Source organism: Eimeria tenella, genomic scaffold (assembly GCF_000499545.2).
Source record: "Eimeria tenella Houghton genomic scaffold, Eth_scaff4, whole genome shotgun sequence".
In the NCBI taxonomy this organism is placed as follows: Eukaryota; Apicomplexa; class Conoidasida; order Eucoccidiorida; family Eimeriidae; genus Eimeria; species Eimeria tenella.
Window position 1 is genome coordinate 278,633 of NW_013543334.1, and position 68,479 is coordinate 347,111.

The 68,479-nt window shown below is 49.3% G+C and overlaps 13 protein-coding genes across 13 annotated transcripts, besides 1 other annotated feature; 2 read left to right on the top strand and 11 right to left on the bottom strand.

The window, feature by feature from the left end:
• Positions 1-9,878: 9,878 nt before the first annotated feature.
• On the bottom strand, positions 9,879-13,984 carry ETH_00034620 (uncharacterized protein; the record flags this gene model as incomplete). Its single annotated transcript, XM_013376756.1, has 8 exons — positions 9,879-10,041; positions 10,321-10,391; positions 10,559-10,773; positions 11,485-11,854; positions 12,015-12,089; positions 12,207-12,299; positions 12,429-13,363; positions 13,480-13,984. The coding sequence occupies 8 exons, from the start codon at positions 13,982-13,984 to the stop codon at positions 9,879-9,881; spliced, it is 2,427 nt and encodes an 808-aa protein (XP_013232210.1).
• A 713-nt stretch (positions 13,985-14,697) lies between these two features.
• On the top strand, positions 14,698-15,970 carry ETH_00034625 (uncharacterized protein; the record flags this gene model as incomplete). The annotated part of the gene is made up of 5 exons (XM_013376757.1): positions 14,698-14,940; positions 15,071-15,224; positions 15,327-15,474; positions 15,688-15,772; positions 15,968-15,970. The coding sequence occupies 5 exons, from the start codon at positions 14,698-14,700 to the stop codon at positions 15,968-15,970; spliced, it is 633 nt and encodes a 210-aa protein (XP_013232211.1).
• Positions 15,971-18,232: 2,262 nt separating this feature from the next.
• Positions 18,233-19,960, top strand: ETH_00034630 (uncharacterized protein; the record flags this gene model as incomplete). The annotated part of the gene is made up of 3 exons (XM_013376758.1): positions 18,233-19,439; positions 19,539-19,618; positions 19,805-19,960. 3 exons carry the CDS (start codon positions 18,233-18,235, stop codon positions 19,958-19,960), a joined length of 1,443 nt encoding a protein of 480 aa, XP_013232212.1.
• A 1,738-nt stretch (positions 19,961-21,698) lies between these two features.
• Positions 21,699-25,483, bottom strand: ETH_00034635 (Dynein heavy chain 3, axonemal, related; the record flags this gene model as incomplete). The annotated part of the gene is made up of 11 exons (XM_013376759.1): positions 21,699-21,760; positions 21,873-21,943; positions 22,074-22,198; positions 22,378-22,488; positions 22,739-23,005; positions 23,182-23,482; positions 23,604-23,917; positions 24,100-24,291; positions 24,478-24,676; positions 24,831-25,100; positions 25,254-25,483. The coding sequence occupies 11 exons, from the start codon at positions 25,481-25,483 to the stop codon at positions 21,699-21,701; spliced, it is 2,142 nt and encodes a 713-aa protein (XP_013232213.1).
• A 36-nt stretch (positions 25,484-25,519) lies between these two features.
• Positions 25,520-26,464, bottom strand: ETH_00034640 (uncharacterized protein; the record flags this gene model as incomplete). Its single annotated transcript, XM_013376760.1, has 2 exons — positions 25,520-26,077; positions 26,240-26,464. The coding sequence occupies 2 exons, from the start codon at positions 26,462-26,464 to the stop codon at positions 25,520-25,522; spliced, it is 783 nt and encodes a 260-aa protein (XP_013232214.1).
• Positions 26,465-26,594: 130 nt separating this feature from the next.
• On the bottom strand, positions 26,595-30,143 carry ETH_00034645 (uncharacterized protein; the record flags this gene model as incomplete). Its single annotated transcript, XM_013376761.1, has 8 exons — positions 26,595-27,109; positions 27,282-27,487; positions 27,625-27,740; positions 27,836-28,297; positions 28,473-28,633; positions 28,796-28,944; positions 29,470-29,620; positions 29,741-30,143. 8 exons carry the CDS (start codon positions 30,141-30,143, stop codon positions 26,595-26,597), a joined length of 2,163 nt encoding a protein of 720 aa, XP_013232215.1.
• Positions 30,144-30,406: 263 nt separating this feature from the next.
• Positions 30,407-31,985, bottom strand: ETH_00034650 (uncharacterized protein; the record flags this gene model as incomplete). Its single annotated transcript, XM_013376762.1, has 4 exons — positions 30,407-30,680; positions 30,776-31,069; positions 31,179-31,582; positions 31,707-31,985. The coding sequence occupies 4 exons, from the start codon at positions 31,983-31,985 to the stop codon at positions 30,407-30,409; spliced, it is 1,251 nt and encodes a 416-aa protein (XP_013232216.1).
• A 639-nt stretch (positions 31,986-32,624) lies between these two features.
• On the bottom strand, positions 32,625-33,958 carry ETH_00034655 (Dynein heavy chain 17, axonemal, related; the record flags this gene model as incomplete). Its single annotated transcript, XM_013376763.1, has 4 exons — positions 32,625-32,852; positions 32,980-33,216; positions 33,385-33,665; positions 33,778-33,958. The coding sequence occupies 4 exons, from the start codon at positions 33,956-33,958 to the stop codon at positions 32,625-32,627; spliced, it is 927 nt and encodes a 308-aa protein (XP_013232217.1).
• Positions 33,959-34,406: 448 nt separating this feature from the next.
• ETH_00034660 (uncharacterized protein) lies at positions 34,407-36,450 on the bottom strand (the record flags this gene model as incomplete). The annotated part of the gene is made up of 5 exons (XM_013376764.1): positions 34,407-34,683; positions 34,824-35,033; positions 35,283-35,779; positions 35,904-36,148; positions 36,240-36,450. The coding sequence occupies 5 exons, from the start codon at positions 36,448-36,450 to the stop codon at positions 34,407-34,409; spliced, it is 1,440 nt and encodes a 479-aa protein (XP_013232218.1).
• A 395-nt stretch (positions 36,451-36,845) lies between these two features.
• Positions 36,846-41,383, bottom strand: ETH_00034665 (dynein beta chain, flagellar outer arm, putative; the record flags this gene model as incomplete). Its single annotated transcript, XM_013376765.1, has 11 exons — positions 36,846-37,076; positions 37,225-37,466; positions 37,595-37,686; positions 37,828-37,970; positions 38,083-38,220; positions 38,393-38,642; positions 38,788-38,864; positions 39,066-39,196; positions 39,430-39,586; positions 39,798-40,040; positions 40,208-41,383. 11 exons carry the CDS (start codon positions 41,381-41,383, stop codon positions 36,846-36,848), a joined length of 2,880 nt encoding a protein of 959 aa, XP_013232219.1.
• A 1,381-nt stretch (positions 41,384-42,764) lies between these two features.
• Positions 42,765-44,365, bottom strand: ETH_00034670 (uncharacterized protein; the record flags this gene model as incomplete). Its single annotated transcript, XM_013376766.1, has 4 exons — positions 42,765-43,067; positions 43,255-43,418; positions 43,632-43,778; positions 44,149-44,365. The coding sequence occupies 4 exons, from the start codon at positions 44,363-44,365 to the stop codon at positions 42,765-42,767; spliced, it is 831 nt and encodes a 276-aa protein (XP_013232220.1).
• Positions 44,366-47,409: 3,044 nt separating this feature from the next.
• ETH_00034675 (ubiquitin carboxyl-terminal hydrolase, putative) lies at positions 47,410-53,920 on the bottom strand (the record flags this gene model as incomplete). Its single annotated transcript, XM_013376767.1, has 13 exons — positions 47,410-48,118; positions 48,436-48,662; positions 49,097-49,336; positions 49,601-49,828; positions 50,013-50,221; positions 50,355-50,456; positions 50,670-50,922; positions 51,060-51,239; positions 51,710-51,862; positions 52,377-52,461; positions 52,702-52,820; positions 53,037-53,442; positions 53,634-53,920. 13 exons carry the CDS (start codon positions 53,918-53,920, stop codon positions 47,410-47,412), a joined length of 3,198 nt encoding a protein of 1,065 aa, XP_013232221.1.
• Positions 53,921-56,382: 2,462 nt separating this feature from the next.
• ETH_00034680 (signal recognition particle 14 kDa protein, putative) lies at positions 56,383-57,345 on the bottom strand (the record flags this gene model as incomplete). The annotated part of the gene is made up of 3 exons (XM_013376768.1): positions 56,383-56,634; positions 56,783-56,913; positions 57,243-57,345. 3 exons carry the CDS (start codon positions 57,343-57,345, stop codon positions 56,383-56,385), a joined length of 486 nt encoding a protein of 161 aa, XP_013232222.1.
• Positions 57,346-62,619: 5,274 nt separating this feature from the next.
• Positions 62,620-68,346: a repeat region.
• The last annotated feature ends 133 nt before the right edge of the window (positions 68,347-68,479 follow it).

The window sequence follows — 68,479 nt, forward strand, 5'->3', positions numbered from 1 at the left end:
CATAACAAAGACCCCAAAAAGGGGCCGAAGAGACTGAAAGCCATCTCTGCGGAGACGTGTAGTAGTCCCACACCACAGAGGGAATGTGACAGAAGACAACACAGGCAACGCTGCTGCACGAACCGAACTCAGAAGCGAGCGGAACTCTACCGCCCCTCTCGCTATGTGTGGTATTGAAAGATAAAAAACTAGAGTGCTTACGTTTAGTGACCCCCGCGCGGAACAAAAGCCACACCACAGCATTGCTGCTGTCGCGGGCTGCTAACTTGTGCTGGGGCGGCGGCCTGTTGCCACTGTAAGGCCGTTAAGCTCAATAAGCCTTCTTTATAGTTATGTGCATGGCTAAAAAGAACTAACTGTGTTCTATTCGCTTGGTTATTAATATTTCACTGTCTGCAGCGCTCGGCTTTTTTCCACATGGGCATTCGCTCTATCCCCGCCGCATGCGGCCCAGTGATGTACTGTCTCAACCATGTTTTCCATGAATTACACATTGTTTACGTAGCCCACCAAGTTAATAGCTTCACTGGAAAAATCATGGAGTACAGAAGGAGACATGTGGGGTCAATACAGACTCATGAATGTGACAGCACTGCTATTCAAGACTAACCACATTGGGGCTGCTCACAGCCGCTAAAAAAAGGCACAAGCTAAAGTGCAATAACTAATCTGACTATTTGCGGGAGAGTATTAGAAGGCAAGAGTGGGGCCAGAAACTGCAGAGGGTGTGATTTGTCCTGAATATCGCCAGTCCGCAGATTGGCACAGAGCCACAACCAGGACCTTAAGCTGCCACAGTAAATCGCGTGTCTAACGGGGGCACTCAGAACTCTTTCTGACGTCTCTTTCTGGGCCCATAAGGGGAGATGTCAATGGAGACGCATTCTAGAGACCAGCGAAATGGTAAATATTGGGAGAAGAGAGGGATGGTTCATAGAAAGAGGACTGTCTGACTACAATGGCCCACCAGCGAAAGCCAGGTAGGTGCAAGGGACTCCAAGACGCTTCGCCGCCCCCCTCAACATCTAATTCACGTAAACTATCGGTGAGAAATGCTGTACACACTTCCAATGAAACTGTCATGGTCTGCGTGTGCAAAAAAAGGCAAATAGAAATTGCGGCATGGCTTTGGTGTCTGCTTAATAGGGAACCCGTCCAACGACCCGCAACCGACGTCCATTTTGCCTTCTTCGCTGCACGGTTTGTTGCACCATCCATCCTTTATTTGTAAACACTGGTGATTTTGCGTGACAGACAAAACGAGTCTGCATTCGTTCTAATCCCGCCATGTCTACATCTGGAGAACAATAGGCTTCCAGCCCTTCTCCATTATAGATGCCAAAGATAGCATCCTTTTATCCCTTTTGTGTTCCTCGATACTTCAAGGGTAAGTTGGACCAGTTTTATAGCTCGATTATCATGCTAATCTGCATTTACAACAAGAACCTCAATCTTCTAGTCCTATATGCCTGCTGCATCTTGGTAAACCTAATTTGTACAAACATAATCCCCAAAAAGCCAATTATGTGTAAATCGGCTCAAAAGAGCACAACTAATTTTTCCGACTCTAATGACCGCCGTCTACCTTGACGCCTACTGGCTCCTTTCCTCTCTCTTTTGGTTTTCCCACCCGTAGACTACCACCAGAAGAGGGTTGTGCAGGTTTGCTTTCGCCTGAAATTTGCCTGAGTAAAAAGGAATGAGGCGATTGATGAGGGACTTACACTCTAACATGTTTGAGGTTCCTCCGCGGCTGACCGCCAACCAACGGTGTCCCAAGGGGTTCAAGGATTTTGGGGGCCCCATTCGCCTCGCAAACGAGCAACAGCAACATTGCGCGCTCCATAGCCAAAGTTGTATATGTTGTAACTCGCGTGTTGAACCATGCAAACTGATCAGGAGTAACTTACCGCCAACAATCCACGCCTTCTAATCCCCGGTTGTGTTGCCTCATTGATTAAGCTTTCTTCTGCCATCAACGCCCCACGCAAGAGGGCACAAGCACGAGAAAAATTCAGTTTAATGAGGCAATTTATCCAAGAAAGTAAGCTTTTCGTGGATGCGGCTATAGTCCGCTTCCACAAATGAGCCTTTTCTGAGCCTCCAGCTGAGGCTCCAGCTCGTAGTTCTGGATCTTCAAGTCTGCCTGGCACACTCCAAATTGCATGTAGTCGTGGAAGCACAAGTATAATTGGCCCTCACATTTGTGACCAGTCTATGTCGTCGGCATATATTGGCCAGAGCGCCCCATCACTAAAGTCAACTCCAAAAACCCCAAACGAGACCCCTTGGGCACTTCGGCCGTCAATATTTTATCTGGAAATTGTTACAACAAGCTTCCGGCACTGCACACTCAGTTCTCCTTTCGTGCTATGTAGCCATTTGGTGGCTATCCTTCCTTGAAGCTTGTTGAAACCCCTGCAGCTCCTGCAGGCATTTTTGCTTGACTTATGCACAAGACCCGTGGCAGGTTTCACATTCTTAGTTAACAATAAACATCCTGTGTACAGAAGCTTTGACAGCTACTTGTTTGATCACAGGAGCTACGAGTAGAAGATTGACCGGGGCGTCGTGTTTGCCAAAGGGTGAACCTTCAGTTAGCCGGCGTTAGAACATCTCTGCTACCTATTCAAACAGGCCAGAGGAATGACACAGCTCATGCGCAATTTTTTTAACTTAAGCAAGACACATGAACACGGCTTCACTTCCTTCTAAAAGCAAGGGATACAGGCTGTGGCCATCGTGCATGAGGGTGTTTGGGGCTCCTATGTACAATTAAAGCATTTCTAAAGCGCGCACCCTGTACAAACTCTTTCACTTCGTTGCGTGCGCTTTATTCTCTTATCAGGTGGAGAACACAACTACCATAAAGAAAATGTTTTTACAAGGTCTCAGGCGAGGCCCGCTGCCGCTCACTCCTTTACGGTGAGGGTCACTGCGTCAGTCTATATGCAACGTCCCATAGATTGATTACCAGACTCTATCGTGTGCGTGCACTATTTCTCATACTAGTGAGGAGCCGGGGATGCTTGTATATGCTGCAAAAGTGCCAATAACTACTTCGTGAAGCCACCGACGCTTTTTGAGCAGCACTAGGTACGAGACTCATAGACCAGCTGTGAGTTTCTCAGTGTATGGAGAGTGTCCCCAGTTGCACGAGTAGACCACTGACAAATAGGGCCGCATTGATTGAGGGCACACAAGTCATACTTCATAAAGGGCTTGCTTTCGAAGTAGGGTAAGATTCATGTGAGAAGACGAAGGAGGGATACAACCACCATATGGCCTGGCTGCAATTGCAAAGTCCGGCTGCAGTTATTAGATCCCTAAGCCCTGCGGCAGTGACAGCTACAACAGCTGCAAGTCTTTCAATGGGGCTCAGCTTTCCTCCTAATATGAAGCCGATGGATGCTGCGCAGCCTCTGATGACGCTCCTTTGTGGGAACCTTAGTAGTAGTTAGTAGTAACAGAAACAACTTTCCCTGAAACTTTCCAACACTCACTCGAAACGTCGTCAGTAAACAAAAGGGGGTTCAAACAAAATCAGCTTAGGTCTGTTATCCTGAGGGATGCGTACATCTTTCTCGGCTCAATTCTTCGTTCCTTTCCTACATTGCCGCCCGCTGTGGCTTCGGTAACTTCCCTTGCCATACACAACAGCGGGGCCGAAGCGCAGACGACACTGGGCCTCATCACTTCATAACACATTTTCTTTGTACGGTAGGTTATTGCATCAATCTACACACCATTGGTTCATATATGACCACGGAAGCTCTTCCTGGGCTGCAATGCAGTTTCCCTCTTCTCATAGCGGTTCACTCGTCACTCAAGGAGCTTCTGACGTTTTTCTCCTTTTAGTGATCACTACGCCCTGGGTCCGCTGTGCCTCCATCCTATTTTCTACCGCAGCGTTGTTCGTGCCCAGCTCGGCTCTTGCGTTTTGCGTCCCCTGATATCTCCCTTGTGGAAGGCCTGGCTCGCAGTGTATCCCTCTAGTTATAATCCCTTCAGCAGACTGTACGAAAGTTGCAGCTCGCGCTACCGCTGGTAACTCAGGTCTACGTTTTTTCTTCCAGTTTGCTTTTTCACTTCCCGCCAGGTGATGGAATCAGTACTCTGAATTGGAACTATACAACGAGGTAACTTCACCTGACATTAGAAACGTTGCAGAGAAAGTTAAAACCCCCTGAGTTTTAAAATAGAATTTAGGTCCAACCAAGCGAAAGGGAACTAAGAACCACATACCATACATGTAAATATATTTCCTACAGTGAAAATCCTTGTTGTCACAGTACTTTGTGTTTCTTCTATGTGGTCATTGACTCTCCTCCTTGCTTTCCTTCAACTTTAGGTCAACCTAGATTGATGGAGAAATTCCAGACAATCTGGGTTTGCAGCAGCGCTTTTATAACAACAGCCAATTTTACTCACGCAAGTGCACACTGTTCTAGCCCTAAACTCTAGAGCGTCAATGCGTGTTTTATATCATGCTGAGTGTAGTTCTTTTGCACTGCTTGTGTCGGCCGCTATACGCAGAACCGCTGCGCCAATTCATAGACGGTTAGTCCTGAGCCCTGAACCTTAAACCCTATGCCCTCGGACGCGCTCGTGCAGGTGCCAATCGCTCCGCAATATTCAAATTCTTTGCTACATGAAAGCTATCCAGTTGTTTAGTGCCCAATTCCACACTGCACTGCTTTTAGCTGATCCCCTTCTGATTTGTTTTTGTCATTAACTCGCCGCTTACTTTTTCCCCACTGTTCTCAAATTACTTCGTGCAATTTAAGACTTTTATTGATGCGTTGTGTAGTGCTATATTTGTTTTTTGTTCGTCCTATTCAATTGTCTCACATTTCATTCCCCGCAGTCTTGCATGATGAGTGCATAATTCGTGCGGTGTATGCCTCTACATGACGCGCGTCTTCGGGAGCCCCGTGCACTTAGCCACCTCAAGGGTGGATACGTGGGCGTATGCTTCCACGATCACGCCCGTTCCACTCCTTCGCGCAGCTGGCGCCTGTCTGTGGCCTCTGAGCTAGCAGCGAATCTGAGCCGTACTACCCGTTGACAGAATTCAACAACAGTCATGAATACTGCACGGGGAAAGCTAGGAAGCTAGGTGCACAGGAATAGTGTCTTGGAGCGTGTGAGTAAACAAGGTTTCCCAGTGGCAGTTGACTGTTGCGCCGAAGCATCTGGAGTTGCCGTGGAGTAAGGCGGGGAAGTTAGATATTCACCAAGATTTCTCGTAGCCTGATCCTCAGGGAAGCCCCTCCACTTCACTCGGTACTGACTGACGTTGTCTGCGCCCCTCCTATTCAAGACGTAATTAACTTCTTCTGGTATGCGGCTGCATCTGGCACTGGAGTCTAACAAAATGGCTGCCTCTTTCGCGACCATGTGATTGTTGGTGTCGGGGTGCAGTCTGGCACGAATTGGGGTAAATGGAAAAGATTCGTATCAAGATTGTGCCAATAGAAGCCCTAAACAGTATACCACAGTGCAGACGCGCTTCCTAATAGTAAAGGGACCGTAGGAAATAGGTTCGAACTTGGTGCATCTACAAAAGCTGTGCCACAGTGCCAATGCTCTGTGTGATAGCGGAGGAGCTGCAGGAACGAAGCTCTAACTAGTGAGAGCGCGTTATCGTTTATTGCTAGCCACGCCGTGTTCCCTATGATACACCCGATGGCACCACGTTTGGTGTCAGCGTACGCCTTTCGTTGCCATTTTGCTTGGCCGACATACCTCTTACTAAGCCCGCAGACAGGGTCACTCGAACAATTTGGTCATTTAGGATGTAAGGGTGGGGGCCGTAAAGCTAACAGTACCGAGGCAGGTTACATACGGTTCAGGCTTAAGATAACTTCAGGGGAGAGAGTTCGTCTGAAGAGTGGATGGCTCTATCGTATGCCAGTTCGAGAGCGGGGAGTGGAAGCTCTTGCTCTGCCCATCATACTCAATGAAAGTGAGAAGCATCTGGAGCGGAGTACGAAGCAGAATACAGTTAACTCGTTCGGTTTGTCCATCGTTCTCAAAGTGATAGGCAGAGAATGTGGAAAACTTGATGCTGAACCGGTTGCAGGTCTGCTGCCATAACTCGGACTGAAAACGACGGTCTCTTTTGGAAGAAATACATAAGGGAACATATGGTAGCGAGTGAAACGGTTCACTTTGTTCTCTTCACGCACGCCAGGCCAATATGTGCTCACTTCCCGAAAATAAAATGGCTCACTTGAATGCCACGACGGTGACGTCAATGACAGCCGGCACCGCAGCGCTCCTCGCCACTTTTGGGCAAGAACCTCAACATTTTCGGCTGCTGTCAGCTAAAGTTAGCCATTTTGCGTGAATAAAGAACGAACACAGTATTGGAATCATTGCTGGGGACTGTGAAAGGCAGACAAGGCACCAGGTTTAGACTGAAGTGGCACCAACGAAGAAAGGGAATATGACTGCTTGCTGAAGGAATTCTGCAGGTATCTGATTGATTTGGAGATACAGCGAACTCAGGATTCCACGTATGCTGCAGTATAGTGACGAATTTCCCGCCAATAGTAATGCTTGTTGACGGTGAGGAATGTCCTCTTTTGTTTGCGATGGGCAGCTGCAACGTGATTCTGGTGATTGTAGAGCGCGTGCGTCGGGAATTCAAGGGGCTTTGGTTCACAGATTCGCCACATGCTGTGAATATGTTGGGACAAAAGTGTGCCTTTTTTGCTGTAATAAGTGCTGACGTAAGCAATGCAAGAGACTGCAGTGCTGCAAGAGCTTCTATTGCTCGTGACTGGGAAGCTCGGCCAGGGAAAGAATGCGTGCAACGCTTGTGGAACGAAAGATGCTGGCATTTGGGGTGTCATGCGTGGGAAAAACTTTAGGCGATTGCCTGCCAAGGTACAATCAAGTTACAGGAAGCTCTGCCGCTGCGGCCTCTCTATACCCTGCGTGACTTCTCCGAATTGTAAGCTGGTTACTGACGATTAGTCACGAGCGCTAATGATGTTACCGTGCCTGGAGTCACTGCAGCCTCAGAGATGCCACTGGTAGCAGACAGGGAAGGATACCCTAGACTTCGAGACAGCGCATCACCCAGTTATAATGTACCTTGCAAGCGTGTCAGTATGAGAACTCGAGATACCACTAGAAAACTTAGCCAACGAGTTGTAAGACCGCGTAAAGGCTTCGACGCTGTTTGGTGCTGCAAGTAAGAGCCTTCTGGTCGATATACGCCGTAGCCTTAGCGGCGCGTAACAAGTTAAACCACTTGTTCAGAGCGGCGACTAAGGCTAGGAGATCTCTGTGGAATAGCAAATTATTTTTGTGCTACACGAGGTCGATTCCTCAGCTGAGGGGGCCAATCGTTTTGTGTGGTCGATGGGGAATTGAACCTATTGCATATCGTGGTGCCCCAATATAGAACTCGAAGGACTTTGTTGTGTCGGATTTGTGAGACCGTGTACTCGAGTAAGTGCGGCATTATCCAGCGTGTGTGTTAAATTTCTGTCCATTGAGAGTGGATGCCTTTGTGTGTGAAGTTAACAGGTGGGCAAACGATTTCCTCAAAGCCAGGACCCATGAACCTGCAACAGTAGTACTAGAAAATCGCCCTACTTGTGTCTTGTTAGTCAGCAACCCCCAAGCAGCTGAATAGCGTACTTGTCAGCGCCCGGCTTGATACCTTTAGAACTGATGGTCTAGTTGAGTCAAGTGAAATCGTGCTTACGAAATTTGCGCTTACGGAACATGGGAACTAGTTGGTGCTTGATGAAGACGCTGAGCACCTGCTGCAGGAACTAAACACTGCGGGGAGAGCGAAATTATAAATCAATGCATTGCAAAGGTACGCAGACGCACATTGGTCTAGCAAAGGATGGAACTGAGTGTTGATACTTGGACGAGAGATAGCCCGGGCCGCCCTTGAGATAATAGGGCGCAGCTGTTTGTTCTCAAGGAGGCCGAAGAGCCCCATGGCTGAGACAGGCGCACTCTTTTGCCAGTCTTCCTTCGCCATGCTAATTTGGTAAAAACAAACTTCGACACCATGCGTATAGAAATACGTAGCTCTTTCCAGATTTCCACAACCAGCTTGAACAGAACGCAGAGGAGGGGTTGAATTCCTGATTAGCTCTTGTGTTGTGTTGATTTGTAGATAGCTATTCACGTTCCAAGCTCATCGGGCTGAGAGTACCGGGGCATCCTATGGTCCAATAGCCAATCTAGCCCTAGGAAAATTTCACAAGCTGCCGGTCCACGAGGAAATTCCCCGCTTCCACAACACATGCACAGCACCGTCACCAGGCGGCCAGTATGCAGATGCTGTCCATTGGCAACGGTGAAACGGCAGGTCTCGTGTAGGCGACATACTTATGGCCCGCAGCTCGCATTTGATCGGGCGGATGAAGCATTGCGATTTACTTGTGTCCAGAAGAGCAGAACACTCATGCCCGGTAACCTTGAAGACAAGCACAGCTGTCTCTGCCACATTGCACGGTAGCCCCCGGCTCTCGTCTGTCGACTCGGTATGCGGCTGCTCGCGCCACCATTACGTTGTACCTCCAGTTTATCACTATCAAGAGCCCTATTTAATTCACCCTCCAGGCATTCTTCCGTAGCTTGAGGGCTAACAGTAGCACTTTCCATCTCTGGCGAGCTTTGCTTTAAGCAGCAACAATGCTGCTACTTCCCGCAGCGCCTCGATAATTATGGCTCGCCTGTCTCATCGAATTCCGTTTCCTGTTTACGGCGAAAAATAAACGACTTTTAGCTATAGGTAGGGATAGCGAAGCCTCCGCAGTGGCGGACTTTTCCGACTTCATGCAGCAGTGGGGGAGGAGGGGTGAACTATCTCTCCCGTATGAGGTTGGAGACCCCACTAACAAGGAAAAAGAAGAATTACTAGAAAACACTGGCAGAGGATTAGGGAAAAGCGCCAAAAGAATGTGCCACACTAGGTTCTGGTTCGTCGTGCCGGTTGCGTCACTTGAGTCCATATGATAGCTCTACGTGGCTTTGGACTCCTATCAATTAAAACAGAGGGAAAGTCTAATTGAGGGGTTAGGGAATAAATGTGCCAGCGACGGGTAATAAAGCTGTACCACTAAGGTGAAGAGGTCGTGAGCGCCAACGTGGCAAGGTGACAACGCGATGAACGGGGCCCCTCCGCTTCCCATCGCACTACTCCGGTGGTGAGAGAGTGTTTACTTGCAACTCGCTGTGTTCGTACACAATTTAAAGTAAATACGCGCAAATCATCTACCCGTCTCCCAACATCGACCAAGCCAACTGTTTTGAAATGATGCAAGTCCCAGACAACAGTAGCTTGCCTGGCTGGCTGTCTAAAAAATTACTCAGGTATCACCGCTTCCGCGCTGTTGGGTTAAGGCCTAGTAGGCAGTGCTGAAGGGCGAAACCACCACAGCGAACTCTCACTTGTTGCCGTAAAGTGAAGCTGTGTTTATGTGCAACAAGAGTTCTACTCAGGTCAAGTGGGCCTAAAACAAGCATACTTCTAGAGGAAGAAACACACCAGTGGTACCAAGAAGCTGCCAATATCCTCTTCGAATGAAATCTGGGGTACAGCACCCTGTAAGTGGTGTGGCCCTCAAGCACTGTGGTTCGATTCACAGCATGCACCCTTATATTTGCCCATGCACGAAGAACAGAAGTGCCCACGATAAGAAGCGCGCATTCCATAGTTGGCACCGCGTTATAATACGTCCGTTATTCGAAATGAAACAGCCCCCGGCAAGACGAAAAGCGCGTCACGTCATTGGCACCACGCTCTGATACGTTCGTTATTCGCCACTCCAGCTGGCTCACTGTTACCAGCAGGCCAACGCAAGCAGCATCCCTTAGTAAGCAATGCAAACGACACCGCGTCACAAGGTCACTCCTCTGCTTGAGCAATGCAGCATAAAGGCGCATGCTCGGGTGGCAGGGGCCTTCTTTGCTGTCTTGGTTTTCAGCACAGGGGCCTTCTCTGCTGTCCCCGTTTTCAGCACAACGCTCATCACTTCTTTTGTACCAGGCTTCGCCAATCGGCTGTAACTTCAATAAAGTTCGCATTTTGCATTCCTCTACGGCTGCAAATAAGCAAATCACCACAGCTCATAATGGTCCGCACCACGAAGCAATTCCAGAGCCGCAAGTGGCTATCCCGTCTTTGCATTTTTATCGATCTACTGAGGTTGGAGATAATGGCATTAACGATGTACTTAAAAGAGGATCAAGTGTTCAACCAACACCTGAACGAGGGCGATAATCGAAACAATAGTTCCAGACTCGCTTTCCTAAAATGCTGGAAGGCGGAATCTAACGCACCTGGCCATTTCTCTTTCCTTCCACTCGTCAAGCTTCTTTTGCTTTAATCTCTCTCTTCGTTGCTCGTAGTCCTGTGAGGAGATGCACATGGAATTACTGAAGTTAAGGCTGATACCATCAAAACCTCTGTTTCTTTTTTGTTTCTTGTTTTTTCGTTTCTTTTGTTTTCTTTTGTTTTCTTTTTTTTTGGGCAAATAGCTCCGTCGCCTGCTCACGTGGAGAAATCTAGGGCACTGACCTCTTCTTCGGATTCTTCGTCTTTCTCCCTGCTCTTCTGCCACTTCTCGACAAGCTGCATACGCTTTCGTACAAGGGGGTTAGATGAACTGATCTTCTTGCAAGCAGAGCCGTTGTGCGGTCTCTTTGCAGTCCCTCCACTCACACCAGGCGCCTGCGCTCCATCTCGTGTGGCCGCAGGAGCTGCCACCTCTACCTCTCGACGTCTTGAATCATCTGTAAAATGAGAAAAGAGCAGGCAGTAATGTCGACACATTCTGCATACAGTATTATGTGAGCTACCATCCGCCATATGCGGCACTTCAGTCTGCCGCCACGGGTTCAAAAAGTGCACTTCCGCACTTCTGTTTTGCGGCACTTCTGCAGCTGCACCAATACCTGAATCTGCACCATATCATGAGCCTGCCTGAGCACTCCAAGAGCCTGCGATATAGTTGGGGTGCGTCGCCGTGAGGCAACGCGCCCAAACGGGCGCTGGCAGCCAATGTGGGCCGCTAGCCTTGAAGTGAAAGCAGCAGCTTCTGCTCGCGCGAGCCGCCCCGTTGTTGGGAAATTAGCGAAGACTTTTCGTTTTGCCAGGAGTTGACGCATCGAGTTGCTGTGCGTATGCAGCTTGTTGCAAGATGCATAGCCCAGCGAGCAACAGTGTGGTACACCGTGCTCTCTGGAGTCAGTACTACGCAGGAAGAGCCATGACTAAACTTGAGAGGGTGCAATACAAAACTACATCACTACTAACCACAGATACTGAGTTGACAAATACGCCCAATGGGCTGCTTAAGGTCCCAAGGTCCCGGGAGTCAACACATGCAGTGCAGCACGAAAGAGTCAAACTGCTGCTGTAGAAGCGCCCCCATCTGAGCGTAGATGGAATCAGGTATAGGTCTTTGACAACCTGGAGAGTGTGCAATACGGCCAGCGACATACCTGCTGCTGGTGCCACCTCCGCGTGTGCAGGTTCTGACTTTGCTGGAGGCACTCCATCTGGAAGCGTCGGGGGTGGCCCTGCAGGGGTAGGAGGGGCAGCGCTGACTGCTGGCGAATCGTCACTATGCTTGCTGCTGCCTCTTGGCGCAGCACCACCAATCCTAAGAGCACCTATGAGCCGTCCACTGCTGGCTTTACTCCCGCTGGCTTTATCCGACGAAGATGCCGCTGTGGCAGCAGCTAGACAATTCCTAGGAGACGATTTTGCTGCAGAAGTTGCTGATACAGCTGCAGCGGCAGCGGAATACGGGAAAACTGATGCTAGCTCGTGGTGATGCCCTTCTGCTTTCATGTCTTGAGAAAGGTGTTTCTGCAGTAAGGATATTGAGGAACAGAAATATTCCAAATCAGCTTTCATCTGAGAGTACAAGTATGTAGGTATGCCACAAACGTGCTGCAAGCTACTACAAGCTACTGTCCTGCTTCGCCGCGAATGAAGTGACATTCTTAGCCCTCTGTGCCTGGCATACCTGAAGATCGTGCTGCATCCTCTCAAGCCTTTTTAAGAAAAAACTGCTACTCAGACCTCCATCAATCCAGTCATCCTAAAACAAAAAGTTGTGAGGCGAAATAGTAAGTCACATGGCCAACGAGAAGCTACGGGCTGATTCCACGTAGCAAAACCATCCCATATATTTGGAATCAAGGTAACAACGGCGTACCAACCGAGCCTTCAAGGCAGCTAATAACGATGAAGCCCATTCTTTCTCCACATTTCCAAGACGCCGTGCAAGAGAAGACGCCAGCACGCGGACCTGTAAGACATTAAGTCTCAAACGTTTGCGTGGCTTGATCCAGGCCAGCAGACTGTGCAAACTGTTTGTGCGCCCCTCTAAATATGAAACCAATACACAAATCCCCTGGACTCCAAGACTGTTGCTAACCTTCGCTTGTTGAGACTGCGTCCCTCTGGACTCCAGTAGCCGCTGCCTGCACGCTTCGCATTGTGAAGGGTCAGTCTGCCGGCCTTGTTGCAGCTGGAGGTCTATGACCTCCTTCAAAAGCTCATCATCTGAGCTGCCACCTCGTTCTTCTTGTGAGTGTTTGTGACGTTCAGCTTCATGCTGGCGCTTGGCAGAGAGAAATCGCTGCAGGCGCAAGCTGACGTCAACGTTTCCGGAGGGAACTGCGGAGTGACCCGTATTGGCCGGTTCACGCTGTGCTTCCAACTCCGCTTCAATAAAATCTAACTGAAGCATAAGCTGTTGCACCTTCTCCGAGCACGTCGACAGCTCTTGGGTCAGTTTAAAGGTAGTAGCAGCCCACTGCCTCAGGTCACGCTCTTCCTGCGGCTGCCCATTCCTCTCCTTTTTAGAAGCACAGGAACGCACAGTGACACTTGGAAGCTCCCACGTCACCTCATCAGTATTTGTGTTCCAGTAGTAGGTCTCACCAGAGGCAGGGTCCAGAACTCCCTGCCAGACTGCCTGTTGCTGTTGGCCTTGACCTCCTTTACTTTCGGCTGAAGCTTCACACTCTTGAGTCCTTTGTGCCTTTTCACTAGCATACGAGCTTGTCATTGCCACAGCTTGACTATCGTGCTGTTTTACTGGGGATGCGCACTCAGTACAGCTGGCCTCCCCCTGTCTTGGACTTGCCTCCTGGTGTTCCGTTTCCTTGTGGCTGTCAGCCGCTTCCTTCTGGCTGTCAAGTTGCTGGATTTCCTTCATGAAAATGGCGAACTCATCTTCGACACTCCCGCGATCCACCGGTGTTGCGGCTTGACCCTCTTGTCCTTCCGTAGGTGCCTGAGCAGCTGTGGCAACCGTTAAATTTGACATATGTGCAGCTTGCGTACGCGGGGCTCTGTTCATATTTCCTGAGAAGCCAAAAAAGATAGGGCACATATGCTACAATCAACAGCTTGCCTTACCGCAAGCCTTTGTCAGAGGCGACACTGGGCGCTGAGAGTGACAGGATGGAGACCGGGCTTACTCTTCATTCGCAACTGCCGAGGTAGGAAAGAAGGTGGCGGCATGTCTGACGCCACACTTCCTGTGGCTAATGCTTTGTCCACACTTAAAGCAGGTGGATCAGATAGCTTGCTTTCAACGCCTGTTGTGGAGGGCAGGCCAGCAGCAATAGCTATGCCATCAGGAGATATTGTTGTAAGGCCATTTTCTCCTTTGGGAGAACGAGCTTCAACCATCGACTCCGTGGCTGCTGTTACAGGTGAAGAAGGCGTGCTGGAAGCCCAATCACTTAAAACTGTCTTGGGAGACGTGGATGCAGTGACAGGCTCCGGCGGCTGAAGAACTTCTGGAGAGGCACAGTCTCGGTCGTCTGGTTCAACGCAGACTGTTTGCTGCACTGTATCGCTACAGTTTTCACTAGCTTCCTCACCCACTGCATCGTTAAGTTCATATTTTGGACTCTCGAGCTTCCCCTCTGGCGGAGCAAGGAGGTCGCTGCGGGCGGCCCCCTCGTCAGACCCTGTCATGAATGACGGGGATGGAAATGAACAGGAAGTAAAATATAACTGTAGGCCTTCTCTGGAACTTTTCACAATGTCTCTAGTGTGTGGCTTCGACCTCCATGCAGGCTCTCACAGTCCCTTAACGGTTGAAGTCCACGGGCGCATTGGAGCCGCTCAGAAAGCCCTTTATGGTTTAATGCTTGAGCGCTCTGTATATACGGCTAGTCTTAGCTCGACAGCGTACTCTGGTGCCTCTACTACTGTGATCACACTGAACACATGCAACAAAAGAAGGAAGAGCACAGACTCTCCGCATACCATAGCAATTAGGCTCGAAAAGTCCAGGCAATGTGGAATCTCACACAATCACTAGGAAAAGTAGACACTTGAGCTAGATACAGAAACAAAATCAGAATTCTTGGTGTTCCAAACAGACGGAGAGTGCTTCATCTAAGCTCTGTGCTTGTTGAACAAGCGGGGCTTTCTTAAGCCCCATACCCACTTATATGGATACTGCCGACAATAAAGCGAAGAGAGTCTCTAATGCGCTTTTTCACAAATATTAGTACGTGAAGCTGATGAACCGACTAGGCGGCCACCGGCAGCAAACCCTCCGCAGCGCAGTAGTGAATCTAGCCGATTATGAAATCTCCCGCAAATAAACGTCTTTTGACGGGAAACCAGCCCAACTAATCTGGAAGTTTAATGTTACCATCAACAGCAGGTACCGCCTGTACATGATGAGCTCTACTTATGGTTGGCTTACTGAAAGCGCTCTTTCCATTGAGCGTCCGATCCCTCTAAAAGGTGTCTCACAACAGTCTCAGCTTCGCCTGTCTTATATTGTCAGGAAACAGCAGGAGAATCAGCAGCAACAACTGAATGAGCAAAGGCCGCTTTTTGTCAAGGCGGCCAGAGAGGGCAAGCTTTTCACGCATGATGCTCCTTGTTCCCGCAGGTGGACCCGACCATCAAAAAAGGTATTCCAAACGTGATGCACCTAGTTTTAGTCAAGCTTTTGCGTATGCTTTAGACTATGCATGGGAGTTGTTTGACCGCACTTTTCCTTTCAATGGCGGTTTTAGTGCAACGCTTTGTCTGACACTGCAGCCACTCGATTGGGCAACACGGAAGTTAGCGGACAAGAACGATGGCGTTGGCTCAAGAATCGCTGCTGATGAGCTAAAGGGGGAAAAATGCACTCAGGACCCGCACTCTGTGGCGAGCCATTTGGACAGAAAGTCTAAACTGTACGACAGACTAGGTGCGTTGCTGCAGCAAAAAATAGCTCAGCGCGTCTTTCTTTTCATAAATTACGCGCCTTCATTCATTTGCCTTGAAATTGTGTTACTCTGTTGCCTCGAAGTGGGCGGCTTGGAGCACAGCACATCCGCGGTGCAGCTGCTTCAGCTGCATCAGAAGCGTCGTATCACTGAAAGGATTGATTCGCAAGCAGAACCGGCAGGCCCCCGTTTGTCGGCCGAAGCTCTTGCCGAGCTCCTAAATTTCAATGAGTAAGCAACATAATTGACCCTGCTTTGGCTAATTGACTCTGCTTGGCTAATGTAATCCGTGCAGGGCACAAGAAATCGTAGCCGGATGTATCTACACTATAGAAGGTCTTTGGACTGTTCTCGCAACTGTGGATAGAGTGGGTCAGAATGTAGAAGTTCACAATGGTTGCTGCAGTCGCGAGGCATCCTTACGATTCTGGGTGCGCGGTGCAGGGGACTGGCCATATTTAAGGAAACAGAGTACGTACGAAACGGAAAGCGTTGGCGGGAGTACTTTGCTGTTTCTGTTCCTTTTACGGTTAGGACGTGTTACTATGCGCACTCTTCTGCTGGCTTCAATGTTTTGGAGTTCGGTTGGCTTTTCCTTATGTAGCATAGTTGGAGGACAGAGAGCTACACCATCTGCGGTGACAGCAGCAACGCAGCATACGGCTTTTGTGATTTGAATGGCTTGACTTCTCTCTGCTCCTCATTTGTCATGATACGTTCCAAGTAGGACTGAACAACAACGAGCTGCTCGTCTAGTATTCTTACAGGCAAGACTAAACCTTTACAGACACGTGCTGTCTCAGGACCCAGGAGCCATCTGCTTGGAGACATTGACGAGTAGGAGGGTCTTGAGCAACTGACCTTACAACTTGCTCTTAGGGGAGGAGAAATTGCACAGTGGTAGAGCGTTGCAACGCCCCGTCCGTAAACTTTGGCATTGCATTCGTAGTATTCCCATTCCGTCGCAGATTTAAGTAGAGCTTGCGTACTTGCAGTATTGCCATCGCTAATGTAGCACACAAGCGCACAATGAAAGCAGTTTGCATGAAGAAGCAAGACCAAGCAGTGACAGCGAGGACCGTTGCCAAGAGCGAACGATACTTGAGAAGCTGCAAGAAGCGCACGAAGCGTGAGATGATTTTGTTGGGCTACATTTTGTGGGCCTGAGTAGTTTTTCTTGGGCATTTTTTTGCATCAATTTCTAGAATCATGGCTCAATGAGAGCACACAGGGCGTGGGCGTTGGCTAGCTCTCAGTGATTTACTATAGAACTTAGAGAACAGGGCATTGTCAGATGCCCCCAAATTTGGACGAAGTGCCTTGTCCGTGGGCAAGTATCCAATCTGACTGAGGGATTGCTCATTGTCTACAGTAGAAGTGCTTATAGTGCCTTGGAGGGTGGGCTATAGAACTTCGAGAACAAGGCACTGTCAGATGCCCCCAAATTTGGACGAAGTGCCTTGTCCGTGGGCAAGTATCCAATCTGACTGAGGGATTGCTCATTGTCTACAGTAGAAGTGCTTATAGTCCCTTGGAGGGTGGGCTATAGAACTTAGAGAACAAGGCACTGTCAGATGCCCCCAAATTTGGACGAAGTGCCTTGTCCGTGGGCAAGTTCCTAACATAACTCAGGGATTGCTCATTGTCTACAGTAGAAGTGCCTATAGTGCCTCTGAGAGTGGACCCATTTCGCAGTGTTGCTCAGGTGCACGCCGTGCAAAGTTCGCTCGGACCACTAATCTGGCTTTGCCGGCACTCTGTTGTCTGTCTTGTCCTTTGACAAGACTTTCTTGGCCGTAGGTGTGGCCGGTCTAACAATACCGCTCGAGTCCTTAGTAGCACTTGATCTATACGTAGCGGTGTGCAAGACCTGTAAAGGCTGGAACTATGCTGTCAAGCAACAAGTCTTTCAAAACAGAGAATGGTTCGAATCTATCCATTCACCTATCCATTCACTATTCGCGTACTTCTGTTGCATAAAAAGGCTAGTCTGGTGTATTTGGTGGACGCGGGAGAGCACGTGTGAGCAATCATGGAACATCATTGGTGATAGAGCTTATGAAACATGTAAGGGTGGAAGATCCCGTAAGGCTCGGAGTGCTGTTGGCAGTGTATATCTGAACGGTGAGGCCTGTCGAGAGTAGTATGAACGAAGTCCGGGTACTTGTATTCCTGGCATTCTTGCTTGTCAGACAGGCGCATTACTGATATTAATGGGATATTTAACCTTATATTACCGAATATTGCCTCTTTTAAGGAGATCCGTTGCTCCAGGGTAAACCGCTACATCACGGAGCTCTACAGAGCTAGGCCCACAGACAGTCGAGCGAATCTTGACGCTAAACATTGTCGTTGCACATAAGAGAACATTATTCAAGGAATCAAAACATTCACATCGAAAGACGAAGCGTAGGACTGCGTGCAGTGCAGACGCGAGTCTCAGCCTCTATGACTAACTAGAAAAGGGAGGGCAAGCCCAAAGCTGTTTCGTCAAGTTTTCGCAGCTATAGACTCCTGCGCAAAAAGGAAAGTCAATGCATATCATGTGAAGAAGATTATTTTGAAACGCTTCGAATATTAGGAGATTTCGATGCGACCTTGGCAACTATCGCTGGTGGCCCTGCTACGACGACCAGCAGCTCTCGAGGCTTTGCAGAAGGAATGCAGCTGGACCAAAGGCCACCCCGTAGCTTTATTTACATTCCTCTAAACCAGAAGTAATTTTATGTGTTGAATTTATCGAGGCACAGCCCATTTATAACACCTCCGGAACAGTATTCACTCCGAAGGCCACGTTAACCAATGGTTGACCGCCTCATCCGTCTCTTCGCTAGACTGCTCAGTGCAAACGAGCATTCATCCTTCTATCAAAGACACTAATGTGATGAAATAAGTCACTAGAGATTCATGTCAACGTGGGATTTCCCGATTTGTTGCGGGTAACTTCTGTTGAAAATCTCGGCCCCCCGCAGGACTGCACCTCAATCAAATGAACGCGCTTGAAGACTCTCTATTTATGATTGAGAGAATTAAAGATACATTTCAGAGGATGCAGGGGGAACGGCAAGGCCCGACAACCATGATCAACCTGAAGACGGCGTCAGTCTCCACCTTGCATATGGCTACGAAGCATTGCGACATTCTCCCACATGGAGCCCCCAGTCACGGTATAACTCCACCCAGCCCACTTAATCCTTTGGCAGCTCTTGCAGTCTACATTGATGTGAATTTCTCCGCTGCTCTCCGAATGCTACGGACAGCGGCATCTGCTGCAGTTGAGGAGGCAAAAGCTGCAGTGTTCTTTGGCAGTAAAGGCAGGCTCAAAATTTCCAGTTTCCTGCATGGAAAGCTTCAACAATTGTGGCTTCAAGCCTATAAGGGGTCCATGCAGGGCCATATCCAGCAACTCGAGCATACGTGCGTCATCGGCCTACAGCATCACAATGAAGTGGCCAAACGGAGCACAAGCAAAGCTGCAGGCATAATCAGCAATATGCCAAGCACGATCCACCACAGAGAGGAGTTGTCAAGCAGGGATATAGACAAGGAAAGCCCTAATCCAGCGTGCGAGCAATCTGCGAAGCGGTTGAGCCCCACTTCCCGACACAACAGGAATCTGTCTATTCTCCAGCAGTTGCCAGCCAGTTGGCGTCCTCTTCGGAGAGATGACGGTACATTCGTAGCACCTCCTGTGCAGCTCTTGGCTGCCTATGCAAACGACGGCTCAAATCACGTGCCGTCGGTCTTTCGACACGGCTTCGGTCCGAAAGAGCAGGAGCTTCCGGCAGCTGGAGGCAAAGCAGCACCTCAACAGGCCTTTGAATGCGTCGTCGGTCTTTGCGTTCGCAGCTTATTAGACCTTTACATTCAGGCTGTCCGTTCACTCCAGCCTGAGCTATTGCCTGAGGGATCTGTAATTCTTGTTGGAGCCGTAAACGTCCCGATGATGTTTAGAGTAATGGAAGAGCACCGTCTGATCGTGCAGCCTCTGGACCTAGACCCCCACACTTTGATGCCCACCCCGCAGAGTTTGAAGCAGGCAATGAGGTGTTGGGGCTCTAAAGCTAAGGCTCTTGTTCATTCTCACCTGTACGGTGGGCTGTGCGACTTACAGCTTCTCGTCAACTTTAGCGCCGAGCACAAGCTTCTTCTCATAGAGGATTGCGCGGAATCCTTTGTGGGGGAGCTGTACCGAGGTCAGCGAAGCAAGCATTTCGTCGGCGTTGACTTTAATTACAGCAGTTAGTAACAAACGTCAATTCTGAGTGCTTTGTTGCTGTTGCCGCTTTGTTCAGGTCATCCTTTGGCAGATATCAGTCTTTTCTCTTTCGGTCTAATGAAAACATGCACTGCAGCAGGTGGAGGCATTGCCACAGTAAGCTTGTGATTTCGTTGTGCAGGGGTTAACATGAAGAGATGATTTTGCTTTCTGTAGCATCCAAATGCTCACTCTCTATTTGTTCTGCATGTGGCTGTTTTAGATCGAAACATGCAAGGTATAGAAAAGGCAAGGCAACCACGGTTGCTGTGTTGGATTTCATAATGCGCTGTGCTTTTGCAGGTGCGTAGTCGGTTCGTCGCTGCCCGTATGCGGTCCTTGCAAGCTTTGTACCCATTCAGCAGCCGTTGGACATTCTTTAAGAAGCTTTGCGTCACTATCGGGGCCTGCGGATTGCAAAATGAATTCATAATGAAGACTTTCCTGAGACTGTGCTAGTATGATAGGCCCAGCTTCGTCTATACTCTCATAGGCTGCTACTGGCACTCAACTAGGTCGCTTTCACAGCCTCAAGAGCTGCATACGTGTGACTGCGCAATTATTATTTTGTTTCGCTTCATTTGAAAGCTCTCTTGTCTTTTGCTTTTGTTCTTGCGTTAGTTTACTTCAGTGGAACCCAGGAACGTTTCTTCAGTCATTTGTGAGTCTCCACATATCCTGGAGCTGGAATTCCCGCCTCTTAATTAGAGCTATGTATTGCCTCGTGTATTTCAAAGGGGACACACGTAATCATACCCTGAAATTCGGTATCTCTGCAGTGCGACTGGCCTGTGCAAAGCAGGTTCGGGGTTTCCCTTCTACAGGTGAACTTTTCAAGCTTCTACGGGTCCAGCCAAGCGCCTCGCTCCTCGCAGTGCTCTTGTAAGAAACCAAAGTCCCCACCTCCATTATGTCACGGATGACATATGTTGGCGATTTGTGGACTTCATGCCTGTTCACTTATGCTGCCGTGAATGCGAGCTATTCAGAGAGAGGCTAGAATCTTGGAATTTGGAAGAGTTTGTCGAGCAGCAGTTGAGCACTTTGTGGTTCGCCTCGAGGCTCCAGCACTTAGGTTTTCGCATTCCAGGGAGTGGTGCTAGTTTCAAGACATTTTGGTGAGGCTTCGCATGGCAGTTTTAGTCTCACTCTACGCAGGAACTACGTGGAGACCAGTTAGTTTTCTCTACATGCGCATCTCTTTTGGCGCATTTGTTCTTACTAGTTGTCGTACACTAGCCACACTTTCTAAATTACACAATGCTCGGCTTATCACTGCAGGCTATTCCCCATCGTCGTGCCCGAAGGTGAAACTTCTTCTGAGCTCGAGGCCGTTCTCCTGAAACATGGATTGTTTACCGCCAGCGACACGACAACGCTGGTCTGCTACAATGTAAAGCCAAATGCTGCAGAAAGCGTGGGATTCCCAACAGCGGCAGCTGAGCTGATGCAGCGCATTGTTTATTTGCCGGTTAATCGCACTTCCACGCGCCGACAGCTATTGCAAATCGAAGCAGCTTTGGCTAAAGCCTATGGATGTAAACCAAATATGCATATTTGTATCAAACAGAATGATTTGTCGATTTAAGGGGAGCACCAGCGAGAGCGGGTGCAGTGCATTGAAGCGCTGGTACGAATGATGGACACAACGATTTAGCAGCCTGGACTGCCAGTGAGGTAGAGCTCTTCACCGAATCTCCGCGGCCGTGCTGACCGTTTTTACTAGCATACTTTTTGTGCTGCGGACGGTGCCGGGCCACTTAGCAAGTGTGTTTTGTGGCACAAGACGTGTGACTAGCATACTGCCGATTCTAAGGATGCAACTTGGCTTTAGCTTGTTGAACGTACAGGAAAGAATTTGGTGCGTTGCATGCAGTTTTCTTTGCGTGTAGGTCGGATAAGAATTTTTATAGGTAGACCTACTGGCTTGTGCTATACTCACGTATGACTGTATCACTGTGGTTCAGCATAGTTGATCTCAGTGAAGCTACTCCAGCCAGTGGATGGCTGACAGATGTCTCATCTGGCCTGTTTTTAGCTACCCACGTGGCTTCCACGGGTAGGAAACGAAAGAAAAGATAATCGTTGAAGATGGAAATGAGTCCTGTCTACTCATTGTATTCGTGGTTGCCATTTACTACACATTCGGTGATTGGGTGAGAAGCCTGTCAGTGGTGTTCCTTATTTGCCCAGCATGCTATTGCCCCGTTTCACAAAGCAGTGCAACACTGCGCCGAATCCACTTTTCAGGGTCATCATCTGCAGAGATGCACCCAAGAAAAGCAAAACGACAATGTCTGGCAGGGAACGCAGCTGACCCTAGTGGACGGTGGGCGGAGCAAGGGCCTTTGCCCAAGAGTTGACAGCAAACCTGTTGGTAAGTCTAAGAAGGTGATAACCTCAGCGCAGGCCGTCCTGTCAGCCGTTCTGTATATGGGGCACCTGTGGAATACGTCATACATTGCTGAAAAGTGGTGCATGAGGACTGGGATTGTCATTTGCCAGCCATCTGAGGGTTTTCCCGCTTTGTGTACTCGAGGCGCGTTACGGAAATGCCAGTGACTACACTTACTTGTATTTGCCTTCATTTGCCACGCAAGACATCTTTGGGACCAACAGAATTGGCGGCATGTCCTGAAACATTACCTTCGGCTTGGCATCAGCAAGCTTTTTGTTTTCAAGCGACCAGGCAGCTCCCTGCAGAGGCAAACAAATTGGCTCATCCTGAGCTGGCATTAACATTATGCATGGTTAACTACGCGTGCATTAAGACGGAACACCTTTGTGTATTGTCTGAATTTGTAGGGTGGTGGCAGCAAGTTGTGCTCTTTGCGAATCATCAAAGCTTCGAGCTGTGCGTGGGGCCCCTCCATTACCTGGAGGGAGAGACCTGTGATACGAGTTCCCTTATCAGCAGGGGCGTGTACATCAGCCAATTTCTCAGCATGAGCAAATTCAGCAGACAGTGAAAGATTGGAGGGCGGCTCCTGAACGAGATGGAAATGCACAGTGCCCTTGGATTGCTGGCGTGTAAGATTGGGCAGCTTGGGGCACTGACTCTTCGTGAGACCAAAACTCCCGTGTATTTCAGTGCGTCGTAGTACGCCAGCGTATAAAATTGAGGTGTCCTCTTAATTGTTTGCTATGCTCTAGAGGGAGAACGGAGGAGTTTTTCTGGAGTAAAAGTGCAGTCGTGCTAAATAGAGCGTGCTACTTCCAAACTCCATCGTTTTGTACCTTAATCTTTCGGGCGACAACCCTTAAAGTAGCCTTGAAGAAGCTCTGCGGCTTGTAGAACGCTGCAATATTGAAGACACTGGGTGGTCCATTTTGAGCCCACTGTCGTGTGCTGCTAACGCGAATACTGAGGTCATGAAGCCATGCGCCAAGATTGAGCTTAGAAGGATATGATGATAAAATCCAGGCTCTCGGGACCTTCTGGAAGTAGAGTGCCTGCCCAAGGTTGTCCAGTTCCTCACTCATTACGATCCATCCGCGTAGTGCCTGCCCAGCATAGTGCTTATGGACTGAACTCTGAATTGAGCTTTCTATATCATGCATGCGAATAATTCCTGGTCTTGAAGTCCCACATTTTCCAAAGATGAAGCTCTGTGAGGCTTCAACTGCTTGATTAAAGGCTGCTCCCTTGTGAGGCCCGTTCACCGCTGCGCTGAACGTACCTCGAGAAGCTGTGTGAGAGAAACTTGGATGAAGGTGAGGAGGGTATTGTAACACTGAATCTCTCCCTTAAGAAAATCGCTCAAAGGGCTTAGCTCACTCAGCCCCGTTTGTACGTTTTCGTGCAGCTGGAACACGGTAGTGTTGGATTTCTCCGAAGAAATATCAGGAGGCAGCTTGCAAAGTATATCTGATATCGTGCTTATTAGACTGTCATCTCTGTTTCCTCCAGTGTGCGCCTGCATTTCTCGATGTGCGCTGATGAGGGAGTCTAGGAGTTGGTTGCTCTGCATTTCTTTGTAGCTGAGACACAGAAACGCGCCAGTAGACCAAATGATAAATAACTAAGTGGCTCTTAATGCGGCAAACGCAAGCGGTGGAAAGACCCAGATTTAGGGTAATTTTCTGCTTTTTGCTTGCGTACACCACGGCAGCCCCTGGGTCGAGGCCCAAGATTTCAGGAGCTGGATCAGCCGGCAAGCACATAGCGAATTCGGCGATATCTTTGTAACAGTAGTCAGATGGCAGGACATAACCCTTTAGAGCCGGGTCTGCTGTCTCAGATTCCGGGTTATTTGCAGCAAAGCAGCGCTTTAACAATGATTTCAGCAGCCTTTGGTCCATTTGGTCTGTAACGCGGCCTCCGTAATGGATATCAGCTGTAAAGAAAACAATTCTGTCCCACAGCGTCCCCACTTCATTGATACAGGCGCATTCGTACAGACTTTGTTGAGAAACCTGTAGAGCCATAAAACAAACAGCAACACGTTTGTCAAAGAGCAGAAATAACATCATTTTGATATCACATTCTTGTTTCCTACCCCTCTGTATCCACACGCCTGTATTCAGCTATCAGCAACTGAGCAGCGTTCAGGGACAACTGTGCAGTATAAATATTTGGCGCAGCAGTATCAGCTCACTCGGAAGTCAAAAACTGTCCATTCGTATGCCTTGTTCCACCCAAGGGCTCCAAATTTTCGACGTTCTAGGATAATCGAATGGAAAAGTGCCAGTGAAAAAAGCCAACGCTTGTAATTTGGACAGTCTGGGATGTCCTCTGCGCCGCTGTTGTCTAGATCGGTGAAGGTCTGTAAAATGTTGTCTCGAAGGCCCTGAATTCAAAAGGCGAAGGCAACAGCAACCTACCCCTGTCGGTGGAACTACAGGTTCTTCGTTGAGATAACGAATCCGTCAAAAGCACGCGCTACCACCATTAGTGGATTTTGGCTTAAGCGCATCCTGGACTATGCAATGTCCGGTTTCTTCAAACTCAGGGCAATAGGTCAAAGTAAACCTACAGTGGGTGGCTCAGTGACGATTTTGATGCCTTGTTTTACTATACTGGTTGGTAGGATATTGGTAGGATGGGAGGTCATAAAAATTCGGAACTGGTGATGCATTTCTTTCTGCTGGAAACGTTCGTACGACTGCTGCAGAGAAGGCATGAATGTTTCAGCCAAATGGCAATTCTGAAGGCAAACCCAGCCTCCGTGTTCCCTAAACGGCGGAAACGGCACATGGCAACAGTCAATAGCATTAAGTTCGCGAATTTTGCAGACAATTGGTATCCGGAATATTGGAGCAGGAGCGCATACGTTCGCAGGAAAACATGAGATCTAATCGCCGGCGTGGGATTAGAGATATTGCTCACCCAGCGTCCTCCAACAGCTTTTGGGCTGCCTTACTTTGCCCCTGGCCAAGCGAGATGATATGCAACTGGTCTTCCGGTAATGAGCAATGATCAGCTAGGACTTTTATAGAGCCGACAGGGTCGCTTCCAGGTGACAGAATGAAAATTAATGGCGTTAATGGACTAGAGTCGTCCAGAGCCTTTGAAAGATCTTGCTGGGGTGGACTCATATATCGCGTGCCCAATACGTTCTGCACGTATAGTTGGCACCCAAAACGCAATTCGCTCCCCCTGAGTATACCAACCGCATGTTAGCATGATAGAGCGAGCAACATATCTGCCGTGGAATTGATATTCTAAAAGTGTGGCGTCACTAACAGTTCATTTCAGAAATTCTTCTCTGAAAACTCTCAAGAAGTCATGTCGAAAAGTTAATCAGCTCACCTTATGGCTTTAAGAGCAACTAGAGAAGCAAACGGCCCCAGATCTTTGCCATTAATTTGTGGCATAATCGATGGGAATTCTTCATCCCTCTCAAGTACCTTTCTCCATTCACCTTCATCATTCGCCACTTCTTTGGCAAATCCTTTGAAGCACCCTCCGATGCTGGTGTCGAGAAAGACAATGTTGCGCCAGACTTCTGGGCTTGTCCAGACTGGCTGAGTGTTACGCATAGTTTGCATAACTCATCGTAAATTTACGAATCCAGCTTACAGAAGAGTCTTGCAATGCGGCAAACGCACATGGTATCTCAACATGCCAAACCGTACCTGAGGAGGGCAAGCATGGCCTTCACTTTCCTCCGTAATTCCCCTCAAAAGGAATTCAAGCATTTTCCGCGGAACATTGCCTGCTTCAGTATCAAGGGCCTTGGCAATCATAAACGCAAGGACCAGCTTGTGGGACTCGAAGAGTCCTCTGCAAGTACTGCAGTATACCTCCCATGTGAACAGTTCCTGAAGGCTTTGCCCACGGTTTTCGCTTTTATCTTGGCAGCTCTGCAATGTTGACTGTAGCTGAAATTTAAAACCCTCAAGGGACCACTGGTAAAATGGGTTAAGGTGGGACAAAGCTTGCAGTACAAGGTACAACAGTGTGCCACGATGAGAAAGCAACTTATATAGTCGCCTGGTCTCCTCAAGCCTGTCCGCTGTGGCAGAAGCCTCCTCCATGCGTCTTTCAATCGCCGCATACGTTATGCGCGAGTCTCTCAGGGTGTCGAGAAATGTATCATCCGCCAGTATGTCGCCTTTGGCGTTGGCCAAGAGCTGTGCGCACCCAACAAAGATGGAGGGATCACAGATGTTGCTATTTTCAGCTGCAGTACCATCCAACACTAAGCAGCCGCCTATTGACGTGAGGATTGACATTATGATGAAAGAATGCCACATGCGTACTTTTAAGGCAAAGGCTGCTGCTCAATATCTCACCAGGAGGATTCTCTCCTGAATTGCAGCTTTAAGCTCAAGATCTTTTGCAATACTCGTTACGAGCACACTGCGCTGCTCTTCCAGATGTGGCGCTTCGTGGGCAACAATCTGATTCAGCAACTGTTCTTCAAGGCTTGCTGGGGTAACCCGGAAATTAACGACGCTCAATTGAGTGTATAACTCAGGAGCCAGTTCAGCTGGAGATAATTTTGTCGCCAAGACCATTTTGAAGTGTTGGTTCCAAATGGCCGCGTGGTCTCCAAGGTGAACAATTCTACGTTCCTCTGGCCAGCTCTTCTGTATAGCGAAGGACAGGCAACTAATGCCACGGTTCTAAGTTACTATATAAAGGCGCTCACGTCATTGCCTTGGACTTAGTTATTGTGCACTTCCACCAACTTGTAAAGAATTCGAAGCCAATCCATGACTTCGTTTGTGCGCATACCACTGTTTTCAGCAGAGCCCCAAGCGCTGGGTCCAGAGTCGCCTCGGAAAGAATGACAAGAACAATCATCCCAGCAGTGATAGCTTCAGATATGAGTCGAAAAGCATCATCATCGATAGAAGAAATCTCTCTAAACTCTCGTGTAAAGTGCCTCCTTCTGAACCAGCGGGTGCCCTGCTCTTCAGGGTCAATCAGTAAGGGACATTTTGAACAGTTGCAGACCAAAATAGCATTCTCAATTGATGAAACATCCGACGGCAATCCTTCGAGTGACCACTGCCTAATTTCAGAAGGCGACGACAAGGTCCGAGCGATGGAAAAGTCTTCTCTTACAGTCATGCCCTCTTCAAGGCAAATGCTCAGCCAGTGACGACTTAATTCCCCTCTGTATTCGTGCGTAAACGGCCCAAAATAAGTGAGCATACCTGCAGATATTCAAATATCCGCACCGCAAGGTGTTCAAACTAGGATGAATTATGCTCCAGTGCAAATTCTTCGGCAAGTCGCCAACATCCTCCTAGGATGCATGGAATGAAATTGACTGGAAGTAATTGGGTTTGAATAACATGTCTATGCTTGTATGCACATTCACATTACCAGCTGCCATAAGAACGTCGCCCAAAAGGTTGGACATATCTTCCTTCACGGCTTCTGCATCAGTAGCCCATCTCTCTCCCTCCACAGACACTCCGGATAGGACTTCTCCAGCCCTGGCAAGTCTTTGCTCTGTTACTTGTATTTGATTTTCCAGATCCTTAACTCTCTTCTGGCATTCACTGTACTGCTCTATTAGTGATTGGACCCTGGTCGGAGGATAGCAGCCCACGCCCCTCGAGAGAATTACGTTACGTGTTCCAGCACTCCAGTAGCACTTCTGCATATCGATTTAAAGCAGTTAGCAAACATTTTGAAGTTACCAGGTCACAAAGCGTTGGCTCACCTCCCTTGGACATCATCAAGAGACCGCTGTTTTTCGGCCAGATCATCTTCCGCCTTCTTTAGGACTTCCTCTGCGTCTGAAAGCCTCCTCTTTTTTGGCTCCATGACCTTGAGCACCTGAAAAAATGGTAATTGGCCACTGCTGCTCAGCTTATACGCGTACGTCTCTATGTTGGCTTCCTAGAAACACTCTCGCTTGGTGCGTTGCTTACTTGTGCGTAGCTTTCGACTGCTCTCACCCACATGCACAGCGAAGTCGCTGCCTTCGACACATTGGCGACTCTCTCCGGGAGAAAGTCCTCAAGTGCAGTGTATTTGCTAAGCTGCTGTAGAACTTTGGGTGAAATATGATCTTTGTCATATTCCCGTAGAGTGGTCAGCAGAGATGTTTCATTCAGTACTTTCTTGGCCTCGTCCCATGATTCTTTGCGTCCAAGAAGGACGCAAACAGCATTCATCACGGTTTCGACAAGCGCTGGAGGGGAAGGAAAGGACTTTACTTCATGTAAGTCACGTTTGTCAAGCGCTTCAAGGGCCTTGAGTGCTTGATGCAGAAGGGGCATTACTTCATCAATATCCCTTTGACAGTCGTCGCGTATGGAATGAGCCTCTATGCGGGCTAAATTTGCTGCCGCCCTCTCAACTGAACAGCTTTGTTCCATTACTGCAGCTTTCTGTATGGTTTGAACAGCGAACAGCGAGCAGCCTCTCCAGAAACTAATTTCATAAATTTAACGTGAAGATCTTCATTCGGAACAAAAATGGTGCACAAAATGCTCTTGTGCTGATGGCTAAGCTCCACAAGTAAAACTACCGTAAGACAGACTTCTAGGCGAAATCCCTGCGGACCTCTTTATCTTCTGCTAGTGAGGCCGCCAAAGTCTTTGCCTCTTCTCTTGATTTTTCGAGGAGCGGCTGATCGGCCAGGAGCTTTGCTTTCATATTTTCCACCGCAGAGGACGTTTCTTCCAGCGTGCGGATCCCCGAGGTGTATTTTTGGAGGCGCTCATCTGCATGTCACACGAGCTTTCATAGCTTATGCGGCTAAGGTACTGGAACGAATCTGTTTCCCTACACAATCAACGAAATTGACCTTTGGCAATGTATCTACAGCTCAGTGCTTCCCTACACAATCAACGAAATTGACCTTTGGCAATATGTCTACAGCTCACCCAAATTCCGTTTCTTTGTTGCAAAAAGCAGCAAGTACTGCCGAACTAGCTCCACAAAGGACGTGCATGTCACGTGAATAGGCTCTCCAGTCACATTCATGAACTTTTCCGTTATTATCTCAGTAGCCGAGTACATTTCCGCTGATGCACTAAGAATGCCACAACGCAGGACGTCTGCTTCTCCACTAAGCTAAGTATCTTCGCGTAAAGACGTGTACCGCTCTACTTGGAACACTTTGGGGCTGCGGGGTTTGCCGCTTGCCTCGAGAGCATACGCGTCTCATCAGTGCTTAGTAGTGGAGACTTTGCCAAAATTTTGGTGCCTATTGCATGCAGGGCAGATCGGGGCCAAGGATCGTAAAAATCGAGTATGCAGCCACTCAGTAAACCAGGAAGCCGGCGGCACCTGGATCTGTAGGCACACAGTGAAGCGATTCACGTTAAGGAAGCCTTCCATACCATGTAGAGCGGAACACATAGATGCTGAGTAAGTAGTACTCAAAAACATAGTGTGCTCGTGCAATACTAATCGCAAAAACCGTATACTTCGAGTAAGTGGTGTGATTTCCTTCAATGCTCGGAAAATATAACAGCATGACGCGATTCCTGCTATTCTTCATAGCTGCATGTGATGCATTGAAAGCACTTGCCTGAACGTCTCGCCAGAAGCGGACATACTTATCACGAAGTGAAGCTTCCGCTGAATTAGAGAGACAACTGCCTCCCAACCATCAGCAGGACTTCCGGGCTCTGGTTTTTCAGGGGACCTCACTTGAAACGAAAGCTTTTCCCTATCGGACTGATCAAATATTCCGTATATCTCTCCTGAACATTGCACAACTGCTGAGCCACATTTGAATGCTTTGCTTCGTAGCAAACAAAAAAACTATGTGAAGACCAAGGCTGCGGCAAGCACTGTGAGCAGCAATCAATGCAACAATTCACCTGTGACTATCATGCTAGTTATATCTTGCAGCCATTCGTCATGCTTAATTTTAGATTCTGAGACGCGGAACACTAGGTCTTTTTTGTCTGCACAGATCTGGAGAATAAGATCTCTTAAATCCTCCCGCAAGTCATTAGGACCCCACCGAGACCTTGTCGAAATAGTAACGGGGCTGAAGTCCATTACGGAAGCAGCTAGGTTAGACAAACTTTCACGGCCTGTCAATACAGCGCATGTATGGATAGAACTCGAGGTTGGATGTGCTTGTCTCATAAGAGAACGCACATGGACCCCCTCTCTGGGTAACTCAGCAACCAACGTGCCAGCCACAGACGGTGAACGGAATTTTCTCTGGAAAACCTTTGACCATTCTGCGGAACATGAGAGTCTGACCTGAACCATTTGTACCTAGAAGAAGTGCATGACCCCCAGGGATTCTCAGTATCCTGCATAGCCTAGCGATATGCTTGTTAGCGTGCTCGAAAAACACCAGGTCGAGGGGTGTTTTTGCCATTGCATTATACTGTTCAAGGTACCTAATAAACCACAAAACAATTAAGCCAGCAGTATGCATTAGTTTCTTTTACGAGTCACCGTACTACACCATTATAGTGTTTCTTTACTTCCACTTTCACTTCTCAAGCTCTTCTGGTCTTGAACTGAGCTCAGAATAGAAGGCCACGATTTCTTAGAGCATACCTAGAGAGAATGACATTCATCTCTTCTTCTGAAATCGAAATCTCTGAGTAATTCTTGCCGGAACCGATCTCGGCAAAGTCGCCGAAAATGATTTGGGAACAAACGCAGTCCTCCAGCTCATCTTTTAGGTCAAGGGAGGCCGAAATTTGCTTGAGCAACACCCTTTCCGTCCATTTTCGGTCCTCTATGGAGATCAGACGATCTACAAACTGCCTCTGCATTTCGTGGAGCCAGAGCCTACTCATAATGCGAGAGTAGACAGACCGCGTAGAGAGTAAAGCAGCACTTTGCTCGGGAAAAACAGAGCAGCGGCAAGACTTCGGCTTTCGCCTCACCGAGCAATGTCAACTTGGGTGGCGATTTTACTGGTATCTGCCATAAGCATGACTTCCAGTGCTCTTGAAACTTCGCGCACTGTAAATGTGTAGTGGCACTTGAGAGGCGTCGGCAGCAGATGTCCTTTGATTCGCTCGTATGCTGCTACAGTGGCATCAATCATGACTTCTGCATAGTTGGACAATGTTGGTAAGCTATATTCCCAAGCTCCGCGAAGGATTTGTGTAAAGATGTACCTTATGTCTGCTGGGGCATAGTCATCTTGAAACAAAATATTGAAATGACGGAGAAGCCTAGCACCAAGACAAAAGAGGAGCCTCAACACCTTGCGCTTCAGTTAACATTGAGGCGCGTGTTCACAAATTTTTTGCAACAGCTGATGTGCTTAGAATAAGAACTTACCTCATATCGGTGGCAACCCCTGCCACTTCTGTTGCTCCGGAAAGGATAGTACTTGTATCTTCGACATGAATAAACTGAAAACGAGCCCTTTCAAAAAACCCCCCATATTCAACAATCTGTCTTAACAGTTGATGGGGTCTTCGTGCTCCAAATTGATCTGGGATAGGTACTGCTATGTTGTCAATTAGAAACAGCATTCGAGAGCCATAGGGCGGTCCTAGCGATCTTCGGTGCCGCTTCACGAAACGAGACAATACGAAGTCTTCTACGTCGTCTGTGGTAGTTCGTTGTCCTAACGACATTTTGCAGTACGTCTGTGAAGTTCCAAGTGCCCTTGTGCACTGTTGGAGGTAAGCGCTCTTTCCAGTGCCAGGTTTACCAGAAAGCAGAACCCCGTATCCGCCCTGGAAAGGTTGACATAAGAAAGCTTTCACTTTTGCAATCTGCGTGAGTACACCACTGGGAGAAACTTGTCTCGCATGATACTCGCCCGTAGCCACAGATGCATGAGTCCCGGAAAAGCCTCACCTGCGCAATTGTTTGAAGCACATGCAAGTTGGCTGCTGTTCGCAATGTTGGCACAAACATGTTGGTAACTGTAAGCCCGCTCTCGAACGCATATTTGGGCACCAAAGCGTCATAGGTTGTCAGCTTCAAAGTAGTTACGTCCGGCGTAATGTCGTAAATGGTTGCTGAAGACGGAAGGCTTTCAAGCTGCTTGCAGACAATGCGTAATTCTGGAAGCAGGGCTTTTGAAAACTCAGCTCGCTGCTCATGATTCAAGAGTCCGCCAAGACCCCATGCCATTGCAACAGCAAAATACATGCGTGCCACATCATCAGTGTGCTCCGCGGCTATATGCTGCAGGGTAACTTGATTCAGCAAAGCTGTAAGAAGCCGGCACACTGAGGCAGCAAGGAACAAGTCACTCCATGGCATTGCCAACTGAGCAAGAGCAACACGCACATTCTCCAGGTATACACTGAAGGGGATATTCCTATGAGTGGGCTGCTCATGGAGTGTGGGTGAGCCAAAGCTCGATGTGGGCTAGACAGGAACCCATCGTAAACTTCTATCGACAATGCACTGTTCACAGGTCAAGCAGCCGTGTGCAACTAACCTTGCAGTTTCCATGAATGTACTCAAGGCCTTTCTGGAAGGTGGAGATACACCAAAGCTCTATCCTTGAGGAAAGGGATGCAAACTTGTTCTTTTGGTCTTCATATGACTGTCTCCAGGACTGGAATAACAGCGACCATCCTCGGTGCTCGGGCTCGATGAAGACGGTTCCACACCTACTGACTGTAGCAGGAGAAGCAGCTCCTAATTCCTACCCCACAATGCCATTCGCAAAACAACGGAAAATCTCCGAAGCAATTCGGCTTTTGAAACGATGACCGCCGATATGGAAAGGCTTATGACACAGCGGGAGACGAACATTCCTTTTTAGTTCGGCAAAGTTCCAAGGAACCACGAAAGCACGGTTCGTACAGCTACTTCAAAAAAGATCTTGAGATTATCGGGCAGGACAATACGTTCCCCATTGCTAAGGCATAACAGCTTATTGTCATCTAAGGCCGAATTCAAGTTTTCGGCCCAATTTGGATCCAATGGGCCGTCGAGGACTAGCCAATTGTGAGTGCTCCTCTGCGACACAATGGCGTCTCTAACACGCTGTAGGCAAAACCGAAATCCACAAGTATTGCCACACTCCACAGCCCACTAGGCCTTATTGTTTCACGGAAAACTATTGTGTAGAGCTTAGGAAGTATCCAGCAAACTCCCAATGCACTGAACGCACCGCTGCTACAATTCCATCCAGCCACTCGGTAGTATTGGAGTCAATTTTTCCAAATAGCAAACTCTCTTCCATTGCTTTAGGGTTCACTCGCAACACCTCACAGTTACCGGTGATACCGAAGCTTTCGTGCTGAGCACTTCCAGTAGAGCACGAATTATACTCCTTTTCGCGAACGTGAGACATTGCTCTTGACAAACCGAGGATTAAAGTTGATTTGCCCACTCCGGGTGCTCCTACCTGAGAACAGGTCTAACTACTTTGCTTGTTTACCCAGGCCCACAATGGTATCCGAGACCCCAAAATCATGTGAGCATTGTAGGATTGCTAACTTTCAAAAGCCTGCCTGCAAAATTCGAGAATTCGGTGCAAGAATTCTATGCGAGTCGCTAGTTTTTTTCCACTCACCACAAGCAAACCATGTCTGAGAAGCTGGGTTTCATAAAGCTCCATTCCCTTTTCTACAAAGCTGGGTATAGCTTGGAGATGCTGCTCCTGAAGAACTTTTTCTAGTGCGGCTTTCATGTGGCTGTCACTTGCCTTAGGTAATCTTTGCTGGGGAAACATGTCAGCTATAAGTCCTAAGTATACAGGAACGTCATCGGTGACAAGTCTTGGAGTAACCGATCGAAGAGCATGCATTACTATACTTGCCTCGTCATCTTCAGGCTGATTTTTCTTCATGTGTCCTGCCCAGAGTCACGAGCAAAGAGGACTTGGCGAAGTACCCGTGGAACCATCTCGTCGTACCTTACAGCACTACAGTCGCCAATAGTCTAGTATTTGGTAAAACAGACTTACCAGCAGCTACCAGAACCGTCTTCATTGCTCGAAGTCCCCAATCATAATGCATTTGCTGGCTAAGTAGAGCGCCTGATATTGAAAAAACCTGCGCTACTTTAATTGACAAAGAGCTCGCCGTAAGAAAGCCGCTAGCAAGCATGAGAACCTCAGCAATCAGCGTAAAGTCTGGTCTGACCATGGCCACTGGCCTGAAAAGCGACTGAAGATTTTCAGGCAATTCCGTCCTTCCAGCATATCCTGGGTTATTGGTAATACATACTCCTACCCTGACAGACACCCCATGACCAATAGGCACTTGTGGAATCCTTGAAAGCTTCCCTCAGCCGTGTGTGCTTTTCAAAAGGGCAAAATGTCCCGTGTTTGCTTTGCTTGCCTGGAGTCTACGTGAGTAGTTCTACCGTCGAATTCGACGACATCCTTTTGAGCCCTTACGGCTGTTTGGATCTTTAAAAGCAGCTGCGCAACAACCGATAAGACCTCTATGTCAATCCTGTTAAATTCATCAAAACATGCCCACGCGCCAGTTTGAGCCAAGCCTCTAAAGAGGCGAGACATAACATGGTGGTCTAAGTCCTTTGAGCAATTAAAGACAAGACAAGGCAACCCCAAGGCTTTTGCCAAGTCCTTCACTGTTTCAGTCTTTCCTGCATTGCGTAGCACGCATTCAGCGCACGCCTTTGGTAACGTCGCAGATCCCATGCTATTTCATTTGTAGTCTGGCGCGTGTCGGCCCGGGTATAGAGGAAGCTTCGTCCGTATGCTGTACCTGTTCCAGCAGGCCCAGCAGGAGCGCCACCATACCCAAGTTGTAAGGCCGAAGTAAGGGTCACGAAGCACTTGTCAGTCAAGGGTGTGATAACCAATCTCGATGAGGAGCCGAGAAACTCGTGCCTGTATTGGAATCTGTAGTAGCAAAGACGACAAAACGCAACGGGAGAACCAGACGGCTTAGCTTGGCACGTAGCTTCCTGATGCGATCTCAGAGAGGCTAAAAAACTAGATACTGCCTCTTTGCTCCGCTTGCGCAATAGCTGTCATCATACTTTGCCTGCAGCTGCTCAATGTTGCAGTGCTCATCATCAGTTTGCCAGTAGTAGCGCAGCTGCCTATTCCATTCAAAACACGAAGGGCTGATGTTCTTCGCCCGACCCAACGCGCTCAAAATGTCACGGGCATGAACCATCAAAACAAGCGAAGACTGTGCCAATTTTTGAATCGATGGAACATTTGTCTTTGAATTGAGCAACGCAAGCCTGAAGGCAGAGACGATGAAGCACATGATTTCCCCAAATCTTCTACGCGCGAACCGCTCAGTGGCTGATCCACATTGGCGCATTCTCAACAAATTATATATCTCTTCGTAAAGGCACGCCAAAATCATGCCGACGGCCTTGACTACAAAATCCATGTCAGCTCATTGCCGATGATCTAAATCACCGAAGTATGCTATTTATTTTTCTCACTTTCTACCACCAGCACGGCCGCCAAAGTGTATCTCTCACTGTTGAATCTCGTTGTTGGTGTCTTCCAAGCGCTCTTGAAAGGCGCAAAATTCTCCTTCCGATTGCGCTATGTGTAGAGCATCCTCCGTTTGGGAAAACCAGTGAATCATTGCTGCAGTCAATATGCACTGAGGAGGGTACTCATTCAGCCATTGCTCCAAGTCGACTCCTGGGTCCACTTTCGTTTGAATAGCAGCCTTCAAATTAATCTTCAACGAATCTATCATAGCTTCTTCAAGAGATGCAAACCATTGTTCGACGGGTGCTAGCGCATTGACAGGCTGTAGGAGGTCCAGTTTGTATGCATCCTCGGAATACAGGGCTTCGATTGAAGTTCCATTTGGTGCCACAGCAACAGCATGGACTCCATCGAAGCACTTTTGGAAGCATTGTTGCAAGGCATTGGGCTGCTTGGCTTTCGAGATTATCTTGACCAGTTCCTCTCTGGAGAGAAAATAAAATCTTGGGAAGGCCACACGCTTCAGATCAAGGTAGTCCTGAACCAGTGCATCGAACAAAACACTAGCTTCTGAATCCACAGAGCTCTACTCTCCATAATAAGCCGCTTGTCCAGTTCACTCTATAGATTTGCACTTTGGTGGGTTCTACCAACCAAATTACCTCTAGCTTGCGCTGCACTGCAGCTAAAGTTTTGTTTTTTTCCTCAACGATCTCGAATAGCCCTTCCTCTTCCACAACTGTTATGACGTTGGATTGCTCATTCCGAATCTTCCGCAGATACGCCCTCCAAAATCCATCAACCCTTTCAAATGCTTCTGTCTCATCCGGTAATTGTTGTAGTGCCTCAGGGCTGCCGAAAATGCTCTGAAGGCCAATCCACTGGCGCTGAAGTTGTGCCAGTTCCTCTGAAGCACACACACCGCAAGAACGCCTCCCGCAGAGCGGCAATAAACTGCAGACCAAAGGCAAACTACTCAGCATAAAGGCGGTTAGAACTGATGCGGAGCTGGTCGACAGTAGGTTCTTTTCTTATACCCAGGACTTGTTGCGCCAGGTCAAGTTTCCCAGCCCAGAATTCCACTTTGTCCTTGAGAATGCCAACATATGAGTTGTGCAGCATGCGTTGCATGGATATTTGATGCTCTTCAATTGTGGAAAGTACTTCACTCAGGTCCGCTTCACCAGAACAAGAGAAAAACACTGGCATGGTGCATAAACAGCAGGGAATCTGCGCGGGGTTATAGTGTTGCCATACTTCAGAACAACTTAGCCGACTGGTTTAATAGTCGCTGCAGGCCTACCAAGGATGAAGGCATTTGGATCTTCATCAAATGGTTTAATCTGTAATTCGCGCGTTTCCCAAGCGGCTGAAATCTTATCCATGGTCTGGACAAGAGACTGCTGTACTGAGGCAAGTGTTGATATTTCATTTATAAAGTCCCGTTTCGAATATATATCTTTCTGATCTACTTCTTCCAAAGACACTGACTCTTCCGTGCCAGGGATTCTATGCAGAGTTACCACACCACCAAGAACGCGCCCTCCGATCTAAAGTGAGTCTGCAACAGTAACAGCAATGTATCTTCAGCCATTGCTTGCGGCTTACTCAAGCTCTCCAAGAATCGCTTCCCAGTGTCGCCGTTTGAGGGCAGGGTTACCCAAATCCATAATAAGCGGCAGGCGGGCAATCCAGCTCTCAACTTCCTTTTTGAACTCTACTGCGACGGGGTCGGTTGGAAAGTTCTGCAGAGCTATGCAAGCTTCCTTCAGGTACCGCTTCACCCTAGCTTCTATTTCTTCAGCGTTCAATGAGGACAAAGGCAGGCCAAGCCACTATAAGGACACCGGAAGACAGATCAATCGCATCAATCCCATATCAGCTCCATTCTAGTTCAAAATTATTTTGTTTTCTCTGTTTACCAGAAAGAAACACAGGTATGCAAGGCTGCGGTTGATGTAAGCAGCTCAAAGTTATCCTAACCTTTGACGTATCGGCCTGCCAAGAGCAGATTTGCTGCCACATTTCCACCTTTGGCTTTATTCTGCGGAACGTTTCTTGGGTATGCTTGGAAATAACAGCAGGACTCTCTGGAGCGAGGAGCTCCTTCATGCCTTTGAGCGTCTCAGCCTTGCCATAGGCGAAGTCGATGCGCTTCTGGTACTCCTTCAGCTGCTCAAAGCACCTGGTGGCGTTCTTCAATGCATCCAGCCGTTTGTACTCATCTGGAACATGTGAAGACGCAGTTAAAGCAATTTTGCAATGAGGAAGGGGTGCTTCCGCCAGTCCAGGCCCCAAACGGGACATTTTAAGAGACCCCATACTCTGTGACATATATGCAGACAGAATTCACCGTCATTGACGAGCATGTCTAGGTCCTGTATCTCGTTATCAACCTCTTGTGTTTTTGCTTTCAGCTCAAGCTTCATAGCCTGAATGTTATTCCTGCGCAAAGAAAGAATCAGCTGCGCTCACTTCCCCGGGTTTCCCACTCTTCCCAGACCTCTCTTGACTTTCCGAAAGAAAGCTACCTACCGCGAAGGAACCTGCATTTAGCTTGAGTCAGGAAACCCTAAGTTTGGATACCTAATGTGCTCTGCTGCATCCAGCAGCTTGAATGTCTCAAACTCGTTTGCACTCTTCAGCATATTTTCCAGCTGAATGGTGTCTTCGACAGCCAGCCGGACACCGTATTGTTTCAACAAAGCAAACATTTCCTCAGCATCTGCCTGTATAATAAACCAGCGTCCCCAGTAAAGCTGATAGCACCTGACGAGGTCTTTCTGAACAACATTGGTCTGCATATCTCTGCGAAGCCATGCTCTGAGATGTTTTACGCACCTTGTCTCGATCTAGGTCTTCAATTTGAGACTTGATCTCTTTGCAGCTACTCACGAAAGAGGCAAAAGACAGAAGTTTCGTAGGGCGTTCATCTAGGCGCCTGTTTATGGATTCGAAGCGGCTTGCAGTAGCTCGTACCTGAACAGTTAGGCAGTTGAATGGCATAGGGCAGGAGAAGATGTCAAAAGCGCAATCAAGGAAAAAGCCGAGGGCTGGGGAAGCTGAAGCTTGCCATGCATTTCTGAAAGTATAGACGTTAGAAAAAATATCCCGCTGAAACTTGCAAAATGTTACGAGTTCTAGGACTCACGTGCTCCTTCATGAGTTTCCACAGAAGGCGTTTCATGAAAGTGAGGGCTCTTTCCGTAATGGGCTGCAAGGAGGACTTAAGAGTCCTCGCTTCTATTGAAAATAACCCAACTGCGTGTACGGGATTGAGTTTTTCCAGTTTCTCCTCAAACTCTGTTATTAACTCCATTTCACTGGACAGTTCATCATGGCCAGTTATCGAATTGGCGAATTCCGTCTCGTCCCAATTCTGTCCATATTCGTAAATCTGCCTGTTTCAGGCAAGCAATAAGTCAAGAAAAGACGTTTTCTTAGGGAAACGTACATGGTAGAAGTATTATCATCTTCGAGGGAGCCCGAAATGAGCATATAAAAGAGAAAGCGTTGGCTGGTCATATAGCGACAGGAGTTCTTTACCTGTATATTCCAAAGTACGACTCGGAGTACTTTTGCGCGCGGTCGAAATCTTTGAAAAGTCTCTCTTTAATTCGTTTCTGCAGAACAGTTTAGTGTTGTTGCCCCTCTTGAATCACATGACATTACCGGTGTGATTGCGTTTCTTGTGTAAAGCTGTTCTATTGCAGCGCAAAAGCGTTTCATCTAGTGGAAAATTGAGTTTTGAACGCAAGAAGTGCGAAGGCGTTCTGTTTAAGAAAAATAGCCACTTTTCTGTATTGCAAGACATTCGAGAGTACCTTCATAACCTGCAAGTGCTTGGATTTCGATAGCAACGATTCCAGACTTAGTGTTGGCCCCTGTGCAACTGAGTCTTCAAATTGGCGGCATTGGCTCAGTAAAGGGACACTGCTGACGGTGGAAATGACGCCTGCGTTTTCACGGAATATTCTCCGATTTGTCTTTGAATCAGAAAGTTTTAGTTTGATCTCCTATTAGCTCATACATATCTAAGTTACGGAGATGTCCTGGCCTATCTGATTATTGGCAGGCTGCTCCAAATGAGATGCGGAATCGTTGCGGAGTTGCTTGGAATGCCCGCTTAAATCTTGTGTACTGGCGCACGTGCATTTTGGAGGGACACCTTCAAGTGTAATTTCTTACCATTCCACCACTCCTGATGCATGGAGATGAAGTCCAAACGGCTAGGGTCGAGTTCAACTTTCTTGCTTCCAAAGGACACGTTAACGGAGAAGAGCTTCGAGCAGTTTTCTGCTGTGCCAAGACGTTCTAACATCTTGACTGTTGCGTTAGTGACGGCCTGCACGGGGGTAGGATATAGACACGATGTACGACTGCGTATACCTCCGTCAACACCTAAAAGGCTTCTGCTGTAGGGCTGTCAAACGCTGCACACGTTTTTCTCATCCCCTCATAAGTGCCCACTACAAAGCCGCTAAGCAGCAGACACGCCGTCTAGGCATGAACCATTTCTGCATGAAGGTGGACCTGCGGCAGCTACAGAGTCGCACCTTTGCAAGTCTCATGGTGAGGATGAGATCGACAAGAAGTATGAACTGTCCGAAGAGTGCTTGGTTCTTGTATGCTAGCCGTATACGTCTCTGCTGTTCTGCCGCCTCTCGTTTTGCCTGGAAAATTGACTTTCCTTTATTTGTAGAACAAGCTTGCATGGGATCGACCTCCGGAAGCTGTGTTGCCTCGTGGAGCCTCTGCATCAGGGCGGCAAGCAGACTCCGTGCTTCGCTATGCTTGGCCTGCAACCAGTAGCACTGATAAAGGAGCCCGTCGATTCAGTCACTGGAGAGACGCCCAATCTTTTGTCCCATGAGCCTCAAAAGGCCATTGTACACGCTTCTGTATAGGCGGCCAACATCAATGAGGCTCTATGTGAACCGTCAATGCTCATCTACTCTGTGCTGACCTCCAGCTCTTTGGTTGCTCCAGTCTTCGGATCCGAGCTAAGAGCTTGTTGCTGGGCGATGAATTGAGAAATATCATAGAGTGTGGGTTGTAGCTCGACTAGTTTAACTTCGCTGACGCCGGCGAGGACTTTGTGAATTTGCAGTAGGTGCTCACAATATATCGGTTTGGCTACGAAGAGCGTTTTACATAGCGTTTCCTTCCGCTCGTCGAACACGTGTTTCCTTGAAGCATGACTCCACAGGCATAAAACCTTCCGAACGACAAAGGTCTTGAAGAATGGCAGAGTCCGCAGCAGGGAATGGACGAATGCTTGTCTCATCCACTCGTCTTGCCTGAAACACTCTGATGGCTTTCCTGGACAAATGTGCATCACTGCGGTTTCCGATATGGTGAAGTGTTCTGGATCCACTTCATTCTGTGGCACGACGACTAGCTTGTACGGATCAAATACCATCGGATCTGTAGGTGCCCTATTACAGAAGAGAAATTTGGTTTTTGTTGTGCTTCCATGCCGTGCAAAGAACGCCACCGCATCCCGCTCCGTCTTTACTTTCGTTAGATCCGCATAGCCCTGTTCATCAAGATCTTGATTCTGCGCTGCTGAATTTTCTCCTCCAGTTTGCATTGCCATTAGGCGTTCTAACTGTTCGTTAGCAGTACTTTTTACCTCTTTACCTCCACCGTTATTGGGTGAAGCAGTGTTATTCACGAACGCATCGTACAAAAAGCTAACGTGTTTAGGCACAGCTGACCCTGTGTTAGCCATCTGCTGCAGAGTCGAAAGAGATTTTTCACGATGGTTCCTTATCTTTTTTCTGATGCTTTCGCCCTGTACATGCTGACAATTGTTCAGGAGGGAATGTATAGTTGGAGGTGAGCGTTGTACTCTAACACCGTCAATATTGTGTTCTGACTCTCTCAGATGAGGCAGAAACCAGTCAGCGTTCTGAACTAAGCGATACGGAGCTGTGCATCGCAGCGCTTCCGCAACTAAGCTATTGCCATTGTTTCGTTCGTGAGGATCTGGAAGAGATCGCGTATTGCTAGCGAACGGCCTCGAGTGACAAGCGTCAAGGCCGCCCTCAACTGGTCCGTCTTCGCCTGCTCCACCGCTAACACTCCCTACAGGAGTATCATTAGAAGGCGACTGGCGGTGGAGCTCGTCAGGGTTCATCTTTGTGTTAGTGGCTGAACGCTCGACACCTGAATCACTCCCGTTGCCTGTTGCTCTGTTAATCAGCCACTTTTACAGATATGCCTGACCTTCGCCGCTACACTCACTCCACTACGTTGCCGTCCAAATAGGATGGCTGGTGCTGCCTTGCCTGTTGTTGTAGCTTTTAATAAGGCGAACTGCATTCTCCCGTCTTGCCCTTCCACAGAAGTGGTCGGTGGCGTTGCACCTTGCTTTACTTGCACTATACTGTTCCGTCCTCAAATCACAAATGACATGCGTGTTATTTGAATAGAACAGCTACAATTCCTCGTTTGGATAGGCTAAGCTGGCAGCTACCACGGTGAGACAGCTGAGGTTGGGTCTGCAGCTTCGGCAACGATCTGCCGTTTGCACCAGGTGTTTGTACAATACTGTTCAGCAACTCTTCGAGTGTAGAAAAAAGTAATGGGTGCGCTGTATGTGTTTCAACTGCTGCTGTAGGTTGATGAAGAGCAGTCTCACTAATGTCTCCTCATCTTGTGCTGTACGTGTCTGACTAGGAACCGTCCACGCCCATCTGCGTACCAATCCTCTCTAAGAGTTCGAGATCCCGGAAAATTTGCTCCTTAGCATCTGTTTATGGTTCATTGAATATCTTGAAAGTAATCATATGAAGAAGGTGTTGGGCGAACAGGAGTGCGACCGCCGATTCCTGTCCCCTCACGCCTGCTCAATCGCCAGGTGTGCAGCAGAGCAGCCCTGCTTAAAGGACTTTGCCTCTCCCGAAAATAGGAAATCTTATGAAAGTTTGAATTTCATTACTTTCACTTGCTCAGTATGCACATGTGCCGTCCCACACGACCTTTGTCCAAGCTGCAAGGGTTATCCGCAGGGGTGTGAGCGAAGCAGTGCACCTACATATTCTGCATCTCGTTTGTAAGTATCTCTAAAGCTGATCAAGAAGTTTGATACCATCAAATAGTCGGCCAACAAGGAGAAAGTATGGCCGATAGCTGCACGGCGCATGAAAGTTGGTGTCAAGCGGTTGATACCTAGCCGAACTGCGACATCCCATGCAAATATGTGAAGCGAAGCGAAAAGCTTGGCGTGCGTAGCTGTGGAGCTCATCAAGAAGCTCAAGAGGCTGGCATGGACAAAAAAATCCAGCTAAATGCTTGCAATCTACACGACCTGCTGTATATACCTCTTGGCGGGGATCGGGAGAAAAACGAACACAAATGCATTTTTCTCTTCCATCCTATCTTCTGGCACATCTTTCTCGTGGGGAAAGATACAGTGATGCTACTTTCCCATCTACAGCGCGACAGCAAGTCCCGATAGTTTGAGATCTACTGGAGTAGTGGGTGCAACACACCATTTCCCCGCTCGTGCGTATAGATTAGCAGCAACCCTTCGCTGGCCTCTGTTCCCTGCGAGCTTGGCTTCTCTTCCTCCTGCAGGGTTCTTGGGCACCAGCTGAGGCGCAGGCGCCATAGGGAGTTTTGCTTGCCGGGTAGACGAAACACTTGCCGCCTTCCGATCTTGCGATTTCCTCAAGCTTTTGCTGGTACTTGCGAATCAGCTCCAGTTCTTCTTGACGAGCAATTTCGGAGGCTCGGGCTTCCCTCTCTTGGATTTCCTTCATACGGCGGACCTCTTCGTCGTAGATCTGCTGCTGCGTTTTGTGCGCATCCTCAAGAAGCTGCAGTAGACACGCAAAGGACAGAAAGGCCAGCTGGAGGGAACCATTTCAGATCTTTGCTGTATGTCTGTAGGCGTCGCTGCCGCTGCACAGGTTTGCAAATATAAGGGCTCTAAGCAAGCCCCTGTTTTTGTGCGTATCTGTCCACTTGACATCCTAGCCATTCTGTTCACGGATATGCTCTCACCCTGTTCCAGTCTTGGATTTGCTTTTGTTGTTCCTCCAGTCCCTGTTGATATACGGCCTGCTGCTTGACATACTGTTCCTGGAACTCTTTCATGGCCTTTGCATAGTTGGCACTTTGCTCTTCTTGGTCAGCGCGCAGCTTCTCCATCCATTCCGCCTGATCGTCTGTGTGGGAAGGAAACCAAAATATGAGAGACAGAGTTTCCAGGGACGTGCGGCGAAATCAGAACATTCGCACCGGAAGCTGTTTCATATGGGCAGCGGTGTACAAAAAGCAAATGCGACGCAACAGTACAGGAACACCAACAGCGGCAAACAAAGATAAATGCAAAGTGTTACCAGGGAAAAAATCACATGCAAAAAACTGGGATCACCTACCAGCGTGAGTGTCAAGTATTTTCTTGAGCCACACTACTGCAAGACTCTTAAAATCGTCCACGTTGAGGTTTGCATCTCCGAAAAGGCGAGTGGTCGCAACCCCAAACTCCGCCAGCTCGTGGCGCACATGAGAAGGATCAAGAGCACCTGCGCAACAAAAGACACAGCAACACCAGCAACTACAGAATTGGAGAGGCATTCAGAGCGTTGTGTTGTGTGGCCACATCCCCACATGAACTCCATAGGAAGAATAATTGCGCCAGTGCTAACCATGCGTGTGCCATATGCATGAATAGATACGGCTTGCGATGTGATACATTCATTCTGTAGGGTTGTGCGCGTGCTTGTGCATGCATTTGATGTGATGTACGCATCATAAATACGACATATAATGTAATCTGTGTAAATGTGTGCAATATGAATAGTAAATATATGTGGGAACTATGGTTCGCCGCGCATAATATAGGATGGGTGGAAAGACCTTTTGCTCCGTAGGCCTTTTGCCCTGTACACTTACCAGACTCTTTGCTAAATCTTGTGACGTACTCAATCAACCCATACTGCATTAGCAGATGACGAATAACGGGCTCGAGAGTAGCGTAGGGAAGCGTCAGAGTGCCCTCGATGTCGTGACAGCTAAAGGCCATCTCTAGCTGCTGCTCCAGGCCGGGGTACAGAGTGTATATTTCACGTTTAATGTTGTGTTTCTCCTGGGTAGTGAGCGACTGACCCATCTTCCGGAGATCTTGAGGGAGGAAAAAGGGAGAGTGCCCTCTTTAAACACTGAAAGCGCACAGTGAGGAAACGAAGTGAAGCCTAGTTCCTAGACGTACGACCCAACAAAGAGAGGTGGCAAAGAACGGGTTGCAACACTATTCATCAGACCGCAACCGTTTGGCTTTGGCCCTTTGTATTTTGCCCGCAGAAGCTTCTTCACAGCACTGCGCATTGGTGGTGTCGGCTGTGGAACAGCTTTTGCAGTTTCCGCCCTCTGTGTGAGACAATTCTAATGAAATCACAATTCTTGGTTCCAGTCTTAACTGAAAAAGGGAGATGAAGAGGGAAAGTCTTCTTGAGCCTCACCAGGTTGAGTGCGGCGAGCTGCTGCGCGTGTTGTCGGGCCCCCGTGGTAGTAGGCTGTAGCTATGGAAGAGGTGTTACTTCTGGTGAAGGTCACAGGGACAAGTACATGAAAAAGATGTTGGATTGCAAGCAGGAAGAAGCACCACAAACAGGTTTTACGCTAGTCAGATATGATCCCGAGACGATGGTAGGCCCGCGCAGCTGTTCTCCAACTGGCTGACTTGAATGTGCACCGGAGAAAGCTTCTTTGGGCGTGAACTGTCAGCAAAAAAGAGGCAGTTGAGACAGCTTGAATTCAGAAGGTATTGCTGCGAAAAGGAAGAGGCCAGAGTGGAAATGCAGAAGCCTATCGTCGGCGCCTCAGCACAGAGAGCCCCTGACCGCTCACCGATGCTGCCGCGGCTAGCCGGTGGTAAACCTCTCTCCCTATCTGTCTCCTGCTGAGCCTCATTACCTCAATTTTGCTACTTTTTTAATTCGTCTATGCACTTAAAGCCAACTGAATCCAATTATACATGTCCTTGTCCGTAGACATACGCCGCACAAGTAAAACGCACTCGCCTGGAGCGCAGCCAGCTGTCGAGTCTTTCAGTCAACCAATCTTGCTGAGAAGCAGTTCCTGTCTCAGTTTCTGCCTACGAGTACCTCCATATATCGGTAAATGTATAAGGAATTGATCCACTAAATTAGTCATTGTTTGAGAATCTGACTTCGCTAGCGTCGTCCCTCCACTGTCCAGTAAACGACTACTGCTGCTAAAGCGTCCCTCCTGCTCCATGCGAAAAATAGATTAGCTCCAGCCGTTATTTGTAACATCTACTACCATTCAAGACCAGCCCAAACTACATTTTGGCGAAAGAAAGACCTAGTAGCCGTCTCAAAACTATACCAGCTGAAACGCGCAATATGCTAGCCCTTACAAATGTATATCCTACGTGAGGCCCCTCGGTACGTTGAAGCAGCTACAACCCAAAGCAAGGAACAAGCACGATAAACAGAAGCAAGGGCCACTGTACATAAACGGACCTGCGCATGTGCCCTTTCATTCAGCTCATGTAAAGAACTTGCTACATCGAAATGCGGATTCTTCTTAACCAAATCTAAACGGCTTTTCTGAAGTAAATTTGAATGAAGCACACGATACAATCCCAACTGGATGAAAACCATGAGATAGTTCTAAACCCTAAGGGAGTTGCGCGAGCCAGCCGGTACGGTGGAATGAGTGTCTTGTATCAAGCCCAGGGTGAAGGGAAACAACCTTGGTCAAAGGTGCTTTTCGAGCAATTAACAATTAAGTACTATCTACGCTGAGTAAGCATTTCGGAAAGCTCTAGAAGCTAAAATAGCAACGAGAGACGTTCAGCCCACTCGCAGTAATCCGGGTAGACGGTTACAAACTTGGAGCAGTACCTCTTGCACAGTTCGGAGTGTAGAGCAGAAGACGGGGTGGATAGATCAAGTGGCATCGTCTGCCAAGCCAGGGGGCGATGGACCGGCGTGCATCACAACAGCGTCACCTCGCAGAGAGGTCCACGTACCTAGCACGCACTTCTTTCCAGTTCTGCCAGTTGTACAGCTGCCCAGTGACGTTGATTGTGTACAGTTACAGTGGATCCCGACTGCCCTCCCTTGGGTCATGTTGATGAACCGGTGACTGTCACAAAGTCCGCCCTTCAACTCCTTATTAATTTGTTGGGTGCTGCCTTCTTTGGTGCGCAGTTGTGCACACTTGAGATTAACACCGGTACTTAACTTAGGCAAGGCAGGAGCAAAACGTACCTCGGCAATTCTCGAGAGCTACGGTGGAAAAACTTTCGAAACTAAATGGGAGCTTTGCGTTAATTGTCTCATCACGCCAGGTAGACGCCGCGCTGGGTGCTACAGCAGCAGCAGCGAACTGTGACAGCAGCAGACCGGAGCGTTTATCACTAAGGCTGTTGGGCGCAATATGAAGAGTTCAGTTCAGTGTGCCTTTCCCTCTTTGTAGGTGGATCACAGCAGCAGCAGCAGTGGGAACGCCACCAGCATGCGCCTTTATGTGGAAAATTTTCCCCTCTGATGCCGCTTGTGCTGCTGGTGCTACTTTTGCTCGAGGTAATACGCGTGGGCACAGCACCTATTCTGAATGGTCAGCAGAATTCGCCAGCATGTTGCAGGGAGGCAGCAGCAGCTACTGCTCTTGCAGCAACTGTGGACAGTAATGGCAACGCAGAAGGCCGTTACCGCAGTATAAAGTAAATTGCTTTTGGGCCGCTACAGCCCGTCGTGCGCCTGCGGTGATGGGGGAAAAATGAAGCAACGATTTGCCAGGCAGGGATGAAACCACACAGACGCAGACACAGAAAAAAGACAAAAAAGTGCCATTGTGCTCTGTCTTGAAAGGGAATGGTGGCAAGCAGCCCAGAGTGAGCAGCTTCTTGCACACAATCCAGCGGTAACGGGAGCTAGGCTCAAGCACGACGAATTCGGCGCATAAGGACAAGAAAACAAGCAACTCGTAAGAAAGAGGCGGGCAGGCAGCGCCGGCAAAAATAGTGAATGAGCTCGAAAAAAGCACTGTTGGCAAGTAGTTATGGCAAACGGACAATTGAAGGCAGAGAAAATGAGACAGGGAAAAGTGACGGGCGACAGGAATGCCAGACACTCATTTCTGATGCATCACAGCCGGCTCTCTTACCATGCTTCAGGCCTCTGTTCAAGTCTCTGTCTGGCCTTCATCTACATCTATCCTCTTGAAAAGGAGAAGATAGGCATGGTCAGTGTTGCAGGTTGGCACCCTGAGCACCTTCTCATCATTATACTGCAGCCAGCAGCTGGGATCTTCCGAACTGCGCACATGGCAAATGTAGTGACCTCCGGAGATGCTGGAACCCAAGTGCGACACAAACGCGGAAAGTCGATAAATTCCAGCGCCGTCCCCTAGACCTCGACGGCACCGTTCCAAAGGAGATAAGCCAGCTATTGCTGCTTCCTCTTCTGCGCTCTCTCGTGCCTCAGTTTCGCGCTCCTCATCTGTGGCAACAGGAGCAGCAGCAGTTGCTGCTGCTGCTGGAAGCACTTCGTCCACAGCCGCGGCAAGATTTTGGCCTTGAGACAACAGCCAGTCAGCAGCACGACCAGAATCAAAGACACCTGATTCCTGCGTTCCTCCTGCTGCACTCAGCTGTCTCCTTGTCGCGAAGAATGCTGCCCTTACACTCCGCTCGTCAAATCCCAAAGCAATCAAATTAGACACAGCTTCTGCATCCGGCTCTTCCCCTGCAGCGCCACACGATATTGTTGCTGAGGAAGAAGGAGGTCGTGTAAGCGGAAGGGGGTCGTTGATGTCAGGGTCATCCAAGTGGCCCATAAGCCACTCCACACAACTTTCAGCAGCAGCGCCCCCAGTGGCCCGAACAGCGCGTCTGCGAAAAAGCCACAGCGATGTGGCCAGTGATGGTAAAAATAGTTCTAAGTATATTGATGTAAAGTAAAGGTGGAAATATGTCAGAAGGACGTAGGAGATGTATGTGTACTTCGGTTTGGTTGCATCCTCCCCATTTCTTCCTACCAATCTACCCCTTCAATGCTGCCTCTGTCTTCTTGATTTTTCGCTTATTTTCGTTCCTTCTCCTTTCCCATCATCTCCGAGTGCCGCCTTTGCCTGTCAGTGCTTATATTCATTTAAATGTGTCTTTGCTGGTTGTCTCTTCTTCCTGCGTGTATCTATGCTATTCCTTACTTGGCAGCATTGCTGGAGAAGCCCATCGATTCCAGCGTAGCGACAACTTCAGCACCTAGTGCATCTTCTGCCGCTGCTGCGGTTTCTCCTGCTATTTCTGCCTCTTCTGAGCTGCTTTCCTGCTGCAGCTGCTGCTGTTGCGTGGACGACGGCTTGTCGGGCAGTTCTTGCTCCTCGGGCTGAAGTCCAAACGCCCGAAGCTCCTCGAAGGAAACCTCCTCAGGAATCTGAAAGAAGCATAACCCTTCATTCCTAGTCAGAGACACAAAACGCTAATCACAAAGAATGTAACCCCAAACACCCAATGTACTATGGAAACAATCGGTGTGAACCATGAACATTCGCTGTATTGCTTGGATCATTTTCCACATAAGTCAAGAACTCCATGTGAAGCAATATTCTCACCACATGCGTAATTTCCACTATCTCTAAACCTTAACTACACACATCGAATTCTCATCGCAAGCACATGAGACCTACACCAGACCCTCAACACTCCAGACGTTCCAAATGTTTCCTGCCCGCCAACCCAGCGCCCCTCTGTCCACCAAAATATTTGTCCGAATACACCTCATTCCGAAATATTACCATAACGCTGGTAAGTCAAGCCGGATATCCACGCGCCGCACCCTGAGTCCTCTGGCCTTGTCCTGCTCCTTACCTGTACTGAGCACTTGAGCTTCTTTGGAATCCACCGGTCGCTGATATAGAAGCGCTTGAGGAAGACAAGCAAATACTCGGGGTAGTTCGTCAAGCGCAACGTCTTCTCAGCATCGCCTTTGCTGCCTGTGGCAGGAGACAGGTAGTCCTGAACTACAGCAGCAGCTGCTGCTGCTCCAATGCAACGCGAAATAGGCACAGAGGGCGCAGCAGCAACAATCTTCTCTTCAGATTCCCCATGCTATGGACAGCGCAACGCATACAAAAAGTCCCAAACTCTCCAGGAACAGACAGCCACTAGTGAAGCAATAAGCCAGTGGCGCGAGGGGACAGGAGCTTAAAGTGGCGCGTAAAGATGTCGACACGAACGACAAAGCGTGAAAAGATAGACGCCACAAAAAAGACAAAAATAAAACAAAATGGTGAAATACTCTGCCCGTGTCACGGAAAAGGAAGCGCCGGGGAGCAAATCTGCTGCTGCCACTGCAATAGCTGCTGTGCGCACTGTCTCCGTCGTGTCGCCGCCCGTGTCTGCCCCCGTTTCTGATTCTGTGGGTGTGCCTTCAGCGCCCTTTCTCCTCTTTTGCTGACGCTGCTGCTGCTGTGCTTGCTGCTGCTCCTGCTGCTCTTCCTGCTGCTGAATATCCACCGGAATTGGCAATGCCAACACCTGCTGTTGGCTGTAGGTATATCGCACCTGGTGGGACTGCAGACACACTAGACGCTGCTCCACCTGCAACATGTAGGCATGCATAGATGCATAACACGCAACAGCAGGAGATGAGGTAGCTACGACAGGCGTGGGGTTATAGGTAAGCCAAAAAAACAGACGCAGCGCAACGACACTGTCAGATTACAAAGTGCAGCAGTAGAATATGCTGCAGTACCCCCTGCACAATAATCATACCGTCACTGACCCCAAAGGAAAAGAGCGAATCCACCGTGCCTCTCCCAGCAGCCTCTTCTGCGGTCTTGAGGGTCTCGTCCGTGACTCCCAGTGCAGAAGCAGCAGCAGTAGCAGCACAGCTATCACCCAGCTGCAGCAGTTGCCTGAGCTGCTGCAGTTGCCTTCTGTCTCCTGCCTCTCGCTCAATGACCCATGACAAGAGTAAGGACAAGAACTCCTCTGAAGCATAAGCAGCAGAACACATCCCAACAGCGAAAATTAGTCTCCTTTTCGCACTTCAGCATCGTCTGCAACAATCGCGACGGAGTCGTCACAGAAAATGTAAGCGGAAGAGCAGAAGAAACGTTCTAACCCGCATCCTGTTGTCTACTGCTAGCAAACTCCGCATGCAAGGAGCCGATAATCGCTCGCAAAGACAAAGGTGAGACCGAGTCGTGAGCCATGTATGGTAGATCTGCAGCAGCAGCCGCAACATCCATGCAGCGCTAACTCTTCACCAGTAGCGGCAGAAACGCATGAAGTGGCAATACCTAAAGCTGAACAGCAAGGTACTCCCGCTTTTCCCCTCCCTGCTCCTTAAGTTGCTGGTGCGCAAGATAAATAACGCTACATTGCAATTTGGCGAGTGCAAAAGCAACTAACACGGAGACCGACAGAGTCAGCGTACCCTCTAGTAGCTGCCTTTCTCCAATTTGCACATCTCGCTGCTGCAGCGTCTTTTGCAAGAGTAGCAGCCCAAGAGCCTTCTGCATGCAAACTCGGCGTGTCTGCAGTGCGACGGCGAGGGCCCCTAGCTGTAAAGAGAGACACTTTGCCGGGCCTCCCGCTGCTGCTGCTACTCCCGGGAGACCCTGGCCGCAAATTAGCGGTTCGTACATTGACAAAAACTTTTCGCGAAAACGTGGAACGCTAAAAAGAGCCTAAACGCACCCACACATGCCGTTTGCTGGGAAGCCGACGTCCTGTACCTCAAGCCCCAAACCAGAAGCCCGGGGTGTTCACAAGAGAGAGTCGTCTTTGCTACCCTACTTGCTTTGCTGTTTCAGCTCCACCTCACCTGGAGCACAGAATTTACATAGCAAGTATTGCCCAGATTTCTCAGGCCCACAGCACCGGCACCCCTCGGCTGCTGCTGCTGCTTCTGCTGCTCCGCCGCAGAGGCAGCAAGGGAAGCCCAATCGTACTTGCAGTTCAGATCTATCGCTAACTCGTTTGTGCTACGCTCTGTCTTCCGAAGCTGCAACAGTGACCATGCAGCAGCGCAAATCCCAAACATGCCCGCGGCAGAACAATAAAGTACAACAGCAGCTGGAGCTGCTGCCCTACCGATGCCAACTGTATCGTGGCAGCTGCAGTAGCTGCTGCTGCTGCTGCTGCAGCTACTGCAGCAGCGACGGCAAGCATCAGTGGCACTAGCTGCTGTTGCACGCATGTTCACATCCGTGTAACGATGGAAAACACCAAAATAGGCAGCCGCAGCACCAGTTAAACCGTAATCATCAGCAGCACGCAAGAACACATCACGAGAAACGCAGTCCTCATGAGGGCAGCAGCAACACCGTATCTGCCACTCGAAGCACGCCATTTCCAGTTACAGCGATAGCATAACCGCCCGCGGCGGCCGCTCCACCACCATAACATGCACCACCAATAGCCCCACAACCAAAAACAGCAGAAGCAGCAGGAACAGCAACAGGGCATGCTGACTTGTTGTGTTTCAATTCCAAATCTGGCAAGATGTTCTGGGAGATTCGGGTCAATTACTGTGCTGTCTTCGTCAGGGGCGTAGGAAAACACGTCAGCAGAGTCCGGAGAAATCGTCCCTAGCTTTACAATGAGGGGATAAATAGAACCTGTTTCCTAAACAGGACAATGCAAGTGCAAAGACACAAACGGTGGCGGGCAGAGGCGCACTGAGTAACGTACAACTAAACGGAAAAGATGCAGTGAATTAATTAATCTATTTGTACACGGATGCACAGTCAAAAAGTGCATGCATTCATGTAGAGGTTAACAAATATGCGAAGTTACACCTTCGCTAAAGAGATACTTGGAAGGGACACATAAAAAGATGTCCTGGGACAGAGAGCACATGAAGAACACAGACCTACGAATGAACCGGTAAACAGAGATAAAGACAGACATGGCGTCTGCAAAACTACAGGTAGAGGAATGCAAAGTGGGAGCAACTGGAAGGGAGTGCAACCAATATAACCAGAAACAAAGAACGGGACAAGCAGAGAGGCTACGGGAGAAGTTAACAGCAACATATGATGCAAACACGGAATGCCACGTCGAACTGTAGCAACGATACAAGAAAACGGTTACCTAGACACCAGAGCAAAATAAGCAACAGCAGCAGCAACAGCAGCACCTTGTAGTGCCTGATGGCGGCTCCCTCTCTCCCGTCAGCACAACCCCCACCAGCTCCATATAGCTTTCGGCCACAGCCAATAAACCTGAATTGAAAGCAACAAGAATGGCAGCACCAGGTACAAACATTAAAAAAAAGGCACGGCTGTTTCACCAGCATAAGCTGCCTCAGCAATAAGAACATCATCCGGAATTGCAGTGCCGGCAGCAAAAGTACACCTAGCAACAGCAATGACTCCAGCGTCAACATCAGCAGCACCAGCCGTCCCACTGATCGTCGCAAGAATAACAGCAGCAACAGCAATTACAGCAATAACGGGACGGACCCATCGGAGAGGTTGAGCCAGAGGTTGGTCGAGGCGCCGCAATCGGCACACTTCCAGTTTGACGGAGAAATCTTCGGCGGGTTCTCGACGACGGGCAAATTGGCGGCGTACTTGCTCGGCTGCACGTATATCTCCAACAAGGGACAGATGAAATGCTTGCATGGAAGCAGCAGCACGAACACATACAGAAAAGATGTTATTTCAACGCTGTGAAATCAGCCTTCGAAAACCAGTGAGGCCAGCTAACACGAGCGGCGAGTTATATATGAATGCCAGCAGCGCGGACGTAGGTCCACCAGCTGCAGCAGAAACAAAAACGACAGCGGCCGCCTTACAAAGACTTCTTCGACCCAAGCCGCAGAAGGAGCTGGATCGGCCACTGCATGCTTCATCTCCGCGAGGTGCTTCGCTGCTGTAGCAACAGCAACAGGTACTTCTGGGTCATCTAGAGATAAGAACGAGAGCTGCTGCAGCAGCTGCTCCTCGTGCTGCTGCAGCAGCTGCAAGTCACTGCGCCACTGCTGATGCTGCTGCTCTTGCGCTTCCTCATCTCCCTCAGCGCGCTTCTGCTGGTGCTTGCTGCTGCTGCTGCTGCCACCGCAGTACAGATTCGCCAGACTCCTTGCAGCAGCAGCAGAAAGTGCTCTTGCTGGGGTGTACACACACAGGCGATACGAAAGTGTCGGCTCTACAGCTGCAAAGTTCCCCGCTGGGTCAATCATGTCGCCATCCGCACTGAACCTGGAACAGGCGCAAAAGCGGCAATAACGGGCAGCAATTGCGGCAGCAACAGCAGCAATGAAAAAAACAGAAGCCGCATCTTACGTCCTACAAAGATAAAATGGAGCGGCAGGAATCCGGACCACTAGTGCCATCAATGGCAGCAATACCAGCAATGGCAGGTGCCGTAGTGTAGTGTCAACGGTACGCACCCGCCCTCCACATCAATGGCCATCTTGGTAGGCTTGCCTTTTCCTGCTGCTGCAGTACTTGTATCTGCTTGTGATGTGTTAGTATGAGCACTGCTCGTGTTATTTGTCTGTGCTTCGGCTTCTTTTCTTCTGTCGTTCGCCGTCGTGGCGTTCAGCTCGTGAACGCTGGAGCTGAGGTGGACATACACCCGAAACCCGCTGAGGGCCGCATCTGCAGGAAGATATTCCAAGGAAACAGACAAATATGTTTTCATATTTATGAAAAGGCCGAAGGGGCCGTGCACCATGTCCAGCCTGAAACACAAATTAACAGTGACAGAGACACAGAACTATGCAAAATAATGAACCACCAAGCAATGCAAATGCAGCTAGAGGCAAACGAGGCACCGCTGGCGCACAGGCGCATAACGTTTATATGAAAAGCTAGAAGGAAACAGGGACTGGCTTGCATACAGCCAACTACAACGATAGAAGCCAGAGTAGGCATAAACGAAAGACACACAGATGGAGATAACCCCACATTGCGAATGACAGCAAGAGCTCAAGCAGTACGACAGCAAACAGTGCCTAAGGTTTGCCTCAGATATTCCGGAAAACAGGGGGAAGCAGAAGGAGAAAACCAGAGTAAGCAGTGCGGCGGCGTCCCACGCAGCTGCTGCCCACGCTGCTACTGCAATTGTTGGAGATTCTGCTGCTAGCTGAGGGAAAATCGCAATTCTCCAGCTAGTGTTCGAGCTTAGCTCTGATTCAAGTGCATCTGTGCTATAAGCACATACGAGTAGTCACTGCATTGTTTGTTTATTCTCCCTGAAGCTCGTGTTGTTCCTGCTGCTATGACGGCTGCTTCCTGCTGCAGCACGGCGAGCGCCGTTGCGCGTGCAGTCCCCTGGGCTATAATGATCTCCATATTCTGTTGCTGATGGCACTCCAGCTGCTACTGCGGTGCAGATGCGCCAGACCTGCTGTTGTTGTTGCTGCTGCTGCCTGTTTATCCGGGGGTGGCGTGTAAAGTCCTGCGGCTGCGTTTTCTACTGCTGATTCTTGATGAGCTGCTGCCGTTGCACACGGTCTGATAGAAGAGCTGAAACTAGCAGCACCACTTCAGCAGCAGCCACAGGCGCAACGCGCGATCCCCAGCATCAACAGCTGCAGCAGCAGCGTGTGTCAGGTTGAGGGGATGACACCTAGGAAGTTCCCACGGGCTTCTCACTGATTAATTTTTTTTGAAAAATTACTTATTACGTTGGGAAGAGGACAGCAGAGACGGTGTGTCCCTGCTACTGGAGATGGTGCTGCACCACCACTGTCGGCTGCAGCAGATTGGGGCCCCCTTAGGTCCCGTATGCCCGTCAGACCGCCTAAAGTAAACGCCCACAGCTACAAGGCAACGCTGAAAACTATATGAAACACAACTTTTGTAAGCCAAACCGCGTGAGCGTTGAACATAGGGCGAATTCATTGTATATCTCGGCCGGCACGCTCTCACCACATTGGGGCTACTGGCCTTAAGAGCAAGATTCACTCCACAAAAAAAACAATTTTGCTCATTGTTCTTTCCACCAAGGGTTTGCAATGCCTTCCTGCAATGCTGGTCACCGATTCTTCTTTGGTCCCCAACAACCCCTCCCTGCCGCTACCTGAGGACTCGGCGCTTATTTGCCGTGCATACGTGCACACAAAAACATAGAAACAATCATCGGCCGGAAAAGGTATTTTTACACAAGCAAAAAATTTCTCCCTCATGCTCGCCCTAGAGTACAGACACCAAACTAGCTCGACCACTTCCGTCGTATCTCTACGGCTCCATGAGACCGACCTAAGTGACCCTACTTGCGTAGTCCACGAGTCTTTAGCAGGTCCCTATATTCCTTTGCCGTGTGCTATTCACGGGCTGCTGCCTGGAAGAGATATATGTCCCCTCGCCACAAAGTTCTGCCCCCTCGCCTCTCTGCATCAACCCACGGACTCCCCTCTACGTCTACCCACTCTCGTTTTGCTCTGTACTACACAAATTCGCTCTCCCCCGGCCCGAATATGCGTTTGCTCCTACTTGCATGCGGCCGACTTTCCTATATGCATACACACCTTAGAATCTACGTGCTGGAGTGCCACACAGTAGCCAGCCAAACACTCAGGCTGTACAGCACGTCTGAGCATATCCATGCAATGGCCGTCCTTCAGCCTTAAGACTAGCAAAAACCAAAATCAACTTTCAGGAAGTTTCCTCTCCCCCAAAAGCCCCATAACTTCGTTAAGTAGCCCGGGCTTTCCAAACGGACGCAGCAGGTTTCGTACTAATCATGTGCACATACATTATACATCCGTACTTGAACTTGTACACGCAACAGCGTAAAACACTAGCCGCTGCCATTAACAATATTTAACAATGAACAATATGCCTATGGGGGGGCCCTCATGCGCGTCAAACGTTTCCCCGGGGGCCCTCCCCGAAGTACCTCGAAGGCCCCTATGAGTCGCCAACAAGAAGAGCACCACAAGGGGCCACTGTAGGCGCTGAACGACCCTTAACAAGCCAAAAAAGCGCTTTTAAAAGGACCAGTATCAGCCCCAAAAGGACTATTGTGCTGCCCACACAGCTGTACAGGAACACTTGCAAACTGGCTTCCGTCGCTGATACTGTTCATTTTGCTGCGAGTCCCGACAACTTTGGCTCTCTAACGCTGCTGTCGCAGCACATCGCCCGTTGCTGGCAAGGCTGCTGCGCCCGTTTCAAGTGGCCCCGCAGTGTTCATGCCTCGCGCTTGCACGAAGCGTTACTCGGCCTGTAATTCTTGTTGTTTCGTTGCTCCCTTAAGGACTGTTGCTGTTTCTGCTCGTCTTGCCGCTGCTCGTGCTGCGAAGACTGTTGCTGCCCTTGCGGGTGTCGTTGCTGTTGCCTACTCTTTTCCATGTTGGGAGGTGCGGGCCTCACTTGATCCATGTGGATACGTGACATCCCCCAAAGACGCTGGCTGAAAGCCAGAGCCCTGTCCCCTTCTACCTGGACGTACGCAGCATAGCCTAACCGTGATACCTGAGTCGTGATTGAAGCCTTCACAGGGCAGGCCATTGGGTTTCTTCAGCCAAGCACGCATCCGCAGGAAGCTGCACTTGGGGGCGTAGGATTAGATGCTATTGGTGGAGCTCACCTGAACAGATATTCTCTTTTTTCCGTCTGTTGCTCTGACGAGACACACTGGAGTAGCTTCGGGCTTCTCTTCACACGTGAGCAGCTTCCTCCGCCTCTTCGCTCCGCGGCTGCCGCCGACCTCGGGAAACGCTGCACAGAGTCGCACGGGTCTGCTTTTTGTGACCACGGTTTGAGGTTTGTACAGACGACTGCCATAACGCAAGACTCTCGGCAAAATCCCCAGACACATATGGCGCATTGTCTAGCTGCGCGCGTCGAACACATCCACAGCTCGAGGCGACAAACTGTACACCTTAAATCCTGAACCCTACACCTCACATCTGTGATGCCACTCCTGCACGCTGCAACCTGTCACGTAGCAAAGATCTCCATGCCACCCAAGTAAGGTGAGCTGGCTTAGGGCTCAGGGTGAGGAGCACATTTAGCAATTCGGGCCATGGGTGTGTGGGTTTTCGTACTTCTCTTGAATGTAATCCATACAGTCCCGCTGTTTTTGCTTCTGCTCTCCTCATAGAGGCGCCGTAGCGCCTCCAAGAATTCTGCCTCTCCAAGCAGCCCCATTACCCTAGTTGGAATGCTGTTTCATTTGCTGCCGCTGCTGTCACGGCGGCTGAGGTTTTTGGAACCGATGGCGTGCCTATGACAGCTTCGACAGGATATCATAAGAGAAGACAACGAAAAGGAGAATTAAATGTGCAAAGCCCCAGTGAGGTGCATGCGTTCCTGTTGGCGCCCAGACCCTAGCGTTGGGCCTTAGACAAGGCGTGATTCTTTGCTAAATTCTTAGCTTCTGTGTGCCTTTCGACAAAAATGCCAAATAAACTTTTGCGCAAATCTCAAGATGGGCAGCAACCACAGGTTTTGGTGCACCATGCATACTATTTGGGCATGCACCCGGGTACCGCGGCAACATGAATTTTCCAGTGCGAATGAGAGCTTGCCCACGCCATTTATCAGAATCTGACACAGTTTAAAGGAAATCTGCCCCAACTGTTAGGGTTATTCAACCCATGAGTTCCATTATTGAGTGCACAGTTTTCAAAGTAGTATGAGTAGGAAAGCACACAGGGTTGACGACCAGTGACATCACCAACCACTGAATGCGATCACCAATCATTGAATACGTATTTTTTACCCTTACGCGTTAGTCCCAAGCGGATGGGTCACTCAATACAGTGCACAGGGTATTTGGAACAGATTTTTGGGTTTTAGGAGGCAGCTGTGGTGCTGCGCTATAGATAAAGCGCCACGAGGCCCTACATCCCACTAGACTTAGCACAGGCAAAGTCGAGTGTAGTTTCAAGTGATTCGGGCATGGCTCATAAATACTGGCCGTCAAGTCGCCGCAACCCAGCAATAAAACGATGAATGATATCTGCCCCAGATCATGGATCAGACCAGAACTGCCCAGGATGCAGGAGGACTTTCATGGGACCATGGAGTTAGTGGAGCATTGCTAAGAGGGATATAGATGTTCCACAATCCCCTTAAGCTCCAATGCCAGTACTTAGGTTTCGACCCTTTGGTAGCCATCCGTTCTCACACCGTAATTTGTGGCTTGATGAGATTGCACTTGCGACCTCTAATTGGGACGAACGTTTTTAATGCTCTCCACGAGATGCGAATGTGCGTCATTAGCGCAGCCGTGTTTACTCGTGAATGCCACTAACGCCTTCTTCAAGGTTTGCAAATAGCTCCCAACATGAAGAATTCCCTTGAGGCACAAGGAAAAAACATTCCCCAAGAAGGTCCGAAAGATAGTGGAGCTGTCGGCACATGAATGCAACATCTTTATTTGCTACAAGCAAATGATACATACTGAAGGAGATGGATCTGCCCAGAGTATTGAGGCTTCGCAACAAGGAAGCGATGTATTGGTGCGATCCCAAAATTCGAGAGAAGCCTTCAGCTACAAGCGGACAGGCGAAACTGGGAATATCTGCCTAGACACAACGCGGCGCCGATCCACTTTGATTGGACTACTTTGTATACACATCAGGGGTTCCAAAAAACACTGAACTGCTAGGGAGACATTACGGGACCCTGCTTATCCTCCCTGTTAGGTGTGAACACTTCTGTAAGCACTGAGAGTCATTTACTGCTTTTTGGCAGCCCTTCTTATAGGACTTCAAAGTTGAGTAGGGGCAGAGGCTGCTTCTACGAGGTGGATCTGCCGCTGCCTCTGGTGCTCGAGCGCTAAACAGCGCGGGCACCAGAGAAAAATGCTGCGGTCCGGATATCTGATGCAAATGCCCTGCCACCAAATTCGTGTTATACCATGGCTAGGAAAGTTTTGACTGCGAAGCAAAAGGCCTATGACGCGAGTGTTGTTGAGACAACCATGGGAAAAACGCCAAGATGCCATGTACTCACCTACGAGGATTACACACAATTGTCATGTAAAGAGGTAGAAGACCATGGCGACCAATATAGATAACACACTGCAAGAATATGATATCTTTCGTGCAGATGTAGGAATTTGACAGCCAGTGTAGTGCACACCACTACTGCTGCGAATACGCTGCTGCCTGCTGTAGTGCACAGGGACTACAATGGGGCTGGTTTGTGTCCTTGAGATGATAGCTAGCTAGCGACCTACAAGGGGTCGCGACACTGCAGGAGGACAGAACCCTCCCAAGGGGATAACAATAAGAAAAGCCGTCTATTAGTTTTAATGAATACACGAAATGTGCGGAAAATGAGTGGGGACTGGGGCTGGCGAAAGCGCCGGTACCAATGCGGACCTCCTCCCATAGGGCCTAGGAGGTGAGCTCCGAGAAGGGGGCGAATCGAAGAGACAGATTTAAAGGACTTTTAGAATTTTCGTATTTTGATGGAATAAGGCTATAGAGACTGACATGGGGCTATACTAGGCGTAGTATGTAGACCTGTAGAGGGGCAGGAGGTAGCGTAGTCGCAGCAGTAGGCGCCGCGCACTACACCTGCCCCCTCGAGTAGGGGCCTATGATAACGGTCTACCTCCGGCACAATTCCTTGAAACAGCAGTCTAAATATCACGAAATACTGTTATTTATAGTTATTTTAAATCCGTTATTTTGAAAATCCCCCCCACTCGGGGTTCTCGTCCGCTAGGCCCTGTGGGGAGGAGACCTGCACCGGTGCCGGTGCTGTCGCCAGCCCCAATCTCCACGTATTTACGGGCAGCATTGATACACTTTAGAGACTGCGTTGGTTCCATGTTCTTGCAGGTAACGAATTATCATTCTGCTTTTCTCCGCTGCTGCTTTCTGGTGTTGGCACCAACTGCTACTTCGTGCTGCTTGCCGCTCTTACACCGTGATTTAAAGATTACTGGACGCATCCGGGATGCTTTTAATGGCATCTTCACCGAAAGCTACTCCTGCGTTGCTGCAGTGGGTTGACATGGAATTTCTTTCGTGGATTCGCGTGCTGTCTGCCCCGCCGTCTCAATGTAGCTCACAAACACATTTTTTCCTTCACTGAACTTCACCATGAAAATTTAGACAGACAAGAACTCGTTGATGATTACGTGACAAATAAGTACGAAAAATCGAAAAGAACGTGGTCGAAAAACCTTGGATGTATTTTTGGGGTCGTTGTAGGAATTTTCACTAGCGACTCTGCACAAGCAATCACTATGAAATTTTACCTTGTGGTTCTTCATAAGTTGCGTGGTCCTGATAAACAAAGTGGACGTGGGCTAGGAACAAAAGATGGCAGCATTCAGTGTTTACGAATTGCCAAAGCAATTATATCTACTTATCTTTGCACCCCGTGTGATGCGTACTACCTGCCGCAACTTGAGTTACGTCTGATGGCTCAGAGAAAAGACAGCATCACATGTACAGCTTGTTCCATCTCATCACAGCAACGAGTGACTTCTTCGCAGTAACTGTCTTAGATTGCTGTTCTTGGTTCGCAGGCTTCAATGGTTCAATAGTTCCAGAAAGTTTTAAAGCGGTTGCCTGATTTGTTTGCTTGCCAGGAAAAGATGAGAGACCAACTCATGCTTCTCATTGCACGTATCGGAGCATTCACAATCCTAGCTTGCTCATGTTAAAGTTAATGCTTGAAAGATCGAAGAATGAAGAGACGCTTGATGAGTTTGCATTTGCAAATGTCTGTGATCTTTTCTGGAGAGAGACGTTTTGTTACAGCGATTTACAAGTGATGGGCCCAAGCTTGGACAGCATTCCATCCAGTACGTTGGAGTACGCATGCGCCTGCAGGTAGGAGAAGGAATTATTTAATTGCGGCGAGATCGGCTTGTCGCTCGATTTTCGAAATTTCCCGCTGGGCCACATAGTAGTTGGCATTCTCCTTGATACTTGGACACTGGAAGCACACCTGGCCGAACATGACTCGGCAGAATATATATCATTCTCAGCTAGCGTTCTCCAGAAAAGTGTCTGTTTTGAAGAAGGCCTGGTGCTTACTAATTCTGCCCAATGAAAAGTACCTCACAACGTGACAATTGAAGCAGGGAATATTCATGCATTCCCAGCAGCTTGCTGGTTTCCCAATGCTGTGCTTCAATCAACCAGCCAAAGTGCTATTGCACATCTGATCTGCCTAAGTGGTGGTTACCCATTTTACAGTGTATTTTGATGCATCTATCTTCACAGCAAATGCGTCGTCGCTTCATGAGCTGTGGTGCACGAGTTGACGCGGTGTGGAGCAGTGTGTGATCCAAACATAGCTGCAGTAAACTTCATGAAAAGAAAGTTATGTTGCGCGCAACGTTACGGCTTCTTAGCAGTACCTTCATTTATCGTGGAGTATTTAGCGCATCCGCATGATCCTGGCAGATGCAGTATATAAAAGTCGCACTTTCGATGGCTTGGTTTATTTCGGGCGTTTTCTACGAGATTTTATGCACTTTTTTCCGACTAAGTATTAAACGCGACACATTCTCGTTGGGATCTAATGCAAATCCCCAGTGCTCTGACAAAGCTAAAAGGGGCGATGAGCTATTTGTAGAAAATCCGCTCGCCGCACCTGAACGACGATAAGCCTCCCTAGTAATGGCTCATTCATGTTAAGACAAATTTTCCAGGGGATATTTAACAATTCAAAGAATTTTCAAAAAACACTGTATAGGTGAGAAATGGTCACGCACAAGCATGGCGGGAAAAGGTTACAACAGCATATTCATTTGTGCATGTATCAAGTGCTATAGCAGTACAGGGATGCGTCTGCACACTGTTCCTTCGTTTGAAATATAAATGGTTATCGGGTAGATATGACTTTTCTTCCACTGTCGCGCGCATGAGCCGTAAGAATCTTCAGACAATCAGGCACGAGCTGCAACTATAGGAAGGTCCGCAAAATACCATTATAAGGGTGAATGTGGGGCTATCGTGCTTAAACGCAAATACTGAGGATTATTACGTAGCCGCTCCCACTTGAAAGCTCTCAATCGAATTGGCATTGTAGGGCACGGCACCTACTGCTGCGACTACGCTGCTACCTGCCCCCACGAGCAGGGGCCTATGATCAGCACCTAACGTCGGCCCATTTTCTTGAAACAGTTGCCAAAATATAACGAAATACAGTTATTCTTAGATTTCCAAAATCTGTTATCTTGAAAATCCGCCCCGCTCGGGGTTCTCGCCTCCTAGACCCCGTGGGGAGGAGGCCAGAACCGGTGCCGGCGCTATCGCCAGCCCCAGTCTCGACGTATTTACGGGCACCTCTAGTGCATGCATGCTGATTCGCAGATAAATTGCCTTACTTTGATCCTAGTAAGAAGGTCTTGTCCTCCTCCAGTGCTACGACCTCTTGTAAGTCGCTAGCTAGCTATCTTCTATAGGTCACCAGCAAGCCCTATTGTAGTGCCTGTGCACTACAGCTTCCCCCCTTGCCGGACTGAACAGATCTACTCAAAACACTTCTTTTTGCATTTTCAATCTCTATTCTCTTCTGAAGCTAACGCCGTGAGCGTATGCGGTGCGCAACGCTCCCTCCCCACTCCTCGTTGAAGGTTGCCCGTCCTGCAGGCGGCGGAAGGTGACGGACCCGAACGTCTACGCCTCGGAAGGACCAAGATTGTTTCGAGCCTGAAGACTTCTTCGTTGGCGGCGGCGCCAAGCTCGAAGCAAGGTCGGACAGCCTGTAAGGTGATGAGCGGGCTCCCATGTGGCTTGATCTTCAGGGGTCCCGCGGCATTTCACGAGGTACTTGGCTGCATCTCCCGAGCCGCATTGGTCCATAATATAATTGGCTTCATATTCCTCTGTTGGACTGCCTGCTGAATCGCGGATAGGAGGCCAGGCGGCGTCCGCTTCCGGGAGAAACGGAGGGCGGGGGCGGTGGGGAACTAGTTGCGAAACGTGGAAAACGTTGTGGCATTCACAGGTGGAAGGCAGAGCAAGACGGTAAGCGACGGTCCCTATGCGTTCGATGACTTCAAAGGGTCCACGGTAACGGGGCTCGAACTTAGGGCAGCTGTTGAAAGGAGGTAGGTGCTTGCTGCTGAGCCAGACCTTGTCTCCCACCGCATACTCTACTGCTCGGCGCTTTGTGCCTGCGTAGTACTTCTGCTGCCATTTTGCCTTCAGGATGTGACTCTGCGCTCTGTCGCAGAGCTGCCGGAAAAGCTTAGTCATCGGAGGAGTGAGCGTAGGAGCTGACGGGCCTACGAAATCAAGGTTCGCAGCAGTCAGCGGGTTCTCGCCAATCATGACCCCGAAGGGAGAGAGCTCGTTGGATGAATGACTTGTTGTGTTGTAAGCATGTTCCAAGGCCGGAAGCAAACGCTCCCACTCGTGTTCGTCAGATATGATATAGGTACGAAGCATCTGCTCAAGTGTGTGGCGGTTAACCCGTTCAGTTTGGCCGTCGCTTTGGGGATGGTAGGACGAGGACATGCACCGTTTAATGTTATAGCGGCGACAGAGTTGGTTCCAGAGATCCGAATGGAAGCAGGGTTCGCGGTCCGATATGACTACCGTTGGAAAACCGTGATAGCGAATAAGACGGTCTGCGAGAAGCTCCACGGTGTTTACTGCTGTGAATGACTTCTTTGCAGGAACGAATTGAGCCATCTTGCTGAGGGAGTCGACCATGACAAGAATCGAGTCGTGCCCTGTCGTTGTAAGGGGAACATCTGTGATAAAGACAAGACTCACGTGCGCCCACCGACGAGAAGGGATAAGCAACTGTTGAAGAAGTCCTGCAGACTTCTGGTTAAGGGACTTTGACGCTCGGCAGCGAGTGCATGACTCAACATAAGCAGTAGTGCAGGCGCGCATTCCTGGCTAGTAGTAATGATTGATGAGAGCCGCAAAGGTCTTTTTCTGGCCTCGATGGCCGGCTGTGACATGGTCGTGATGTGAATGCTGAGCTTGAGTAAGGAACGCAGGGACTTGTGGGATGCAGATGCTCCACAGTCCATGAACGCCGATGTGCAGGTAAGGTTACACGTAGCGAAAGGTGAATTGGCGATTACGAAACTCGATTTGCAGAGCTTTTCCTGGTTGGTTTGCTGCGGCTGTGTAGGGAGCGCGAAAAACGGGACACTTCAAGTAAGCTTGCGGCCATTGGCGCGCATCAGGAGGGTCGGCTGGGTGCCTTCGTTGTGAGTGTAGGATGTTCCGCCTCTGGATTGGGTTCCAGCGGCGAAGGTGAAGGTGCGGACGACAGGCTGAGTCGTCTGGATCGTCGCGAACGAATTCCTGCGAGCTCCCTGTAGTTGGCAGGCCGACCACAAGAGCGGAGAGCCGCGCGCGCTTGTCCTACTGCGAGCATCAGTGGTGTCGATGGTGCGCCGCGCGAGCAGATGTTAGGAAGACGGGGACGGCGAGACAAGGCGTCAGCCGCTTGATTGCGCGCTCCGTAAACATAAGTGATGTGCAAATCCGGGAACTTGACCAGGAAAGCTAACTATCGAGCTGTGCGCCCGCGCTGAGGCTTCGATGCTTGGAGTCGTTGGAGGTGAGTAAGAGCCTGGTGATCTGTATGAGCTGTAACTTTGGCGACACGGAGCAGTTGAGACCACTTGTCCAGTGCCGTGACCAACGCCGAGAGTTCCTGATCGTGGATCGATTATCGGTGTTGTGTGGGGTTTATGACTTGGCTGAGGAAGCCGATGGGCTTGCCGTCTTGTTCCAAAAGTGCTCCCAGCGCATAACCAGAGGCATCCGTGTACAACTGGAAGGGTTTCGTTGTATCACGGACTTGTAATGTAGTGAAGTCGATTAAGCGCTGTTTGAGCTGCCGCACCGCTTGCGTGTGAAGCTCTGTCCATTCGAAATTAACATCTTCACGTGTAAAATCAGCCAGCGGCCAGGCAATATCTGCATAGTCCGGTCCCATGAACACGTGACAGTAATTTATGGTACCGAGGAACTGGCGCACTTGCGTTTCGTTCTCCAGCACCTCTGGCCAATTCCGGATGGCTGCAATTTTATCTTCTGCGGGTTTGATCCCCGTAGCAGAAATGGTATAACCCAAATAAGTGATTGTTTGCCTTGCAAATTTGCATTTGCGGAATTTTGGGTAGAACTGGTGTCTAAGAAAAATGCTTAGGACTTGTCGCAGAAGAGAAACGTGCCCAGAGAGGTCAGAACTATAGAAAAGTACATCATCGAGGTACGCAATAACGCCCTGTCCCAATAAAGATTGTAGATAGGCATTAATATTGGCCTGGAACGTAGCGGAAGCACCCTTAAGGCCGAGGGCATTACTCGGTCCTCGAATAGTCCGAGAACGGACCGGAAAGCCGTCTTCTACCGGTCTTCCTTAGCCAAACGTATTTGATGGAATCCTGCTTCAAGGTCCAAAGTGGAAAAATACTTGGCGCCTCCCAGCATCTCTAGAATGGTTTGAATGGGAGGTGGTGGGAAATCAGGGGCTACCGTAAGGGCATTTAGAGCCTGGTAATCAACAAACATACGCATCTTCCGCTCCCCGGAGCCATCATCACGTTTGTCCACCATGATCGTAGGAGAGCGAATAGGCCAATAGGTCTGTCTGATCCAACCATTGTCCGATAATTTAGCTATCTCCTGTTTGTAGAATGTGAGCTGATCAGGGGTCATACGGTATATTGCAAATCTCGCCGGGAGTTTTCTAGGCACGAATAGAATTTGGTGACCATGAGGGCGCTTTGGCGGTAATCCCTTAGGTAAGTAATCCGGAAAGACCGTCCGTTCGATACTCGTGCAACATCTGGACAATCTCACATGGAATATCCTGGGCCTCTGTCGAATTTATCCATTCGTCGAACAGAGTGTGCTCGAGTTTTGCCATAGGCCAGGGAGACTCCTCGTCACTCTCCGCTGCCGCCAAGCCGGTTGAGGCCAAAGGACTACGCCAGCCGGAGGACGTGGGCTGATTCCCAATTAAGGCGCAACAAAGCGCGCCTTGCCATTCATCCAGGAACCTTAGGGGCACCGCCGAACCGGCTTCGTGCAAAGCCAGTATGAGATGCAAACCGTGCAATGGAGCCCTGAAAGTCTTTGTGTCAGCGTCCGCCTGACGAACGAGCAACGTTCTTCGCGTGGGACTTATACCTCCTTGGAGGCGGGCGTAGGAATATAGCTGCCTCCTCCACTGACATACCCACCACTTGTTTGGCCAATATTTCATATGCTTGCTCTGCCGGGGTCCTTGGGTGGACTAAGGTGGAACTGTCACCTTGCAGCTTTGTTCCACCAGTCCTAGCGACCGGTAACTCGCACCACTGACCATTCACATAGGTTCGCAGTTTGTCGGACTGGAAATACCAAGCCACATTATGTTCCGTCAACCAATCGAAACTCAAGACTAAGTCGTAGGGAACGGTTCCCACTAAAAAGTCCCCGGAAAAGCGCGTATGTCCGCACCACATTGTCAATCCCGTCACAACCCGATCAATGCGTAATTGTTCACCTGTGGCTACGGTGAACCTATGCACTTCTGGAAATCTCCGCACCTTCAATTGCAGTCTTTCGACTGTTTTCGGAATAATGAAGCTTCTAAAAGCCCCAGTGCCCAAGAGGGGCTCACAAGGACTCCCTGCGAGCTCAACGCGAAATACTGCCGTCGCACCCACATAACACAGTGCTCCCCCTTGGTCGTAAGGCTCTTTCCTACAAGTTTCCCTCCACCAGTGTGGGACAATCTCTGTCGCGTCTGGCCTATAGCCGTCTTCCGTTGCATCTGCAGACTTCCTGCTGCTATCCGTCGTCGCGCCCGGAGACTCTTCCCTCAGGATCGACGCCGACCCAGACTCATGCCACGTTTCCGGAAACGGCTGAGTCCCTTCCGCGCGCTCATCACTCTTATAAGCTCCTCCCGCAGTGAGGCGGAGTCGGTTTCCCAACTCATGGGAGACTGGAATGGCGTTAGGGCCTGTTGCTACCGCACACATCATCCCTTTGCCATGGCTACGCGGCCTAGAACGCTCGTCTCCACCCACGCCTAGGCCCGCACGTTTAATCTTTCCGTCTTCTCAGTGCTAGGACGGGTGGGCTCCCTACTGCTCTTGTCCGACGGCTCGGGCCGGCCTCGTTCATACGTAGGACAGTCCCGAGCATAGTGTCCCACACCGCCACACTTCTTGCATATTTCCCCCGGACGTCTGGTACGTTCCATTTTGCTAGGGCAGACACGTGCAGGATGTCCGCGACCCTGACACTCAAAACAGTTAGCGTGGGTTCCCCCAGAACGATTTTCAATGTCCTGGCGCCCACTAGGTCCATTAGCTTGGGCGGCCGCCCTAATGGCTCGACTGGTCCTTTCTCGGAGTTCTAGCACACTTTGCTTGGGCTCGTAGAGCCGTGTTGCGGCTGTCGCCGCTTGTTCCCACGACTGATATTTCACTTGTCCGTTACTGGTTATTAGAAGATGGAGGTCTGTCGGTAGCCTGGTGCAGTAATATTCAGCGAGTTCGTCGGGGGCAACACCCAAACCACGCTCCGCTACAGCCGCAAACCGGTGTATTTCTTCGGGTTACCATTCCACCGTACTTTAGCCAGCTCCGTTAACAATTGACGCCGCGACATTTTGTCAAACCGCTCCAAAAGTCTGCGCTGTACGGTTGCCCAGCCGCTTAGGTCGATGGTTCTCCGTAGATACGTCCAATACGTTAGCGCCTGGCCCACAAGGTGGACAATAAGTGCGTTTCCCCACTCGCGCGGCTTGAATCCCATCTGGGTGTGCAGGAGCTCGATGCCCAGCAGAAAGACCTGCATAGTGCTGCCGTCTTCTGGTAGTATGGGAAACGCTGCGCCCGATTCCACGGTCCCCCCTATAACAGTTCTTATCACACTCATAGCGGAATGGAATTTGTCCCAGGTGATGAAGGGGCTGTCCCCTGGCATAGCACTGGTCATAGGTATCAGCTGGGGGGGCGCCTCCTTATGCCCATGCAGCCGCTTTGCCACGGTGGGCTTCGGAGTCGCGTGGCGATGATGGGCTGGTGTCCCGCTCGGCATTTTGCTTATTGACATTGTAGAAGTCTCCTGCGGTGTGGGGCCGATAAGGGGTCCGTTGCGGAAATGCATCCCTTATTGAGCGAAAATATCTAGGCGTGAATCATTAAAACGTAGTATTTCTACTCTCAAGTCCGGAAAGAACAAAGATTTCAATCCCGGAACAGCCCCCAAATGTAGTGCACAGAGCCTACTGCTGCGACTACGCTGCTACCTGCCCCCTCGAGCAGGGGCCTATGACCGGCACCTAACGTTGTACAATTTTCTTGAAACAGTAGCTCATGTATAATGAAATA